At 38.0% G+C, this 69,301-nt stretch overlaps 2 protein-coding genes and 1 non-coding gene across 3 annotated transcripts; 2 read left to right on the top strand and 1 right to left on the bottom strand.

The window, feature by feature from the left end:
• Positions 1-9,418: 9,418 nt before the first annotated feature.
• Positions 9,419-18,022, top strand: LOC109167016. The gene is made up of 7 exons (XM_019315916.1): positions 9,419-9,773; positions 11,211-11,446; positions 13,739-14,348; positions 15,009-15,369; positions 15,598-15,692; positions 16,347-16,541; positions 17,040-18,022. Exons 1-7 carry the CDS (start codon positions 9,591-9,593, stop codon positions 17,751-17,753), a joined length of 2,394 nt encoding a protein of 797 aa, XP_019171461.1. The 5' UTR covers positions 9,419-9,590; the 3' UTR covers positions 17,754-18,022.
• Positions 18,023-22,171: 4,149 nt separating this feature from the next.
• Positions 22,172-26,222, top strand: LOC109166985 (zinc finger BED domain-containing protein RICESLEEPER 3-like). Its single transcript, XM_019315885.1, has 9 exons — positions 22,172-22,196; positions 22,621-22,769; positions 24,170-24,773; positions 24,874-25,038; positions 25,130-25,437; positions 25,553-25,580; positions 25,669-25,733; positions 25,836-25,850; positions 26,205-26,222. Exons 1-9 carry the CDS (start codon positions 22,172-22,174, stop codon positions 26,220-26,222), a joined length of 1,377 nt encoding a protein of 458 aa, XP_019171430.1.
• Positions 26,223-30,137: 3,915 nt separating this feature from the next.
• Positions 30,138-30,209, bottom strand: TRNAH-GUG. Its single transcript has one exon. It is a non-coding gene; the product is annotated as a tRNA-His (tRNA).
• Positions 30,210-69,301: the final 39,092 nt, after the last annotated feature.

The following is a 69,301-nucleotide window of genomic DNA, read 5'->3' as shown; positions in this document are numbered from 1 at the left end:
CCTCCCAAAAAAAAACACTATAATCACATGTTTCTACCATCCCAGCATGTAATCTTTTAAGATTAATTATAATTTTTATGTCTTTTAATATCTTAACTAGCTAAGTAAAAATTAAATATTGGGCCCTCTAAAATTTGGGGCCCTATGCAGTTGGGCTGCTTGCACAGCCCAAAATCCGGCCCTGTGTATGTATCGTTATGCTATGGACCCGTGTCCAGCATGCATGCTAGACACGGGTAACAGTGCCGTTAGGCACTGTTATTTTTTTATATTATATATATATATTTTTTAATTTCAGACCGCTTCGTTATAGGAGTATATGTTCATAATTTTATTACTATATGTTCATAATTGTAAGTTCATAATGTCAGAGCTCTATGTTCATAATTCAATAACTGTACATTCATACTTCCATAACTGTTCATTCATAATTCCGTAACTGTACATTCATAATTCAATAACTGTAACTTCATAATTTTTGAAGCTCTATGTTCACAATTTTAGAGCTCTATGTTCATATTGTAAGTTCATAATGTCAGAGCTCTGTGTTCATAATTCCATAACTGTATATTCATAATTGCATAACTGTACATTCATAATTGCATAACTGTACATTCATAATTCCGTAACTGTACAATCATAATTCAATAACTGTACAATCATAATTTTCGAAGCTCCATGTTCACAATTTTAGAGCTCTATGTTCATAATTTTATCACTATATGTTCATAATTGTAAGTTAATAATGTTAGAATTCTGTGTTTATAATTTTATAACTTACATTCATAATGTCATAACTGTACATTCATAATGCCATATGACAGGATAATAGTGCTGGTACCCGACCCGGATCATAAGCAGCACCTGACCCGACACCATATTTAACCCGACATCGTGTGGAATTCCAACAGGCAGAACTCCAACGGGCAGAACACCAACGGGTGGAAACATTATGGTCATTCATTGCATTGTAGGGAGAGAATTAAAGATGAGCGCCTCATTCATGATTCTTCATGCTATTGCCGTTAGCCTCAGCTCCCCAATTATGACTCTTCATGTTGTTACCGTTAGGACTTAGCATAAATAGAACTCCCCTCAGCTAGCAAAGGGGGAGGACACACTGTACTCTCTATACTGAGACAAAGCAATACAACTATTGTTACTTCCTTATTCGTTGCTTTTATATCATATTTCCGGTAACATATTTACCGTCATTGGTGCTTTCATTGAGAGCCTGAGTCCAATACTCAAGCAGGCTACGACACACACAACTCATTCCTCTTTCAACAGCAAGCTTGAAAGAATGGTGTCCCGCAGCTCCGATGGTTCCCGCAACGTGAACAATGGCAATGCCTCAGGTGACCTCCGGGACCAACTCACCAACAATCGCGGAGGGGACCTCCGAGAACAGCTCAACAATGGGAGGCCCGGGGACCTTCGAGACCAACTCAACAATGGAGGGGACCTTCGAGACCAACTCAACAATGGAGGGGTGAACCAAGCCGTGAACCTCCAGGCGACCGCCGATGTCATTCAGCAAGCAGTGACGGCGGCGCTAAATCAGGTGGCGGTGGGACTGCAAGGCCAAGTGCCCCCGCCGCGGCCCCAGGAAATAAGGGTGGAGACCCAAAGAAGTGGACCGGCCAGACGACAACCAGGCCCTTCCCAATCTGCACCAGAACGATTGGGACAAAGGGCGCCCGTGCGGCAAAGATTAGGATCACGGGCCAAGGGATCCTCTACCAGAGGTCCTCGCCAACACGAAAATAGAGAAGCCGAGAGATCACCCACAGAGGAGGTGGGCAAGTCTCGAGAGCCGACCCCACGCCAACATGTTGATGAGTCGGCCTTACGTCGACACTTGGAGGAGCGACGCGTCGAAGAGCCGGCTCCGCGACGACACTCGGCGGGGAAGCGACGCGTTGATGAGCGGGTTCCACACCGACACTTGGAGGAGCGGCAGCCGGTCCCGCGCCGGCACCCTGATGAGTCGGCCCTGGTCGAGAGGCTGCAGAAAAGAATCGAGGAGTTAGCAAGAAGGGTGGAGGCACGGGAGTAGTCGCCAGAACCCGAGGTACAGATGGTAGCACCATTCTCCCCAAGCATCATGGACGTACCTTTGCCGAGGGACTTTAGGTTGCCCGCCATCAAGGAGTACATGGGGGTCACTGACCCACGCATCCACATGACGAGGTATAAGGCTGCTATGGTAATGATCGGGGCAGGGGACGCCATCATGTGCCGAGCGTTCTTGTCCACCCTAGATGGAGCGGCCCAAGACTGGTTCAACACCATCCCTGATGGGTCGATCCAAAACTTTTGGGAGTTGTCCAAGAGCTTCCTGACATACTTCTCCGGTAGCATACATCGTAAGAAACCCTTCTCTCACCTCTATGTAGTGAAGCAAGATAGAGGCGAGAGCCTCAAAGACTTCCTGATAAAATGGAATAAGGAAGTCAATAATGTCTACGACTTCAACTCCAAGGCGGCGATCCCGATATTTATCCATGCCTTAAGATCAGGGTATTTCCACAAGCAGTTGAACGCCCACCACCCCCGCTCTTACGAAGATCTGATAAGGACGGCTAGCCGCTATGCCGAAGCAGAGGACGTCGACAGGAAGAAGAAGGACGAAGAGGATGGAAGGAAAGGTGGGAAGCCTGGGAAAGCGGGTCCCGCCAGCCAGGCACCACTCTCGAACCACCCTACCGCAGGGAAAGGCCGAGATCACGAATGACCTCGCCTGGTCCCCTTGCGTAATCTAACTCCTCTTACCCATCCCGTTAGTATCATTCTAAAGCAAGCTGAGGAGATGGGAATGGTAGAATTCCCCAAGGAGTGCATGAAGGTCTCCCCAAAGGCAGACCAAACAAAGTACTGCAGGTTTCATAGGCAAGCCGGCCACGATACGGATGAGTCACATTTTGAAGAGACAAATAGAAGAACTCATCCAACATGGCTACTTCCGACATTTCGTCAAGCGATCGAAGCAGCAGCAACAGCCGCAACACAATCCACCAAAAAATGTCTGGAGGAATGAGGATGGCACCGAGCCGTCCACCTCGAACGCCAAAAAAAGAGACCACGACCAAATATCTGAGCAGAATGATAGCGAGAAAGAAACCGAGGTGGCGCCCAGACGACAAAAGAAGCACACCATACACTTTATCTATGGTAGACCCGCAGGGGGCGACACGCCCGCGGAAAGAAAGAAGTGGAGTCGGCAGCTATACGTGGGAGAAGTGGTGAGTCTTCCTAGAGAAAAGAAACAGAGACAGGAGGCCATCACCTTCTCTGATGATGACCTCCCAGAAGGCCCGTTACCCCATCGTGACGCCCTGGTGATTAAGATGGACGTCAACGATGTCATGGTCCACCACATCTTAATCGACACAGGAAGCTCAGTCAATGTGATGTATTACGATGCCTTCACCAAGTTAGGGATACCTAGGAACCAGCTCAAAGAAGTACGTACCCCACTCTCTGGATTTATGGGTGATTCAGTGGAGACAGAGGGGTCAGTGGTCTTACCAGTGGAGATAGGCACGAGCCCTAACATTCGCAAACTTGACGTAGAATTCATCGTGGTAAGACTCACTTGTGCGCACAACATCATATTGGGGAGGCCGGCACTGGAGGACCTCAAGGCCATAGTGTCGGTGGAACACTTGTGTATGAAGTTCCATACTCTGAATGGGATAGGAGTCATCAGAGGAGACCAGCGAGCAGCCCGCAGATGTTACGTAAAAGCATGCAAAAAGATTGGCAGAAAGGATCTACAAGTCCACACCATCTGCAAGGATGATCGATCGGGTATGGAGCTCAGAACATTTAGTTAGATATTATTAGTAATACTTTGTAGTCGTGGTCTGCCCAGACCTATAAACAATATTTTGCAATCATGGTCTGCCCAGGTTACTTTGCTCAAATAAAAGGTTCTCAACACCACCTTCGATCAACCAAAAGTCGGCCGACGCCGCATTGTAAAAAAAATTAAAATAAAATAAAATAAAAATAGAGAACCGAGTCCTCGGCCACGGGTTGGCCGAGACATAACTCGGGTGGCCGAGGCATGCGCCTCGGCAACAGCTTCGGCCGAGGCGTGCCTCGGCCGAAGAGCCGAAGTCCGCCTCGGCCAAAAAAAAAAAGGGGTCGGGCAGCGCCTCAGCCACAGGTCGAGGTGCACGACTCGGGCTCCTGGTCGAGGCGACGCCTCGGCCAGATAGGCTGAGGCGACGCCTCGACCACAAGCCGAGGCGCGGCGCCTCGATCCAAAAAAAAAAAAGGGCCGGGCAACGCCTCAGCCACAGGCCGAGGCGCACGCCTCGGCCACAAGCCGAGGCGCGGCGCCTCGATCCAAAAAAAGGAAAAAACAAAAAAGCCGCCAGGCGCACGACTCGGCCAGGCCGAGGCCCCCGTCTCGGCCACGATCGGTCGAGGCGACGCTTCGACCACGATCGGTCAAGGCGCACGCCTCGGCCACGATCGCCTCGGCCACGATCGGTCGAGGCGACGCCTCAACCACGATCGGCCAAGGCGACGCCTCGAAGCCTCGGCCACGAACGATCGACCGGGGTGCCTCGGCCACGATCGGTCGAGGCGATGCCTCGGCCGTGATCGGCCGGAGGCACGCACCTCGGCCAGCCTAAGCCGCAGCCCGTCTCGGCCAGCATAAAAAAAAATTCATGTGTGATTTGGAAAATAAAATCACATACTCGGGATCAACCGGGATTCTGCACGATATCAAGCAAATTCAGCCTTACTCCCAAGTCAACTCAAACACATCCGTAGACTCAGGAGTAGGGGGACTGGTGACAGGATAATGGTGCTGGCACCCGACTCGGATCATAAGCAGCACCTGACCCGACACCATATTTAACCCGACATCGTGTGGAATTCCAACAGGCAGAACTCCAACGGGCAGAACACCAACGGGTGGAAACATTATGGCCATTCATTGCATTGTAGGGAGAGAATTAAAGCTGAGCGCCTCATTCATGATTCTTCATGCTATTGCCGTTAGCCTCAACTCCCCAATTATGACTCTTCATGTTGTTACCGTTAGGACTTAGTATAAATAGAACTCCCCCCAACTAGCAAAGGGGGAGGACACACTGTACTCTCTATACTGAGACAAAGCAATACAACTATTGTTACTTCCTTATTCGTTGCTTTTATATCATATTTCCGGTAACATATTTACCGTCACCATAACTGTACACTCATAATCTCATAACTGTACATTCATAATGGCACAAACGAATAACGCCGTTAACGGCGAGACAAAATCAATTTTTTTTTTAAAACTGGAATGACGCGTTTTTCTTAAAAACGACGTAATTGTGGACACGGGTCCACAATGCATAATTTGATTAGGCTATGGAAGACTTATGTGGAGAAGAAGATATGTTTTTCGTTGATAAGGAAACAAGCAATAATTATGGGCGAAGCTGTGTCCTTCGCCATTGCCGGTCTGTATGCCATTCACCATGGGTGAAACTTTCTTCCTATTTTACAAGAGAAAATCATTATATATATTTTTTAATAGACGAGTTTGGTTCGCGTCATGAAAAGGTTGATTGTCATAGAATATCTATGTAATTTTGCATTTCCTCATTTTACGAAAATTATCAGAAATAGTTTGCTGACTTAGAATACTGATAGATTCAGTTAAGCACCTACTTAGTAATGATAGATCATGGAGCGAATATCAGAGAAAAATAAACAAACACACAGAACGAACACTCACAATGTTTACCCAGTTCGATACAGTGTGTATCTACGTCTGGGGGACGATCACATATGCGTCCAATCCACTAAGTCATAATCCAATGTACAAAGGTAGATATATAATAATCTTACCCAAGTGCCCCACACAAGGTACATACCCAGTCTACACAGGTTTAGTGGATTGTTGAAGATGGAGAGCCATGCATATAGAAGTCCAATGAAATCCCTTCACTTGGAGAGCCAGCTCTGATGCAGTCCACTTCAGTGACGCTCTATAATGTTGTTCCCACAACAGTGTGATCTTAGTGTCCTTTCGTTTAAGCAGCAGTAACTCTTCTCAAGTTCATCATCTTAATCACCATGAACAAGTTGTATTGAGAAGGTGTATAACAATCAAAGATCTAGACTCATCAAGCTGATATGGAGTGTTTATTCTTCTTATTTGGCGTAACCCTAGTTCCCTTAAAGAACTGGTACTTATAGATCCTTCTATAAACACTCTCCATAAAAGATCTTTGATTGTAGAAGGTAAGACTATAAAAGTGGAATGTAATCTCAGCAGATTAGGTCCATTACCTTCTTTGAAGATACGCTGATCGTCTTTCCATACTGAGCTGATAATACCGCGTAAGACTCTTAAGGAAACAGCTCCACTAAATCAGATCTTCAGTGTCAGTTCTTCTGTCGTTGCTTCTGCTTGATCAGTAATGTAGACCCAACCGGATAGACTCTAAACCTATCTTAGTATGCCATAATAATATTGCCAATTATAATATGGGATTTTTGAACATAAAAACACTAACAATCTAATTTATATGGTAGAAATGTGATTATGATTATAAATTTATAATTATACACATTAATTGATACCATGACTAATTATTAAGAATATTTCATTTTTAAATTCGTCTAAACTCATACTCTTAATTAGAAAATTTATAAACATTTATAAATATGTCTAAATACGTACATATACTTAGTAACAACATTAATCCATAATAATAGATTTAAAAATTAAATTCTTTTAATTTCTAAATGCAATTTTTTAAGATAATACGAAATATAATTAAGTAAATTAAATAAAATTAAAAAATTAAATAAATGTGCATTTATAAATATTTAGAAATCTGCTTAAGTACATACATATACTTATGCACCATATTAATCATACAAAATTAAAGAGATCGCAGTCAGTCATCTTCAAGCAACTGATCATCTAGGAGGACAGGTGCCTACTCAGGCGGAGATCTGCCGGCTCAGGTAGAGCGACCATGCCCAGTAGTCGGTGTGTCCCCGACTGAGATCATATATGAGACGCGGCTAGGCGACCAGCTTCGGAAGTCGGTGTGTCCCCGTCTGAAGGCCCTATGGGATTCAGATGGGTGACCAGGCTCCGGGGGCGTTGTGTCCCCGATCGGGTACCACTCAGGAACTTAATCGGGCAACCAGGCTCCGCGCCCGGGGTGTCCTCGCTCGAGTGCTGTGGCCCCTCAGAACGTCTCCTTGACAACCAGGGCGTTCCCGGCTGGGTACGCGTCCAGAGGCGATTACAGGCAGATTTTGCGGAGACTTCCTTATTTATTTTAAGTAGCTTCCTTTATTAGCTTAGACAGTTATGGTATGAAATAGGTCGGATTCCATGTCCGAATTGGCTCTACGTCAGCCCTACTTCCCACATCGGAATCTTGTACTCTAGTATAAATATCTCCCCGGGATCACCGTGTAAATGGATGGCAATTTTGGCACTCTAGCGACCGAAACTCTAGAATAATAACACCACGTTATTCTCTCTATCACTCTAATCTTTTATTCATCTAAACCCTTGTTTAAGTATTTTACGGTAGTGTTGGCCCGCCGCGGCATCCAAAAGCCGTAAAACTAACAATCGTAACACACTTGATGCATTGAAAAGATGCCGAGACTACAACAATGCTGCAATCAATTATTCGGCAAACCAAGAAAATGAAGAAATTTTAAAATAGTCACCGTTGATTCATTCATTTATCCTGTATGTAAAATACTTATTGTGCATTCATTAAATATATTAGAACTTATATAAATTTACAATTTATTTCATCCTCTATACTCAACCTGCTAGATTACAGGCAAAATCAACATCAACCTTCACAACAAAAATATTTGATATATAGGATGTAGTTGATTATTATTTTTTTTAAAAATAAATTTATGCATAATGTGGAAAACAATTTAACTCGACGGTTAATATCAATTTTTTTTAAAAAAATTTGAAAAAAACACATACACACACAATCAAGTACTACACTCATTCGTACAAATTCTAAAAATATAAACTTGAAAATGAACATGTGCAAAATGAACGTGAAAATTATTAATGAAACTATCTAGACAGATTGCAATATCAATACTCGAACTACCTACAGAGTTATTATTGTTACTGTTAAGTAAACAAGTTATGAAAATAGAACATCAGATACTACTCATTCACAATAGTCACTTAGAACTCTCGTGCTCTAGGCTTGAAACTTGAAACCTCTATATTGAGGGTGGATAGCCACCACCTCGATATTGATAGTAATGCATGTCTCCCACATCCTCACTGTTAACCACATTCCAGATCCGGAGGATCGTCAAGCCTTTTAGTGCTTCTTTCCAAGGTGTCATTCACCTCCGGTGGTCGTTCCGAAGCTTTGCTCTTGTTTTCCGGTGGACTTATAGAGACACAATTTTTTCCTGGTGCGTACTCTAAACAAGTTTTACATACAAAGTATTATATAATGATCTAAATATATTCATATAAAATTTAAATTTTTTACATCTTTTAATTTATGAATATAATTCCCTTAATTTTTACTCATTTTATTGGAATTATAATTATAATTATATGAAATACAATTGGGAATAATCAATTTAGTTATGTAAATTTTGTTTTTATAAATCTATCTAAATATGTACATTATGAAATATTATATTAATTATACAAAATTTTAATTTTAATTTTGTATGTTATGAACATACATACCTTGCCAAATATATGAAAAATCAAACTATATTATTATTGCATATTTTTAAATTTTTTATTTAAATTTATATTAATATATTAGGGTCACACTTATGTGAGACTGGTCTCATGGATCTTTATTCGTGAAATGGGTTGAATTAACATACAAATGTCATATTTATGTGCTCAAATGTAATACTAATTAGGAATAATTTTTTTATTATTTATAAAGAAAAATGTAATACTTTTTGCATTTTGATGTAAAAGTATTATATTTTCCATAAGTATTACATTTTTCATAATAAGTAAAGTTAGCAAGTGACCCTTACATAATGAAAAATATAATATTTTTGAAGAAAAAAATAATATTTTTAAATTGAAATTTAAAGTATTACGGAGTACATTTTTCCTTAAAAGTATTACATTTATTGTTATAAATAAATTTTGTTTTTTTTGTTTTTTTAATTCTTGATTAGTATTAAGAAGTATAACAATTTTATCTCGACCTGATTAGGGTGAGACGATATCACACAAATTTTTGACTTAATTACATTTGTTTGGAGTGTTAAGTGGTCTAATTGTATTTTTTTTTTTTTTTCATTCAGTAGCCTAATTACATTTTTAGGTAGATAATTTGAACCCTATTTCTATTTTTTTTTTTTAAAGAGAGAAATCAGAGAATTGTCTATTTCAGTTAATTCCTCGGGGTTCATTGTTCACAGTACAAAATACAGTTACTGGTAGTTACTTTCATCAGCGTAATAAAAGCCGGCCTGAAATCTCATTTATCGATCAAATTCTTTTTCTGTATGGAAAATGGAAAATTTCGAAATGGTTTACCATAAATCCTGACGCTATCGAGGCGGGGAACGGCGTGGAGATGTGGGTTTTGGTGATAGTGTTTGTTCTTGGGGCGCTGACGGTCGTCGGAGCGGAAGCCCTCGGAGCCGTCATTTTGATACGATGGTTGAATCGGAAGTTAAGTCGTGAAGTAGCAAGATCCAAGATCGTCAGAGAGCTATCAACTCCGGGAAATGTTGATCCCTCTTCCCACAGAAAGCAGGTTGGTCACTTTCCTTGCTCTTTTCTCTTCGATTCTTTAAACTTTATGGGACGTTTTCTTTGTGGAGTTTAGTGCACTTTGAAATTATTCCGACGTAATTTCGGTTTGGTGTTCTTGTTTGTACTCAAAGAGTTGAAATTAGACGTGCCGAAACCCTAAAAAATTGTTAAGGAGTGGAATAGGCGTTTGTTTCCGAAATTTGGGATTCTGATGAAATTAATATTGGGAGTGCTCATTAACTACTTCTTGTATATCTTGTTTAGAGGCTAAATAATCTTTTTATGCACATTAAGACTGACTGCTTCCATTTTGTCTCTAAGGGGTATTCATTTGGTGGCAGCTTCATAGGAAAAGGAAAAATAAGTAGAGAATAGAGTCTTCCTTGCTTTATCTGGTCAGTCTGGAAAGAAAGGAACAAAAGATTTTTTGAAGGTTCCCAAAGGAACATTGAGATTTGAGAAACTTATTACTTTTGGATACAAGGGGTGTCTCCTAGTAGTGCCTTCTCCTTGTGAAATAAATGTAGAAGAAGAGTATGAAGGGGAGAAAATGAACTAATATTTCCTTTCCTGTATGGAGTAATTGGCATGAGAAATCTAATGTATCTTATACGTACATATCTACCCTGATTCCATGTTTTCTTTACTGCCTGATTGATTTCCTAGATAGGTTTATGTGCTGCTCTTTATAGTCATGGGTGTTACCCAACCCTGGGTACCTTTTTTATACAATCCCTTCACGTATACAAATATTATAAAAGTATGGGGTAGTGTTGAATAGTACGTCATAGACGTGGGCAGTGGTTCTTGATATAAACATTTTAATTTTTGTTAATTTCTTGACTTTCATGTATTTTTCCTGTACTTCTCATTTTGGTGGTATCCTGTTCTCCAATGTGTATGTGGTTTCAATTTCTAATCACTAAGCGCCTAAGCATTGTTGCAAACATTGATAACTTGTTGAGAGGTCCCATCGTCAGTTGGACTTGTTGGGCTGTCTTCAATTTACTATACTGGTAGTTACTTTCACCTCCGTACTAAGTTTGTACCAAAGATTAATTGTTCAATCTCGCCCCTTCCCCTCTCTGTTATAATACTACCACTGGGATTAGGTGTGTGGCCACACCTAATTCCAGGCTCTTTAAAAGAAACCAAACAAGAGATTGGGGGCATTGCCCTAATCGAAGGAACCAAACAATGACTCAGGGGATGGTGTACTCAAAACTATTTTTTCTTGATGTAGAATGAAATCTAGATGGAGAGATTGCTTGTTACTGCCATTGAATTTGCATAGGCATTTCATATAATTAATCCATGAGTACTTAGAGTGTATTATATGCAATCATTAGCAAAAATAATTTGATTTATAACATATTTTTATTCAATAGCGTTATTCTCATGTTGATGGTTGCCTACAGTTTCATCTACTGTCTTTTAGGGCTTTGTATGGGTTCTAGATGCAGAAAAAATCCCAAGAGCTTCTCCTATGGACAAAGCTTTGAGACAGCAAAAGGGAAAAAAAGAGATCTTGGAGGTTACACCTATAAAGAAATATGCAAAATTGAGGGATCACTTTCTCATTTTAACAGAATCAGATGCTTCTCACACAGAAATTGAACTTAAGGGTTGTACAATAGCAGCTGTATCCGCATCAGACTTGTCCTCGAGAAAATGGTAAATCAGAATTTACTATACAAAGCATCACAGGAAAATTCACTCTGCTAATATCTATAGTACTGTTAAGTAGGTCCTTTTTACTTAAATTGTATGTGAATTGCTTTATCTCTAAACTAGACATCTTAAATCTGGAAAATGATAAGGTTCTACTTCTTTTAAGCTTTTAGTTGTTTGGGTTCCTGGAAGGCAACTTGGAAAACCCCATTTACAAGAATTATACTAGAAGATGGAAACTTAAGGGGCTGTAAAATAGTTCTTTGCTTTCTATTTTCCATTTCTAGTTTTCCAAAATTTTCAATTTTCCATTTTCTATTGGTAGAAACAATTGCTGGCATTTGAATTACCAATGTTGTCATTGAGTAGTGCTAGAAAAGAAGACAAAACTGCTAGGCGGTTGGAATACTGGCCAGGATATATATATATATATATATATATAAAGGTCACTAGGACAGCAAAGGACAAAGGTGGAAATGAGTCAAGAGAAGAGAATAGGGAGATTGAATAAAGAAAAAAATAAAAAAAAAAACGTTTTCCCAGAAATGGAAATGAAAGATGGGTTGGAAGGAGGAATAACCAAAAGCGATAGAAGTTTTTTTTTAATTTTTTTTTTTTTAAATTCTGATTTTGAAGAACTAAAAATTAGTAAACAAACATTGGAATAGGAATCATTACAATTCTAGGGAATGAAAGGATTGAACCAAATGCCTCATTAGAACGTACATTTCACATCCAATTTGTGTCAGCAGAGCATAGCTTTGACACAACTATAGGATCACTCTTATACTAGGACATTATATTAAAGGATTGCCTGGTATAGCAGAATTGGTTAAACAGCCTTGAAAGAATTAAGGAATAGATATCTATTTGACAAAAATGTATATGAGCTAATATATCATGTGCTACCAAGTTTGTGAAACCAAAAACTAGGCTTCCTAATTGTTTCTTTTATAGATCACCTCACATAATTCCCAACTGATACAAGCACTTTTTATGCAAGGTTTCAACTTTCAAATCAAATGATCAACTTTGGTATGCCAATGTGGTTAGAGGTTCCCACAAAATGTTGTTGGAGGGGTTAACATATATTCAAACCTAAATCATACGAATTCATATTATTAAATGAAAAGAGGGGGAATTTTGTTTCAAATGTTATGGGGTCGTTTGCCAACTTGGAAAAATGGAGGATTTTCCAGAAAATGGAGAAATTGAGAAGTGGAAAAAATAAAAATTGGAGTTGTTTACTAAATTTCTTCTTCCAAATGCTTACTCCTTCTCCAATCTCCAAATTTCTTAAGGAATTTGGAGAATACCAAAACCAACTTCTCCAAATGGAGAAATGGAAAATACACGGATGAACAGTGCTTGCTGACCTAGGCGTCCCAGGTTCGAGTCTTGCTGGCTTCGTTTTGCTTCTTCTTCTTCGCCCCTTCTTCAGACTTTTACGCTACTAAGTCCACTACTTCAGATTATTATTATTATTATTATTATTATTATTATTATTATTATAGTACTATTATTATTGTTATTATTATTATTATTAAATTCTTATTATTATTACTATTATTATTGTTATTATTATTAAATTCCTATTATTATTACTATTATTATTATTGTTATTATTATTATTATTACTATTATTATTGTTGCAATTATTATTATTATTATTATTATTATTATTATTATTATTATTATTATTATTATTATTGTTGTTGTTGTTGTTGTTGTTATTATTATTATTATCTTTGTGGTAGAAATGTACAAATGCTATATAGGATGATTGTATTTAATAAAATTAGAAAATTAGAGAAATGAAAAACTGGAGGAATGGAGAAATGGAGAAGAAAAACTGGAGAAATGGAAAACTGGAAATGGAAAAACAGAGAAATGAAGTAAACGACCCCTATCATTCTTTCTACCTTTTCTTCTTCTTGACAAACTTGTGATGTGGGAAATCTAATAAAAAAGCATTGTGGTTCAAAATCAGTATAGATGGGGAATATTGGCAAATTTCCATTGTACCCTTGAGCAATGAGGCCACTTTGATATTTTATTTCAAAAGTTGAAGGTGCACAATATATTGAACACCAAACAAGTTAAATGGACTATGTTATCTCAGAAGTCTGATCATTATTATAACGGATGTCTTAAGGAAGCAAATAGTACAAAGGTGTTTGTTATTTATGTTTTTTTTACACTTATGCATTGCACTGATCACGCAATTTTCTGAATTTTGTACTTGAAGGTTTGCCAACTGTTTTGCTTCCATTTCTCTTATCTGTGATGATACAGGGCAAAAAGGTACCCAATAAAAGTAGAAAGAAAATCATCAATAGTATACAAAGGAAGTAAAACAATGTACATATATCTTGAGACATCTTGGGAGAAGGAATCTTGGTGTAAAGCTCTATATCTTGCTTCCCATGAGGATGAAGAGAAACTAAAGTGGGTCAAAAAATTGAACGCAGAGTTCCACAGTTACCTGATCTCACTAAATGCAGTGTATCCTTCATTTATGAAACCATGTTCACATATAAGTACTGAGCCTATAGATAAGTCAAGTAAGCTTGATGGCTCTTCATCAAAGGTTCGAAATTTTCTGCGGAAACTTTCCAAGAAATCTTCCAAGAGTGGCATTGAAAATAAGGCAAACTTGTCAAGTCGTGAAGCTCCAACAGAAAAATCTATTGATTGTTCCACTGAGGAAATTATTGTCCCTTCATCACTGGCAACGTTGAATGCGTCTGCAAGCAGAAATCATGTCCCTGTAATTTCTGATGTAGATTCAGATGATAGAGCTTCTGATGAAGGAACTCTATGTTGGAATCTGTTAATATCAAGGTTCTTCTTTGATGCTAAACAAAATGAGGAGATGAGAACTTCCTTGCAAGCTCGGATTCAGGTATGTTAGGTAATTGCTATTCTTTATATAACTTTGCTAGAGGCTTTCTTTGTTATACATCTGGCTGTTGCTTCTCAATCAATGAATATTCTTTCATGTTTGTAGTATTAGGAATGAATGCTTACTGCTTATCAAACTCAGAAAAGCAGACATGAATGTTTCGCTCTCTGTCTCTCTACATACATAAATAAATACATTCATACATACATACATTATATATATATATATATATATATATATATATATATATATATATATATATATATATATATATATATATATATATATATATAAAGCTTAAAATTTTTTTACCTCACTAAATAAAAGCAGAGGTAATGTTCTGTACATCCTTCAGTCTTTTCATGGACCTAGCATGTTGTGGGAGCTTTGCACTCTGGACTGAGTGTATGACCTTTTTACACAATTGCACATATGTTCCTCGTTCTGAATTGTTATTTGTTTGTCAAACTCTACAATTCTACATTGTGGTATGTTGCAATTGAACATAGTTTTGAAGCTCTTCTCTTGGAGTTCAAGAACATCCCTCTTTTTATTTATTTATTTATTTATTTTTATTAATTTTTTTTTTTTTTTTTTTTTTTTTTGGGTTGGATCAATTGAAACTACTACCATAACACCTTAATGTACTCTTTTCCATAGAGAACACTATCCAATATGCGAACCCCCACATACCTAGGTGAGGTGATATGCACCACTGTTGATCTTGGTAATCTCCCACCATATCTTCATGCAATGAAAGTTCTTCCTTCCGACATGACTGAGATTTGGATGATGGAAATTGAAATTGAGTATTCTGGTGCTGCAATCTTTGTAATCGAAACAAGGCTTGAAGTTCAGGATCTTGAGTTACAGGAAGGAGGCCCAGGCCTAGAATCAAGTTCTTTGGATGAGGTAAAAGCTGATATGTTAGCGGGCATTGAACAGTTCAGAGAAAACTTGGAATACTCTGAAGAGACCTCTGACTCCTGTGATCATAGAGATGAAGGAGATGTCAAAGGGGGTAGGTAACATGACATTTTCTCTTTCTCACACACTGAAACAGCCACTTTTAGAAAAAGGCATGACACTTTATTTTTCATTGCTGAAATACTAATTAATTTGGCAGTAGTCTTTTTGTTACTTATCTGATGCATTTTTCTTCTGTTTAGATATCATTTCTCACTTAGTCAGTTAGTTGTAGTTGAAACTTGAAAGTGAACTGAGATGTTTCAATCATGTAAATTTTCAGATGCAATAAAACACTCCAGAAATGTGACTGGTGCAGTACCTCAACAATCTAGATGGAAGTCTATCATACATTCAATTGCCAAACAGGTCTCACAGGTTAGCAGGAACGGTTTTTTATTCATTCTGATATATGATATTCTCTTGTACAATATCCGGATAGATTAAAAATGTTATGAACATCCCTATATTTTATTGTTATTTTGATGATTCATTATTAGGCACTTTAGATAAATCCGAAATATCATTTATACTTTCAAGAATGCATGAGACAGACTTCAAGATGGTTTTTATTATCAGGCTGAGTTATTGTGAATGGTCCATCTGTCACACAGTCGAGTATATCTTGCATGAGAAAGCAAACAAACTCCCTATTGACCAATTGTAGCATTCTGTAGAAATATACTAAAAGCTGTAATCATTCAGAGTTAATTGGTCAAAGTGGGGGTTTTTTTTTTCTTCCACATTTTTGGTTTTTAATTTTTATTGGGTGGGAGTTCAACCCATTGAATCACTATTTCTTGGATAATGGGAATCATCAGCTTCAATGACTCTGAATACAGATTTGTGTCTAACTGTGTGCTTTTTGGGTTTGCAAAAGCTTGAGTCTTAGTTTGTGTATGTGTATGTTCATGTAATGTTTATAATAATAATCTTTACCATTCCATTTGCACGGTTGCTTTATTTTTCAGTTTCTAAACATGGCTCCTGGTAGTTCTGGTACACTAACTGCTTAATCGTTTAACGTTGAAGGTTCCACTTACCTTGGGGATAAGAGTTGCATCTCTTCGAGGAATAATGCGTGTATTCATAAAGCCGCCACCTTCAGATCAAATATGGTTTGGCTTCACATCTATGCCAGACCTTGATTTTCAATTTGAACCTTTTGTTGGAGACCATAGGATTGCAAGTGGACATATAGCCTTATTCCTAATCAGTCGGCTTAAGGTATAAGACCTCATTTTATTTTTGTATATAAATTATAATCTGCAATTAAGAGATTGAGATCTTGTATGAAAATTTTAAAAGCTCTGAGATAACATTGAAATGATATATAATTGGAAATTCTGAAATGGTTATTAAACTCCATAGCACTGTGTCAAAATAATTTTAAAAGCTCTGAGATAACATTGAAATGATATATAATTGGAAACTCTGAAATGATTATTAAACTCCATAGTGCTGTGCCAAAATAATGATGATTATCTATAGGAGAGAGCGTCTCAACAAACTTTTAGGCAGTACAGTTTAGGAAGTTATTGACTAGTCAGATGGCTAAAATGGCTAATAAACCAAGTGGTTTCTCATCTCATCCTAGACGACCTTGCTGGTAAGAGTTGTATTATTTTTCTGTTGCTTAACGTTTAAAATAAGATTATACTGGATGGATTGTTCTCTTTGAAGTTTCACTTTTGGCGAAATAATATAATGTTATCACTGATGTAGGCAGCTCTTCGTGAAACTTTGGTTATTCCAAATTGTGAAAGTGTATGCCTATCATGGATGTTAGCTGAAAAGGAGGACTGGATCCCGCGTAAATTTGCACCTTTCTTATGGACTAATCAAGAAGCACCGAGCACTGAGAACTGGGAAGTGATACGCTCAGATGAAGCTAATAAGGAAATTGGCAGCAGTTATTCAGAGAGTTGCGAAGGGCCAAAAAAGGTGGAATTATCATCTTTGAAAAAACCAAATGATTCACCGAACACACGCTCATCCTCACCTGTTGTTGATAAGCAAACAGTGAAGCATAGTAGTTCTGTGAAAGAATCCTCACCTGTTGTTGATAAGCCAACAGTGAAGCATAGTAGTTCTGTGAAAGAATCCTCACCTGTTGTTGATAAGCCAACAGTGAAGTATAGTAGTTCTATGAAAGAATTGCAGGTCCCGTTGTTGTTTCATTCTGAAGAACAGGCGGCAGTAAATCAACGGAAAAGCACAGATTCTGCAGAATATTACACGTTGAAATCTAGACAAGCTGAAGTGGCAGAGGAACAGAGCCGTATTTCTGAGGAGGATGATGGAAAACCTAGAAGACAGGGTACTAGAGCAAAGATGATTTCTTTGAGCAAGAAAATGTCAGAGAAGTTTGAAGAGAAAAAGCGAAATATTGAAGAGAAGGGAAGAAACATTGTTGAAAGAATGAAAGGACAACAATGAGTAGCCAAACAAGCAAGAAGTTAACATAGAAGCTAAGCCAAATTTGTTTGTACCATTTGTTATTGTAAATGGAGCAACAATGCCTGCCTGCCTGCATATCTGATTAATTGAGTGATGTTCCTTGCTGTAGATCAGTAGATGCTTCAGATTTAGGTAGGAAACAAAAGAAAACTGTGTAGAAAGAAAAATGTATAGACAGTAGTGGCACAGTGCCATATTGCTAAAACAATGACTTTCATGGAATAAATTTTACTATCTGTTTGGTACTCTCTTATTGTGCGTCGATTGTTTGTGTATAATACTGATTAAAGGGTTAAGGATCAAACAAAATACTTGAAGGGTAGTGTGTGTTGGTCAAATAAAAAGATAAAGATAATGGTACTCTCTTGCAATCTTGCTATAGTGTCATCGCAATGACAAGGACCGCAGCCCAATGAAAGCAGAGTTAGCAACTTTAAATGTATACACCCCTTATTGAGATTCTAAGCTCAACGGGTTAGCTACAATCTCTGGCAACTGGAATGAGTTTCCCATGTTGCCCACAAGTCACAAGTAACCAAACGGCAATCCGGAACTTTAAACCCACTACCGGATGCAATCACACATAAGTCCCCACACTGTCCACTTTACCAGCTCAATCATCTCATCACATCAATCCATCATCTCAAAAAGAGTCAATACACACGGAATCTAGAGATACACCAACACATAGATTCCACACAAAGTGTGTACAACAAGGGATAAGCCCAACAATAACTTAATCAAGGAATAATCATACACACATGATCACATCAAGGGATCCAAGCAAGGGGTTTCAATGAAGGACATGAAGCAATACTCAACAACAATGGACTACAATCCAACACCAACATGATTGGCAACACGAGTTGCCAATCATCAACGATAAGGAACAAACCATACATACTAGCATAACAACATCAAACTAGCATGCTCATCAAAACGGGTAAACCAAAATGGTCCCAACGAACCTTCAAGACTCATATTAGTCCAACGAATCACAAGGTTGGACCCTTAGCAGGATCCAAGACATCAAATCCTAACATGTACACTTAAGACATCGCTCTAGACATAAGTAACATCAAGGAGACACACAAAAGCTCAACAATCCAATCAAATGGAGGCCAAAGAATCACACACAATTGGGCGAATCGGTGGGCGTACAACCACCCACCCTTTCTCAAATATGTACCCCGCGGGTGGGGCTCCCACCCGCGGTTCCTCCTGTGGGGAACAGCTGGGCACAAAAATCAGCATTCCGCGGTTTTTCTTCTTTAAGGTTAAGTTCAAGTCCAAATGACCCCAAATCTTCCATATAACAAAGATATGACTTGAACCCATGAATAGCTCATACAATAGCATACAAGAACCCTAATAGGCCTATTCCTTTGTTTGGTAACCATTTCTATTACCATGAATAATATTTCTGGTAATAGCCTATTACCTCAAATAAGGTAATAGCTATTACTAGGGCCCCCCCTGGTATTAGCCTATTACTGAACGCTCAGGAATAGATTTTAGAATCTATTTTCTTTTTTACCCCTTTCTTTAACCTAATTTTTTTTATCATATATATAAATTTATCCTATTTCACCACCGTCGTCACCACCACCACCATCACCGCCGCCGCCACCACCATCACCGCCGCCGCCACCACCACCACCACCATTGCCGCCGCCGCCACCACCACCACCACCGCCACCAGAACCACCACCATCGCCACAACTGTCGCCGCCGCTACCACTGCCACCAACACCACCACCACTACCACCCTAGCATCACCACCGCCACCACCACCATCGCCGCCGCCGCCACCACCACCACCACCACCGCCACAACCGTCGCCGCCCCCACCACTACTGCCACAATCGTCACCGTCACCACCACCACCGTCGCCCCCACCACTGCCACCGCCACCCCCACCACTACCACCCCAGCTCCACCACCACCATCACCACCATCACCACCATCACCACCACCACCACCGCCACCACCACCACCACCACCACCATCACCACCATCACATATTTTTATAAGGGTATTTATGTCTTTTAAAACATATTTCATTTCTATTCCTTAAATCAACAAAACACTGTAATATAGTTCCTAAAGTCTATTCCTTCTGCGAACCAAACAATAGAATACAATTCCTATTCTATTCCTTGCCTATTCCATTCCTTATGGAATATCATTCCTATTACCTCAAAATTCATTCCGTGAACCAAACGTGCTGTAAATACAAGCTCTAAACATGCATTATCACAAGATCATGCATCAATCAGTCAAACACATCAAGAATATCACATAGAAGCCAATAATCATTCTTATCAAGTGAAAATAGATTTTGTGTAGCATGGGTTACCTCTTGTAGACCAAGAACACATTTTTCAACATCAAAGCAAGACCAAAGCTCCTGTAGATCAACCTAGCACTTCACCCACCACTAGATCTTCTACAAACTCCCAAAACCCACAAGGTAGAAGAAAGATTTAGAGAAAAGATGGAGGAATCTTATAAGGAAAAGGTAGAGAAGGATAGATCTTACCATTGCTAGCCTTGTAGTGTTGGAAAGTTGGAATCTTGGCTTGTGATTTCTTGAAGAACTTGTGAAGATCAACTCTAGGATTTCCTAGAGAGAAGGAGGAGTATGGGGCAAGAAAGAGATGTAGAGAGAAGGGAAAGCCTGAAAAATGATTTGGATTCCTTGGTTATGGTAGGGTTTTAATGTTAGCATTGTGTGAAATGACCAAAATGGCCCTTCCCCCCAAAACTAGTTAGGAGAAAGACAAAGTCTAGGGTACAAGGGCTAAAGCTCAAGGTACAATTCATTGACCAAATTAAAAGGATAAGGAATTTGGTCAACTAGGTCCTTCAACTAATTTCAAAGGGAAATTAGGATAAGAATTGTAAAGCCAGAATGAATTAATTAAGAAATTAATTCGGGTTTTAGGGAATGAATTTCCGCGGTGTTACAAACGGAGCGTGCGCTTTTTTGAATGTTAATTACCAACTGACATTACAGTGTATCTAAACCGACATTGCCTCATGTATTATTTTTATATTATCTAATGAAACTGCAATTATATCAAAATAATACTGTAGTTGTGGTGAAATGAAACTGCAGTGTATATAAAATGAAACTGAACAACATTTCACATATTTGAGTGTATATTGTACAATGAAGTTGTAATTATATCAAAATGATCATGTAGTTGTGTTTTAATAAAACTATAGTGTATATAAAATAAAATTAAATAACATTTTCACATATTTGAGTCTATAAATATCGAATTAAACTGTAGTTATATCGAAATGAAACTGTGTTGTGTTGAACTGAAACTGCAGTGTATACAAAATGAAACTGAATAACAGAGTTACATTTTGCGCAAGGGTGCGGAACGGCGCGAAACGGATGCCGTTTCTTTTCATTAAACAAAACGGCGTCGTTTTGATATGCGGTGCATAATCGATTATGCACCGTGGTGCACGATATAATTTGCCGTAGATTGATACATATTTAATAGTTGAGTCACACCATAGAGTGTCTCACAATATTAAAATCCGTGAGACGAGTCGAATCTAGAATAATTGCTTGTTACTTATGATAGAAATCATAATACTTATTACAGAAAATGTAATATCAATTTAAAATAAATAAACTATTATTTATAATAGATATTGTAATATTTATATATTTATATGTGATATTGTAATATTATTTAGAGTAAAAAATTGTTATTAAAGATAAATATGTAATATTTATAATTGAAATTGTGATACTTACAAAGTGTAATTATAATGTAAATATTAAGGGTGAGCAAAAACCGTCCAACCCGACAAATTTGACCGAACCGACGTCCGAAATAGTGCAACCCGCTCCGCTCCAAACCGACAAGCGAGAAAACCGGCCGATGGAACCTTCTATGCCGGTTTGTGAAATTCGGGTAGGGTATTGGATATTTGGACCCGATCGTCCGAATATTCGATAAAACGTAGGTTAGGTTATATGCATATGTAAACGACGTCGCACATGCTTAGTATATATTATTGCTTCTAGGGTTTCTGCACTCATTTGTTGAGCAATGCAGTCACAACTCCTTCTTAGTTCTCTCTAGACTTCTGTAGTTTTGTTCTAGTTCTCCACTTCTCTGACTTAGGGTTTGAGGGTTTCTCCATTCTCAAACCCTTTGTGGTGAATCTAGTCTTCTACTCTTTTCCTATGGTTTTTTGAGACAGTGAGAGCAAAGTTCTCTCGACTCTCGACTCTTGACAAACCGACCGATCTGTTGGTCCCGAAAAAGGTTAGGGTAAGATTCTAGAGTGGGGGGGGGGGGGGGGTGAATAGATTCTTATAGATTTTTGAAATACACTCGTGTACGATTCAAGGAATCGTTAGAGAGATGTACAACGGAAATAAGGATTCAGGTTTCTTTGCACGATTTTGTTTAGAAAAGCGATTGTCATAGGCAGTGAGATAAGATAATATGAATGCAATGCAGAGATAAAAAGTAAAATGAGAGAGAGAGAGATTTTTATAGTGGTTCGGCTATTAACTAAGCCTACTCCACTATACTTCACAACTCGTGAAGGTTTGCACTATCTCCTTAGTACAAAGTCACTCCAAGATTATTCCTTGACACTAAGCTGGACACAATCTTGAGCAAGGTTTTTCAACTACACTCAGTCTACTCCGCCTCTATATACTCTTCACGTAGAGAAAAAAAGTGTTGATGTATCTTTTCTTCCAACTGAAAACTTGACTGAAAGCTAGATGATGAATTTGGAGTTGCTCAAGTTTTCTTCAAATCTGGATATGAAATGTGAAGCCTTTTTCTCTTTCTCTCAATAGATCTTGATAATATCTTTTCAAGCAGATATGATATTGTGCCGTGCTTTCCTAGGCCGATGAGAGATGCCTTTTATAGAGGAAAATTTGTTCCATTGGAAGAGAGAACAAATTTTGGAACACTCTATGATCCAGTGGGTAAAGTCCTTGAGGTAACGAAGACATGTGAAATGTCAGTAATATAGCTGTTGGTTTGAGAGGTGTGAGGACAGGTGTTTTGTCTCACGTCTCTTCATAAGGCTTTTCACCACTTAGGAATTTGTTCCTCGGACTCCTTTTTCATTTGAGAGTGGGGATCTGTGCAAATAGTGTTAGACTGTTCAAAAGATGAGAGCATGAGCAGTCTACACGAATCCTTATGGAGGATTCGGGTGAGCATGTGACTAGTTGTCATTACTTAGTCACTTCTGATGCTAAATGATATCTCTTTAATCATTTAGCTCTTGATATCATCAAAAGGTGGATCCTTCCACTATTCAATCACTTGCAACCTTTTGGTATTTGCTTGATCTTCTTGCATGTCTTCAAAAGTCTTCATTTGTCATATTATTGTCTCCAAAAGAGAGCTAGTTTCTATTGATTAAAGCATTCTGCTACTTTCTAGACTTTGAGTTCACAGCATAAGTGACTCGGGTCATAGACAAATAAACTTTGAATCTATGGAGGGCTTAATTTGGTATCATCAAAATCTTATTACAAAATGTTCCTAACACGATCCGTTGTCATGTTCTCTGTTCTCTCCGGTTGGAATTTGTGGCCTGTGCCTCTGTGGAGTGGTGGAAGCCATAGCCAGCGACTCAGTGAGTGTTCCGTGTTCGACTGTGGTAGAAGACCCTAGTTCATTGGGTAATACTTTGAGAAACCAAGTAAAACACAAACTCTAACTGTTTTGATTTTTAATTTGTGAAGCCGTGAATGTGCGATAATTTGTGATTTTGTGAAGGTGTGATTTACAATGTGCAAATATGCAATATTATTGTATGTGTTATTTCACTTATTTGTGTATTTCACTATATGTTGCAATTGTTGGTGAAAAATGAAATATTATTGATGTTTGTATACTGTTTTTGTGAAAGCCCTAAGCACCTAATTTATGAAATAGTATTGATGTTTCTTATACTGTTTTTGTGGAAGCCCTCAAGCCCCAATTTATGAAATATGTCATATTGAAATATTTCTGTTCCTTGTTGGTGAAATTGTGAAAATGTGAAAATGGTGGAAGCATGAAATTTGTAAGTCCCAATGTCCCATTGGTTAATGGGTCAAATCTAGTAAAATGATGAACTGTACAGGTTGACAGTTTCCTGATTCTGCATTTCTATGAGTTATTATTGTCTGTGATACTGTGATTGTATCACTGTATGTTTATTTGTATAAGTTTATGGATGTATGACCCTAAATCCTCAATTTTGAAATTTAGAAAAATGATGAATTTTGAAGTGCCTGTCTTCTTGATTTTGAAGTTCTGTATGAATGTGTGATGTGTGACTATATGATATTCTGCATTATGTTTCCCACTTAACACTTTACTGCTAGTATTCCATTTATTTAGTTGAAAACTATCAGAGAGTTTGGTAGTCAACCTTCCAACTCTTCAATATATGGACCTTCGGTGGTGGAAGCCCAAACTATTGACACAAATAATCAACAGAATGTGCAACCTACTGCTACAGTTCCTCCTGAGAAGAAAATGAAGATAGTTGATTCCATATCAAAAGTGGGGGATCATTATGAAAGAATTTCTGATAGTAATGGTATTACTGTCAAAGCCAAGTGTATGTATTGTGCCAAAATTTATCAATGTGAATCCAAAAGACATGGTACTTCATCCATGAGAAACCACATGATTAGTTTTCTGAAAATCCCTCACTCTAAAGACACTAGGCAGTCATTGCTAACCTTTCAAGCTGTTACAAATTCTGATGCATCTCCTACTACTGTTGGTGAGTTAGGAACTTGGGTCTTTACCCAAGAAGCTATTAGGAAGGCCTTGGTTGAAATGATTATAATAGATGAACTACCTTTTAGATTTGTGGAGGGTCTAGGGTTTAGGAAGTTCATTCTGGTGGCTTGTCCTAGGTTTAAGATTCCATCTAGATGGACAATTAGTAGAGACATCAATCTGATTTATGAAGAGGAAATGATGAAGTTGAAATGTTTTTTTTAGGCGAAACACTCAAGGAGTCAGTATTACAACTGACTCTTGGACTTTTATTCAGAGAATTAACAACATGGTAGTGACTTCCCATTTCATAGATGAAGAGGGGAAGCTTCATAAGAAGAGTATCTCATTTGTCCCTGTTACATCACATAAGGGTGAGTCTGTTGCAAAAGTCCTAGAAACCTGTTTGCTTGATTGGGGGATTAGGAATGTGTACACTATAACAGTAGACAACGCTTCATCAAATGACACTGCCATAGGTTTTTTTAAAAAGAAATTGATGTTGGGGAACATCTACTGAGAAGGGCATGTATATTCACATGAGATTTATTGCCCATATTCTAAACTTAGTTGTGCAAGATGGGCTGAAACAATGTGATGCTTCTGTGAAAAAGGTTAGGGAGGCTATAATTTATGGTAGGAGTTCACCTGCTAGACTTAAGAAATTTAGGGACTTGGCTGAGTGGAATGGGATTGAACAGAAATCTTCTTTGTGTCTAGATGTTCTAACCAGATGGAACTCTACATATCTTATGTTACAATCTGCAATTACATATGAGAAAGTGTTTGAGTCACTTGAAGAAAGTGATAGTTCCTTCAAAGCAGATTTGGGTGATTCTGTTCCTGATTTTCTTGATTGGGAGTTTGTGAAGAGTTTGGTGGAGCTCTTGAAATGTTTTTATGATATGACATAAGAATTTCAAGTTCTTTATATGTCACATTTAACATTTTCTTTTATGAAATTTCTGATTTATATTGCATCTTGAATGGCAGGGTGGAAGCTGGTGGGTCTGTAAACAAGGTAACACTGCCTAACATTCTTGCATGTTCTATTTACTTAGCTTAATTCCATATAATGTTTACATTCTACTCTATTGTTTTTGTTGCAGAAATTGGTGCTGATGGTGGCAGTGGAACTGAAAGGAGTGCTGGTTCTACACTTCATACGATTCCTGTAATGCTATGCTTTATACTTTATACTCTTGTTTGAATGTATTATGTATAATCTATTATACATTTATACTGTATTACTGTTATTCATGAGGCTTGCTGGCAGCTGGCATCTGGCTTTGTAACTAATTTAATTAGTTGTTGCCTAGTTGTCATATTCTCCTATTGAGGCTTGGTAACTTGTTACTTGTTAGTTGTTGCCATTGTTGGTAAGTTGGCACATTTTAATGTATTATTATTATGGCGATGATGAAAGCTTCCACCAATGATCTGAAAAATAAGGGATTAAGATGGTATGTTGCTTAATCCACATGGGGATGTTGTAGCAATTTGCCCTTAATCCTAACTTTGATATGGACAAAAAGCTTATTAAGCCAAGTTTATAATTGTCTAATCATACAATATATAATTATTTTCTATTGCTCAAGAATCAAGTTGTTATTGTTAATTTTGCTTAAGTTTTGAGTGTTGACAGGAAGAAGAAGAACAGTAGGAACTAGTCATCTAGGAACTGAACTAGGAAATTAGTTGAATACTTGGATGATGATCATTGGATGACTTATCACTTTTTGAAGATGTGGTTTGTGAATGACACTCTTATGACACAAGGAGTTTAATTTGTTCCTCTTGTTGGGAGGTTGAAACAACAACTTTCTTTCCAAATATAATACTTTTTAGGGAAAATGTAATACTTTTTTTTTTGAAAGTAGGGAAAATGTAATACAATTGTTAAAAAATATAATACTTTTACATCAAAATGAAAAAGTATTACATTTTTTCTCAAAAATATTATATTTTCTCCTATAAGTAACAAATATTTTATTCCTGATTAGTATTACATTTGAACACATAAGTATGACCCAACCCGATCCGACCAGTCTCAAGAATAAGGATCCGTGAGACAATCTCACACAAGTGTGACCCTTTATAATATAATTTTTGGTGGTATTTTTTAGTGTTAGTATATGACTAAAATACTTAGAAATTATGTCAAAAGTAATGTTGAAGACAAACTGTTAAATATGAAAACTATTAGATAATGTTTACTAATTATGTAAAGAAAAATGAGTTGATTTAATCAATGGTATAATGGATTAATTATTTTAGCTTATAATATTCATATAATCATTCTAATAAAAATAGCTTAATTATATTTTGAGTTCAATGGTTAGCATTTGTCAAGACAAAATTATGAACAACCACGGTCCCTGGAAGTCAGATTTAGCATCGAATCTTTGGCCTGCGAGACAGCTAACGTCATCGACGAGTGGACTGCCCATTAGTTGAATGGCGGGCAACTTGGCCTAGCCCGATAACCGACTACTGACTTAAACACTCAAGTCGAGTAGCGACGACTATGGACCAAATAGCAGCACTTTGGTGGGCTTGCAAGAAGCCTGGGGAGGTAAGAATATTTCTAAATTGGAAAAATAGTAATGTATATTTTTGGTTGGGCTTTCAGACAAATCATGTTATAAAAAAAATAATGGATGCAGTAGTGGACCTGCATACAATATAAGTGGTCCCGATGTTAGTTGGAAGATCCGCAGTCTATACAAGAGATGCGACAGTAAACAATACATCCAAATGGGCTCGCAAGCTGGGTAGGTAGACTGTGGTAGTAATAAAACAATTTTCAGCTTCATTTTGTACCAATACCTCTGTGCTCGGAAAGCACGACAAGCAGCCTAGGGAAAATTTTGACTAGATTCGCAAGTAACCCGAGAAGGTAATAAAAAAACACTTTTTTTTAAAAAAAAATTATTTTCTTACTACTCTTCACCCCCTTTCATTTTTTGTGTTGGGCTTGCAACGCTGGGTAGGCGAACCAATAGAAAAAAAAAAAAAGAAGGGAGAAAAAAAAAGTGGGCTCACTCCCACATCTCGTACGGGGATCGCAAGGTAGGCAGACCGTATACAGCTTCACCCTAGGCAATTGGACGCAATCCACAACCCGGTATGCAGATTTTCACCGAGGCTTGCAGGGCAAGGAATGCAGCCTAGCTTGCAAAAAAAAAAAAAAAAAAAAAAAAACAAAGTGGGTTTGCTCCCACATCTTATACGGGATCGCAAGGTAGGCGGACCGTACGGATCTTCACCCGGGCCAGTATGACATGACCTTCTACCGGCCTGCAGATTTTCACCTGGCCTTTGTATGCAGCCCATCGTGTAATAAAAAAAATTTCACTCCCGTTTCTCCTCTTCTTAGTGGTATTATCTCGATTCTCAACGGTCGACATATTCTTGTCCAGCTTCTTGGTCAACGGTATCCTTATCCGGCTTCTTAGCTATCCTACTTCTTAGTGGTCGAAATTTTATTATCTCGATTCCCAACGACTTATTCTTGTCCAGCTTCTTGGTCAACGGTATCCTTATCCGGCTTCTTAGCTATCCTACTTCTTAGTGGTCTAAATTTTATTATCCCGATTCTCAACGGTCGACTTATTCTTGTCCAGCTTCTTAAAAGTCAAAACATTATTATACTTATTCTTATCCCGCTTCTCAGTTTGCTTTATATAGCCAACAAGATGCAAACCTATGACTTATAGGTAAACAACACAAGCACTAACCATCCAAGCCACTCAAGATCTTGTATATTAAAGGATAGGAAGCCACACTTATGCATTAGAAGTTCCACTCAAGATCTTGTGTATTTTTGTCCACTTTGGGTTACATGTAAATGTAATAAATATGTTTGGATACCATATCAACATACATATGGCTATTGCATCTTGATAGTTTTGAATCATATACCTTGCACCGCTAGTAAAACTTGATGGTAGGATTATCCTTTTTCCTTGCGTGCTCGATTCAACTTCTTCTCGCGACAACGGATCTGACAAGCCTTTGTATACTTTACATCTCAACGCTTTTTGATTGTTGCATATATAAACCAGTCTACCAAACTCAACCATTGTATACACATCAACTAAGAACTGATGGAATAACCTCTTTGCATACACCAAAGTCGAAGTATCACTTAGCCTCTCATGAATACAGATTTCAAAAAACTCTCTTTGAGAAATATGATGCATTGCACAATTCTGAAAGTTAACACTACTTGCAAATTGGGTATCTTCCCTATATCCATCTTCACCATGGAAAGAACAGCGGGTACTACATTGGTAAATATGACGGGTTCAACTCACTTATCCTCTACAGCTTACCAGTCTTGGACTCCACCAGAATGTCACGTTGACCCATTGTGGGTTCTAAGTCATTAACTATAAGAGTTGCAACTTCTGATGTTGTTGGTAAGCTATAAGTTCTTGCATCGTTAGTCGTTTTACCAATTAACCTCATTTTAATCTCAACTCATGGATTATTCTTGATTTGTGCCTTAGCCATACTAAATGATTTAACGAGAACATTGTTCACATCTAACACTTTATTAATGTCCTCAACAACCTCGACATGTAACTTCATTCGATCACCATCTTTTCTACAACTGGTTATTAGAGTAAAAATTAGGAGAAATGAAAGTTAAATAAAAAAACAATTTATTTTATGATATACAATTTTTTTATAAGGTATATATATACCTGACAGAACTAATCTGATTATGAGTTTCATGTTCGGTGTCGCGAATGTATAGTTGTGCAAATTTTGAAAGGTTTACCACCATGAGGTTGTCCTATGGAGAGTATATTTCCACAATCATACCCCTAACCTTTAATTATAAAACAATAATTGTATGTATACAATTCCAATATAAGTTAGTTCGAATTTATTATATAATTATTGCTCTCTATATATAATTAAGCTATTTTATTATAATAATAATAATTATATTAATATTATTATCAGCTAAAATAATTAATACACCATTAATTAAATCAACTCATTTTTCTTTACTTAATTTGTAAACATGCTCTTATTTTTTTTCATATTTGACATTTTGTCTTCAATAATATTACTTTGATATAATTTAAAATTATTTTAAGTCATATACTAACACTAAAAAATACGACAAAAAATATATTATAAATAAATTCAATTAAATATTGTTAATTAAATTAGGCAAACAAAATGATACAAAAAATTAGATAGATAGAGATATTTATTTACAGAAATATATCGCTAGCTAAATTAATTTAGTAGTTGTAAAGCATTATAAATATTTGAGCTAAACCATCATGTCGTTGTAGTATAGTGGTGAGTATTCTTGCCTGTCACGCAAGTGACTTAGGTTTAATCCCCGATAACGGCAGTTTTGCTTCTGAGGACCCGGGTTCGATCCCCGGTAACGGCAGTTTTACTTCTGAGGAGAGGAGCACGTATTATGAAGACCCGGGTTCGATCCCTGGTAACGGCGGTTTTACTTCTCAGGAGAGGAGCACGTAGCCTTTTTGTTTTTCGAGAAACTGTCATTAATTCCATTTCGAGCTATAATTCATTCTAAAACACTTATGGCTGCTGGGATTCGAACCCAGGTCTCCATGGCCACAATGTGGAATTCTTACCACTAAACTACAGCCACTTTATCATTTACTTTTCTTGCATAATTTATATATTTTCTATAAAAAGGAATAAAAATTTGCTCCTAGGTCAAGCTCTCCTCCGATCCTTTTTCTTGGTGACAAGTCTTTATTTGTTCTAGCAAGCTCAATATTCCTGTTGCAAGCTATTATATTTTTGCTTTGATCTTATTATGATGGTGCTGAGCTCTGTTTTCATAAAAAGTGCATTTACTTCTCTAATCCTATATGAAGAGAAAATAGCAAGTTCAAAACTCAGAAGTATGAGGGGGTGAGAAAAAGTAGACTTTGGAAGACTATTGGTACACGTTAGTGATAAAAAAAATTGATCAATTTCATAGGTCTAAGCCTCTGATTTTAACACTAAATGTAGACACTTTCACTAATGATTCAAACAAAAAGATGGGTTTTGGTTGTCAATTGAAATTCTAATAGGTATTTAGGACTTTTATCCATAAAGAAGCAGAAGCTACTTGTGTTTGTCAAGCTTTAAGTTGGATCAAAAAATTCCGTAAAGCTTTAAGTTTGATAGAAAAATTCTATTATGAATTCATCCAAGTTTAAATGGGTACGTGATTTCCAAGTCTATCAAGGAATTCAAGTTGCATCTTTTGGTTATGTTTTTGGTTTAATTGTTGATGACATTAAAAATTTTTCTAGCGACTTTTTTGATTTATGTTTCAAAATTTTTAAATGATTTGTGAATTGTGTCACCCAATTACTATCTAAGAAGTTCGATCGTTTTCATGTTAGATTTTTTGAAATACTTTTTCACCCTCCTTTTGTTGATGATATTTTGCTTTTGGATTTTATGAATTAATGTTAAATGGTTTTGTCAACCAAACAAAAAAAGGTAATTATCTAATTATCTATCGGCTAGACATTCGAAAATATAAGGGGGTGTATTCAATCATGACTTTTGTAGAGTTTTAAAGTCTTTTAAAATGATAGATTTTAATAAACTTTGATTGACTTTCATAGAGTCGTTCAAAACTTTAAAAATTTTATAAGACTCCATAAAAGTCTATATAAAAAACATTCATACACTTTTATCAACTTTTTATTCTAAAAAGTCTACAAAAGTCATTGGTAATTAATTTAATTAGTTGTTGCCTAGTTGTCATATTCTCCTATTGAGGCTTGGTAACTTGTTACTTGTTAGTTGCTGCCATTGTTGGTAAGTTGGCACATTTTAATGTATTATTATTATGGCGATGATGAAAGCTTCCACCAATGATCTGAAAAAATAAGGGATTAAGATGGTATGTTGCTTAATCCTCATGGGGATGTTGTAGGAATTTGCCCTTAATCCTAACTTTGATATGGACAAAAAGCTTATTAAGCCAAGTTTATAATTGTCTAATCATACAATATATAATTATTTTCTATTGCTCAAGAATCAAGTTGTTATTGTTAATTTTGCTTAAGTTTTGAGTGTTGACAGGAAGAAGAAGAACAGTAGGAACTAGTCATCTAGGAGCTGAACTGGGAAATTAGTTGAATACTTGGATGATGATCATTGGATGACTTATCACTTTTTGAAGATGTGGTTTGTGAATGACACTCTTATGACACAAGGAGTTTAATTTGTTCCTCTTGTTGGGAGGTTGAAACAACAACTTTCTTTCCAAATATAATACTTTTTTAGGGAAAATGTAATACTTTTTTTTTTTTTTTGGAAAAAGGGAAAATGTAATACAATTGTTGAAAAATATAATACTTTTACATCAAAATGAAAAAGTATTACATTTTTTCTCAAAAGTATTATATTTTCTCCTATAAGTAACAAATATTTTATTCCTGATTAGTATTACATTTGAACACATAAGTATGACCCAACCCGATCCGACCGGTCTCAAGAATAAGGATCCGTGAGACAATCTCACACAAGTGTGACCCTTTATAATATAATTTTTGGTGGTATTTTTTAGTGTTAGTATATGACTAAAATACTTAGAAATTATGTCAAAAGTAATGTTGAAGACAAACTGTTAAATATGAAAACTATTAGATAATGTTTACTAATTATGTAAAGAAAAATGAGTTGATTTAATCAATGGTACAATGGATTAATTATTTTAGCTTATAATATTCATATAATCATTCTAATAAAAATAGCTTAATTATATTTTGAGTTCAATGGTTAGCATTTGTCAAGACAAAATTATGAACAACCACGGTCCTTGGAAGTCAGATTTAGCGTCGAATCTTTGGCCCGCGAGACAGCTAACGTCATCGACGAGTGGACTGCCCATTAGTTGAATGGCGGGCAACTTGGCCTAGCCCGATAACCGACTACTGACTTAAACACTCAAGTCGAGTAGCGACGACTATGGACCAAATAGCAGCACTTTGGTGGGCTTGCAAGAAGCCTGGGGAGGTAAGAATATTTCTAAATTGGAAAAATAGTAATGTATATTTTTGGTTGGGCTTTCAGACAAATCATGTTATAAAAAAAATAATGGATGCAGTAGTGGACCTGCATACAATATAAGTGGTCCCGATGTTAGTTGGAAGATCCGCAGTCTATACAAGAGATGCGACAGTAAACAATACATCCAAATGGGCTCGCAAGCTGGGTAGGTAGACTGTGGTAGTAATAAAACAATTTTCAGCTTCATTTTGTACCAATACCTCTGTGCTCGGAAAGCACGACAAGCAGCCTAGGGAAAATTTTGACTAGATTCGCAAGTAACCCGAGAAGGTAATAAAAAAACACTTTTTAAAAAAAAAAATTATTTTCTTACTACTCTTCACCCCCTTTCATTTTTTGTGTTGGGCTTGCAACGCTGGGTAGGCGAACCAATAGAAAAAAAAAAAAAAAGAAGGGAGAAAAAAAAAGTGGGCTCACTCCCACATCTCGTACGGGGATCGCAAGGTAGGCAGACCGTATACAGCTTCACCCTAGGCAATTGGACGCAATCCACAACCCGGTATGCAGATTTTCACCGAGGCTTGCAGGGCAAGGAATGCAGCCTAGCTTGCAAAAAAAAAAAAAAAAAAAAAAAAACAAAGTGGGTTTGCTCCCACATCTTTGAATTGTGTCACCCAATTACTATCTGAGAAGTTCGATCGTTTTCATGTTAGATTTTTTGAAATACTTTTCACCCTCCTTTTGTTGATGATATTTTGCTTTTGGATTTTATGAATTAATGTTAAATGGTTTTGTCTCTTCAAAAAAGTAATTAATATTATATAAGAAATGAATTTGTAATAGATTTTTGTTCCATTTTTTCCCCTGAAAAAGAACCAAATCAAAGAAATGTTAACTGTCGAATTTTCAACCAAACAAAAAAAGGTAATTATCTAATTATCTATCGGCTAAACATTCGAAAATATAAGGGGGTGTATTCAATTATGACTTTTGTAGAGTTTTAAAAACTTTTAAAATGATAGATTTTAATAAACTTTGATTGACTTTCATAGAGTCGTTCAAAACTTTAAAAACTTTATAAGACTCTATAAAAGTCTATATAAAAAATATTCATACACTTTTATCAACTTTTTATTCTAAAAAGTCTACAAAAGTCATTGGTAACTAATTTAATTAGTTGTTGCCTAGTTGTCATATTCTTCTATTGAGGCTTGGTAACTTGTTAGTTGTTAGTTGCTGCCATTGTTGGTAAGTTGGCACATTTTAATGTATTATTATTATGCCGATGATGAAAGCTTCCACCAATGATCTGAAAAATAAGGGATTAAGATGGTATGTTGCTTAATCCTCATGGGGATGTTGTAGCAATTTGCCTTTAATCCTAACTTTGATATGGAGAAAAAGCTTATTGAGCCAAGTTTATAATTGTCTAATCATACAATATATAATTATTTTCTATTGCTCAAGAATCAAGTTGTTATTTTTAATTTTGCTTAAGTTTTGAGTGTTGACAGGAAGAAGAAGAACAGTAGGAACTAGTCATCTAGGAACTGAACTAGGAAATTAGTTGAATACTTGGATGATGATCATTGGATGACTTATCACTTTTTGAAGATGTGGTTTGTGAATGACACTCTTATGACACAAGGAGTTTAATTTGTTCCTCTTGTTGGTAGGTTGAAACAACAACTTTCTTTCCAAATATAATACTTTTTAGGGAAAATGTAATACAATTGTTGAAAAATATAATACTTTTACATCAAAATGAAAAAGTATTACATTTTTTCTCAAAAGTATTATATTTTCTCCTATAAGTAACAAATATTTTATTCCTGATTAGTATTACATTTGAACACATAAGTATGACCCAACCCGTTCAGACCGGTCTCAAGAATAAGGATCCGTGAGACAATCTCACACAAGTGTGACCCTTTATAATATAATTTTTGGTGGTATTTTTTAGTGTTAGTATATGACTAAAATACTTAGAAATTATATCAAAAGTAATGTTGAAGACAAACTGTTAAATATGAAAACTATTAGATAATGTTTACTAATTATGTAAAGAAAAATGAGTTGATTTAATCAATGGTACAATGTATTAATTATTTTAGCTTATAATATTCTATAATCACTCTAATAAAAATAGCTTAATTATATTTTGAGTTCAATGGTTAGCATTTGTCAAGACAAAATTATGAACAACCAAGGTCTCTGGAAGTCAGATTTAGCGTCGAATCTTTGGCCCGCGAGACAGCTAACGTCATCGAAGAGTGGACTGCCCATTAGTTGAATGGAGGGCAACCTGGCCTAGCCCGATAACCGACTACTGACTTAAACACTCAAGCCGAGTAGCGACGACTATGGACCAAATAACAGCACTTTGGTGGGCTTGCAAGAAGCCTGGGGAGGTAAGAATATTTCTTAATTGGAAAAATAGTAATGTATATTTTTGGTTGGGCTTGCAGGCAAATCATGTTATCAAAAAAATAATGGATGCAGTACAATATATGTGGTCCCGATGCGAGTTGCGAGATCCGCAGTCTATACAAGAGATGCGACAGTAAACAATACATCCAAATGGACTCGCAAGCTGGGTAGGTAGGCCATGGTAGTAATAAAACAATTTTCAGCTTCATTTTGTACCAATACCTCTGTGCTCGGAAAGCACGACAAGCGGCCTAGGGAAAATTTTGACTAGATTCGCAAGTAACCCGAGAAGGTAATAAAAAACTTTTTTTTTTTTAAATTATTTTCTTACTACTCTTCACCCCCTTTCATTTTTAGTGTTGGGCTTGCAACGCTGGGTAGGCGAACCAATAGAAAAAAAAAAAGAAAATAAGGGAGAAAAATAAAAGTGGGCTCGCTCCCACATTTCGTACGGGGATTGCAAGGTAGGCAGACTGTATACAGCTTCACCCTAGGTAATTGGACGCAATCCACAACCCGGTATGCAGGTTTTCACCCAGGCTTGCAGGGCAAGGAATGCAGCCTAGCTTGCAAAAAAAAAAAAAAAAAACAAAACAAAACGAAGTCGGTTTGCTCCCACATCTTATACGGGATCGCAAGGTAGGCGGACCGTACGGATCTTCACCCGGGCCAGTATGACATGATCCTCAACCGGCCTACAGATTTTCACCTGGGCTTGGTATGCAGCCCAGCGTGCAATAAAAAAAATTTCAATGCACTATCCCGCTATCCTACTTCATGATTCTCAACGGTCGACTTATTCTTGTCCAACTTCTTAAAAGTTGAAACATTATTATAACTTTTCTTATCCCGCTACTTAGCAGTAGAAATATAACTAATTTAGTTCTTATCCCGCTTCTCAATTTGCTTTATATAGTCAACAAGATTCGAACCTATGACTTATAGGTAAACAACACAAGCACTAACCATCCAAGCCATTCAAGATCTTGTACATTAAATGACAGGAAGCCCCACTTATGCATTTGAAGCTCCACTCAAGATCTTGTGTATTTTTGTCCACTTTGGGTTACATGTAAATGTAATAAATATGTTTGGATACCATATCAACCGACATATGGTTATTGCATCTTGATAGTTTTGAATCATATACCTTGCACCGCTAGTAAAACTTGATGGTAGGATTATCCTTTTTCCTTGCGTGCTCGGTTCAACTTCTCCTCGCGTCAACGGATCTGACAAGCCTTTGTATACTTTACATCTCAACGCTTTTTGATTGTTGCATATATATACTAGTCTACCAAACTCAACCATTGTAATAACCTCTTTGCATACACCAAAGTCGAAGTATCACTTAGCCTCTCATGAATACAGATTTCAAAAAACTCTCTTTCAGAAATGTGATGTTTTGCACAATTCTGGAAGTTAACACTACTTGCAAATTGGGTATCTTCCCTATATCCATCTTCACCATATGGAAAGAACAGCGTGTACTACATTGGTAAATATGACGGGTTCAACTCACTTATCCTCTACAGTTTACCAGTCTTGGACTCCACCAGAATGTCACGTTGACCCATTGTGGGTTCTAAGTCATTAACTATAAGAGTTGCAACTTCTGATGTTGTTGGTAAGCTATAAGTTCTTGCATCGTTAGTCGTTTTACCAATTAACCTCATTTTCATCTCAACTCATGGATTATTCTTGATTTGTGCCTTAGCCATACTAAATGATTTAACGAGAACATTGTTCACATCTAACACTTTCTTAATGTCCTCAACAACCTTGACATGTAACTTCATTCGATCACCATATTTTCTACAACTGTTTATTAGAGTAAAAATTAGGAGAAATGAAAGTTAAATAAAAAACCAATTTATTTTATGATATACAATTTTTTTATAAGGTATATATATACCTGACAGAACTAATCTGATTATGAGTTTCATGTTCGGTGTCATGAATGTATAGTTGTGCAAATTTTGAAAGGTTTACCACCATGAGTTTGTCCTATGGAGAGTATATTTCCACAATCATACCCATAACCTTTAATTATAAAACAATAATTGTATGTATACAATTCCTATATAAGTTAGTTCGAATTTATTATATAATTATTGCTCTCTTAATATAATTAAGCTATTTTATTAGAATAATTATATTAATATTATTATCTGCTAAAATAATTAATACACAATTAATTAAATCAACTCATTTTTCTTTACTTAATTTGTAAACATTCTCTTTTTTTTTTCTTCGTATTTGACATTTTGTCTTCAATAATATTACTTTGACTTAATTTCAAATTATTTTAAGTCATATACTAACACTAAAAAATAAGACAAAAAATATATTATAAATAAATTCAATTAAATATTTTTAATTAAATTAGGCAAACAAAATGATACAAAAAATTAGATAGATAGAGATATTTATTTACAGAAATATATCGCTAGCTAAATTAATTTAGTAGTTGTAAAGCATTATAAATATTTGAGCTAAACCATCATGTCGTTGTAGTATAGTGGTGAGTATTCTCGCCTGTCACGTTGGTGACTTAGGTTTGATCCCCGGTAATGGCGGTTTTGCTTTTGAGGACCTGGGTTCGATCCCCGGTAACGGCGGTTTTACTTCTGAGGAGAGGAGCACGTATCTGAGGACCCGGGTTCGATCCCCGATAACTGCGGTTAGCCTTTTTGTTTTTTGAGAAACTGTCATTAATTCCATTTCGAGCTATAATTCATTCTAAATTTAAACTTGTGGCTGCTGGGATTCGAGCCCAGGTTTCCATGGCCATAACGTGGAATTCTTACCACTAAACTACAGCCACTTAGTCATTTACTTTTCTTGCATAGTTTATATATTTTCTATAAAAAGGAATACAAAGTTGCTCCTTGTTCTTAGTGTCAAGCTCTCCTCCGATCCTTTTTCTTGGTGACAAGTCTTTGTTTGTTCTAGGGCTCAATATTCCTGTTACAAGCTATTATATTTTTGCTTTGATCTTATTATGATGGTGTTGAGCTCTGTTTTCATAAAAAGTGCATTTACTTCTCTAATCCTATATGAAGTGAAAATAGCAAGTTCAAAACTCAGAAGTATGAGGGGGTGAGATAAAGTAGACTCTGGAAGACTATTGGTACACGTTAGTGATAAAAATAATTGATCAATTTCATAGGTTTAAGCCTCTGATTTTAACACTTAACGTACACACTTTCATTAATGATTCAAACAAAAAGATGGGTTTTGGTTGTCACTTGAAATTCTAATAGCTATTTAGGACTTTTATCCATAAAGAAGCAGAAGCTACTGGTGTTTGTCAAGCTTTAAGTTGGATCAAAAAATTCCGTAAAGCTTTAAGTTTGATAAAAAAATTCTATTATGAATTCATCCAAGTTGAAATGGGTACGTGATTTCCAAGTCTATCAAGGAATTCAAGTTGCATCTTTTGGTTATGTTTTTGGTTTAATTGTTGATGACATTAAAAATTTTGCTAGCGACTTTTTCGATTTATGTTTCAAAATTTTTAAATGATTTCTGAATTGTGTCACCCAATTACTATCTAAGAAGTTCGATCGTTTTCATGTTAGATTTTTTGAAATACTTTTTCACCCTCCTTTTGTTGATGATATTTTGCTTTTGGATTTTATGAATTAATCTTAAATGGTTTTGTCTCTTCAAAAAAGTAATTAATATTATATAAGAAATGAATTTGTAATAGATTTTTGTCCATTTTTTCCCCTGAAAAAGAACCAAATCAAAGAAATGTTAATTGTCGAATTTTCAACCAAACAAAAAAAGGTAATTATCTAATTATCTATTGGCTAAACATTCGAAAATATAAGGGGGGTGTATTCAATCATGACTTTTGTAGAGTTTTAAAAACTTTTAAAATGATAGATTTTAATAAACTTTGATTGACTTTCATAGAGTCGTTAAAAACTTTTAAAAAACTTTATAAGACTCTATAAAAGTCTATATAAAAAATATTCATACATTTTTATCAACTTTTTATTTTAAAAAGTCTACAAGAGTCATTGAAATTCTAAATTGAATACATCCTTACAAACTTTCAATGATTTTGATTCTTACCATTTATAATTTTGTTCCAAAACATTTATAATATATCATAAAATTTTCTTATTACGTAGTTCTTCACCCACATCAACATTCTCAACATTATTATTTTTATCCATAGTATGTTGAGACTTATATGCTAATTACATATATATATTATTGATAAACATAAAAAAAATTATTTCATTAGAAATTCATAACAATATTGAATAATAAAATTTATAAAAAAAATAATTGATCAAACAAACTATTTAAAAATATAATTACAAGTTGCATAAAATAAAAAAAAATAAAAATCTAATATTTATAATATATATAAAAAAAGATTATACTTGATATATTGCTAGGCATCACGCAAAGAACTATTATTTGCAATAGCAATTTGAGATTGCGAACAACAACAAGGTGTTACTGTTTGCAACCCCAAATTGTTGTTGCGAACAGTAGTTCGGTATTCGTAGTAACTTGTTGTTAATATATATATATATATATATATATATATATATATATATATATATATATATATACACGAATATAAACATAAAAAGAATAAAAATAAAAATATATAAGTATTTATATGAATATTATGAAACATATACTAAAATTTGATGATGAAAAATTTGCTTTGTTCATGTATTTAGGGAGAATTAGAGAAAGTTAGGGATAAAAAATTCATAGAAAAAATAAAAATCAATATCAACAAGCAATAATGAAGTAAAAATAATATTATTTTGAATTTTTGGAGGAAGATTGTAAAGTTTAGGAGAGAGAGAACAATTAGTAGAGTTTAGGTATGAGGAAAATATAGGATAATGAAAAAAAAATTATTAAATTTAGATAGGTTTATAAAGTTTAAATTGGGAGAAAAAATAGAGTTTAAATAGAGAGAGAAAACATTCAAAGTTGTTAGAAAGAAAATTCTGAAATCTGGGGGTTGATGGTTGAATTTCAACTATTTATATTTGAGAAGTAAAAGTCTATAAAAGTTTTAAAATTAAAAAATCTACAAAAGTTCATAACTTTTTGAATACCACGTGACTTTTAAAGACTCTCTAAAAGCATTAATCGAATACCACACGACTATTAAAGACTCTTTAAAAATCTTGATTGAATACCGCCTGACTTTTAAAGACTTTCTAAAAGTTTGAATTGAATACCCCCAAACTTTTAAAGTTCATAAAAGTCTTTAAAACTCTATGAAAGTCATGATTAAATACACCCCCTAAATATTTTGTAAAAAATGTGTTTTGCCTCTTGATTTGAAGAATTAAAGTTCATCGGTTTTCTTGCTTCAAAAAATAATTAAGTTTTTAAAAGAAATAATGATTTTATAATATTTTTTCCCTTCTGAAAATGAACCAAATAGGATTAAAGATAATTGTTTAACTTTCAACCATACAAAAAAAAATACATTTTTTAAAACTTTAGCTAAACATTTAAAAATAAAAATATTTTCTAAAAATTGGATCATTTTTCGAATTCATTTTCCATTAGACATTTTCTTGGTTTCAAAATCAACCTTTTGTTAAACAGAAAAAGACAAAGAGTGTAGAGGGAAAGGTCAGGATCTTTTTCATTCATCATATCATACATAATCCAAGGGTACACAATATAAATGAATGATAAATGGTCTACATAATGATCATTAAATGTGTCTGTTACAAATATTATCCATCATCAATATTATTTATAACACTCCCCCTTGGACATTATTTGACCACGATCTTGCCTCGTTAAAAACTTGCTAGGAAATCCCTGTGGGAAAAACCTAGACAAGGAAAGAGTACAATAGAAAATATATCATTAAAAACTTCACTAGGAAAACCACGTGGGAAAAACCTAGTTAAAGAAAAGAGTACATGATATATGTAAAAACATATATTGTATTGGTCGCCTCATTAAAAACCTTAACTTAAGAAAACCCTGTGGGAAAAACTTAGTTAAGGGAAAAAGAGTATAACCATAAGCCTTCAGGGCGTAAACTACATAATCTTCAGGATTTTGGGGTTTGTCCATTTAAGCAATTATTTTGAAACTTTTTCTCATTGTCATTACTATATCATACTCATGCCTCGTTAAAAACCATACTAGAAAACCCAATAGGAGAAAACTAGTGAGGAAAATAGTACATGATATTTATGTATTTATGTGTTGCAAATAGTGCGCAACTGTTAGTCTTTTATGACTTAATCTTTAGGATTTTACGTTCAATCTTTCGGATTGATTCAAGTAAATGTACTTCCCGTTGTGTTGCAAATAGTGCGCAACTGTTAGTCTTTTATGGCTTAATCTTAAGAATTTTACGTCCAATTTTCCGGATTGACTCGAGTAAATGTACTTCTCGTCCCCCCCCTGAAGATAACAATCTTCAAGTTCTACATATATTTCAAAATTTGAAGAGATTGGATTGGACAAATCTTCTGAATTGTCACTAGAGTAAATATCTTGTACAATAATCTTATGGCTCTTCTAGAGCTCATATAACATTTGTGCAATACAAGTGTTATTGTCATCATTTTGAACATTTAGGAAAATTCATTGTATAACCAGTTTGGACTTGACATTGCGGGGATAAAACAAAAATAGCCAGTACCCAATTAGCCTATTAAAACCGTATCACAGTTTCTTACATAAATGTCATGTCTTTGTATCTCGAAGATACCGGAGGATATGTTAATCATTATTCAAGTACTTCATTTGTAGGAGGAGCACTAGATTTTTCTAGCAATTTCATCACAAATATCATTCCTGTTGCGATTATGGAACTTCTGGTTCTAAAATGGTGCTCCAACGATAATGAAGTAAGGGACTTCGAGTCCAAACGGTTCCTTATTTGCTTCAAGAGATTATTAGGCAACCTTTAGTTTGATAAAAACATGACACTTATGCATATAGACATGTGAAAAAGCATTTTTAGATGTAGGCTGACTAGTGTATAAAAAAAAAAAAATTCCTTCAAGGAAAAACTCGATCTTCAAGTCGAGATAATACTTATAGCTTTCATAAGCTTTTTGTTTCAAAAATCTCAGGCTTTAAACATGAACTGACATCATCAAGCTCTTTATATATTTCATTGATGTTTACACCATCAATATTGACTGAGATAATAAATAAGTCCATTATCAACTCTTTTATTGAGCACATAATGGTACATATTATTCCTTCTACATGAGGATAATAACCCCATTCGCAACTCTTTAAAGAGTAAATAATGGCACATACTAATACTAAATAAATCCTCATTTCAAGAATTATAAATCCATCCGGGATTTCTCAAAATAAATTTAACTGCATATCTAACTGCCAATTGTATTACGTAGCGGAACTTAACGCCATTTACCGTGGGAGAGTATATTTGATTAAAATCAATTAAGGGTCTCTGCGTGAACCCATAAGCTAGAAACTCGCTTCATATTTTATCACCTCGTTATTCTTATTTCTCTTTCATGCATACACCCATTTGTAACCTTCAGGGTTAACGCTCAACGGTGTAATGTTATAAAGAGAATTTATTCATTTTAGCGAGTCGAGCTATGCCTTAATTGCTCCTTTATATGTTAAATAGTCATGACACTTCCGGTGCCTAACTCTGGATCCAGATTATCATATAATGAGCAATTTGTAATGACAATTGTGTTGTCGACAACTATAACCTTTTTATAAATGTCTCCCATATTTATAAAAGTTAATGGCAATTTTCAAAAATAACCAGATTCTAGACATTTCCCAAAGATATTTTGATCTTGTCGTTCCGCATCCCTAGTATTACATTTGTTTGGTGCACCAATAAATTTTGCTAGGGTTTTTCGTCATCTGGACGAATGTCTGCAGGACATAATTGTTCAAATTATTTCAAGAGTGACAATGTTTCTTTACCAGATCTAGTATTAAGGTTCATATCTTTTTTCACCGATAGATCTCCTACACTTCCAGTGTCAAAGAGTATCGATAGACATGTTTGGTCCAAGTTTAGGGAAGGTACATGGGACCTAGTCAATCTTTTATGATCGGTATGATCTATAGATGTATTTGGCAGATGATTTGCTAATATCACAAATAGATTATCTTTGAACTTCTAGTTCAGATTAACTAGTACGTGAATTTAAATAATGAAGATCTTTTCATTTTATGAAATTTCTTGGCATTCCATTAAAAACTAGTATATTATCTCCCCCTAATGCCGAGAAACAATCTTCATTAGGAATGCAGTCAACGTACCCAATTATATGTATTGATCCCCTATCATGTGCTTTCGGTATTTAATCAATAGACGAAGGTTTCTTTGATAGCCCTTTTTAGAGGTACGTTGTGGTGGTGATATAAAAAAAGACTGCGCAAAAAAAAAAAAAATATAACGCAGATAGGGAAATGTTACTTTTGAAACCACGTACGTACTAGGTGAAAAGGGGGTATAGCAATCCTTGAGGGATTGATTTGTGATATGCAATGAGTTAGACTTGGGTAAAAAAAACTTGACTCATAGTAATGTCATAGCAATCCTTCGGGGATTGATGGGATAATAGGTGGACCATTTTTGGTGAAGAATTCATTGTCAAGGTTCATCCTAAAGGGTGATTTAGAGAATTAAAGTCCTTAGTCTACCTTCTGGGCACATATATATACAAAAGTGAGGGCTATAAATTTAAATCTTGTATGCCCAAAACTGATATAGCATACACTAGCACTATAAACATGTCATAGCATTTAGTCACATGCAAGCTAAGGTTTAGCAACGACAAGTGCACCTTAACAGAACTATGTCACTGTTTCGTGGTTTAAAGCTCAATAATACTATGCATTTAACAATATTTGTCCTAAAAGTTTGCTTCACGTTGTAGCATTCATGGCCTATAACGAATAATTGTTACCAACAAGAGAAAAACAACAAATTCTCTTCGTTGTATGGTTCACATAGCTACAAAGCAAATTTGAACAAATAGAAGTTCTCAAACTTTGAGCATAATGCAATATACCAATTATTTTGCTTACGGTTAATAATTAACTGACATAATTATAGACATGGCCATGAAACATATCTTAATCAGCTAGGCATAGATACCACATGTTAAATATAAATATTCCAAAAATATTTAAAACTAACCTTTGCAGAATACAATCCAATATCGAGCAGATACTATGTGTACACTTCATTTCTGTCCAAACCATGTCCCTTGTTTGTAGGGAGTAGCACATTCGGCTCCAGGTAGGCCACATGATGTATCTACTAATGCTATCATCATGCAAATATATGTGTGTATTCTCAAATAATCAACTTTTCAAGTTGCTCAAATGATTCAAGATACTGAAATTGACAAAAAATTTCAGGAAACTTCGACCCATATTGCAGAATTTTCTGAGAAAAAACGGTAACACCTTTTGGCACAAAATTTTGCAGATACGAAGTTCAGCAAGTTTAGAATGTACATAAAAATTTTCATGCCAATCAAACATCTGGAAGTATTTTTCCAAAATTTTTCCCAACATTGCTCCAGGTAGAAAAATAACTGGCAGCACACTGCCAAAACTTTACAAAATTTTTCTGGAACAACCAAAGCATTTTTTTAACAAAATCTTTTCACAGAAATCAATTACCACAAGTCTAGGTCCTCCAGACAAAAATTTCAGGCCAAAAGGAGTTCAAGAAGTATTTTTCACGAATTTAATTTTCAAACTGCGCCGGTCAGAATTTTCAGGCAGTGATTACTATGTGTAAAAAAAATCACAATTTGTTTGCTTTAGGCAAACCAGCATGATGTGAGTCAATTTTGACTTTTGGAGAGCATTATAGCATTAGAAATAGAAGCTGCAAACTTCATTCATAAGTCATTAGTCACCTTAAAGATCAATTCCATTTGAGGTCTTCTAGACCTTATTAGAAAGTAGCCCAATAATGGCCAAATACATTGCCAAGTAAGGAAGATTAAACTCAAAGAGTATATTCTCACAAAAAAAACTAAGCTTTGGTTTTTTTTTTTTTTTTTTTTTTTTCAAAAAAATAAAAAACCACTCAAAACACTAAGTATATTTTTCATGCACTATTACTAGAGTACAATACGACCATTGACAATGAAACCCGCATACACCAAATATCCTTTAGGGATTGACTTAGGGTCTATAGATCCTTTTAGATCAAATATCTATAATTGAGGGCTTGGGGCAAGATAACGGGTGACTTGATAAAATTAGTGCTTTTGATTTACCTTCTGGGCAAAACTATATTTAGAATTCAGACTATGACCACTTGTTGATCAAAACAATCCTTCAGGGATTGTCCCATAATAAACAGTGACTTTGATGTACCTTCCAGGCTATCTCCCATTAAGATTTAAACAAAAAATGTTAATAAATCTTAATCTTTATGACCTATAACAAATAATCCATTGACATTTTAAAAACCCCATAGAAAATAATTCATAACCACTCTTAATAGCAAATTCATATTTTCATTGAGTTCTGGCATGAGCCTGGCCGACCAGCTTACAGGCATGCAATTAACAGAACGCTATAAACCCTTTGTTAACCCAAATTAAATAGTATATTAATAAGGCCATACATTATGGTCAAATAGAATATTCTCAAAACTCATATAAAACCTTCTCATGAGGTTAAAACATGGTGACTATTATCATTGAAATAGCAGAGAGCATATCTTGCATAACGTGTTGCAGATTGAAATATATATATATATCGCAACCACAAAGCAATTATCTATCTCACCAAATTCAATGTCATCGGTGCACAACAAATATTGTGATGCTTCGTAAAAGTTGTATCAGGCAATTATCATTGCAAGAATAAAACAAAACCACATATATATCATATATCATATGCATACAGCCAACTAGTTCAATTAGAGCAGAGCGTTTTTCCCTTTTCTTTTAATCAATTTCATGATTTTCAATAAAGATTGCAGCAGCATCAATATCATCACAGGCACCTTTATCAAGCAGGTCAAAACCAACAACAAAAGGAAAGGAATTATCATCACCAGATGGATGCCGACACCTTTGAACTGCGAAGGCCGACCGCCTGCTGCGATGATCAAGCGCTGGCTGCGAAAACCCACTTGGTCTCGCCGCAAAGGGAGATCCACGAACGGAGAGAAGCCGTAATACATCCTTGGGCGAGACCGGACTACCGCAATGGACACACCGATCGCCTTCGATCTCCATCCTTTACTGCTATTGTTCGTCAGGTCCATGAACAGGTAGCGGATGACAGCAGATCGGCCCATGAAAGCTCTAATTTGATGATGGCCTTCTACGAGTTGATGTCATCTCCTCTACTCTAGGAAAAACCGCAGCCTTCCTCGTCGTTGGAGAATCTGCATCATCCCTGGGGCGGAAGCCGTCGAAGTCTGAGGTAATCCAGATCGGGAAGTTCCGAGTGTCCCTCGATTTCTCCGCGGTGATCCAGATTGGCCTCCTCAACCGACTATCGGAGTATCTACAGCGGCGTCGCTCCAGAACTCAACCCACCTCGGCGTCTCGCGTTTCGACCCCGTCTTCGTCGTTGGAGGTTTTGGCTGGCGATCGAGCCATTGCATGGACGATCGCAGGGCGTAGATGGTGTCGGGAATGTGTCGAGAACATCCCCGCTAGTCAGCTTGTCGATCGGAGGTCTGATTTTGGCGATGATGCGGGTGGCGATGATCCAATGATTTTAACGATGAACCAATAATGGCGACGAGTCTGGGGCGGTATAGGGTTTGGATTTGAAACCAAAAACATTATCGTAGTTCCCCGAGAATTGATGTAGAGCAAAAGTGCTGATAACGACAGGAAAGGTCGGGATCTTTTTCATTCATTATATCATACATAACTAAGGGTACACAATATAAAGGAATGATAAATAGTCTACATAATGATCATTAAATGTGTCCCTTACAAATATTATCCACCATCAATATTATTTATAACATAAGTTAAATTGAATCTATTCAGATTAAGTTAAATAATTACAAATATTTATCAATAGTTGAATATTTGGCATTAAATTATTGTATTTAAAATGCTTAGTCATTGTCATTACACCCCATCAAATCTGATTATATTCACCAATGAACCTATATAAGCTAATATAATGAATATATTTTTATTTTAACTTATTTTAAAGGTTCGATTTAGTCATTTGAATTTAAAAGGTTCGATTTAGTCATTTGAATTTAAAGGACATTGGGTACCTATCTCTAATTACAAGTACAATTACCCATTTCACCCTTCAGTTTACTAGACTTGTTAATTCATCGTCTCTTCTTGACTAAGGAATGGAAAAGTCGAGAGTTTAGATCCCCTCCCTCGAGCTAGAATTCCTTTGCTCTTTGTTGTACCTTCAATTCCCTACCTTACCATTACCCCTACCAAAGAAACACCCCACCACCACCCCAACCATATGCCTATTCCTACAATCCCCACCCCCAAAATCATTATTACACTCCATCACCACAAGAACCGTACTCTCAAAATGCCTACTCCTACAATTCTCAATCATATCCTTCAAACTATTTTGAGAGAAATGATGACTACTTTCTACCAAGAGGCCAAAATAATTCACAATCCTTTACCTCTTACCCGAACCGAACCTACTTCCCACAATCTTAGACTCAATACCCACCTACACCTACTCTCAAGAGCCCAATGAAAGAAAAAATAGAGGAAGAGTTCATCCAATCATCGAAAAGGGTGGAGGAAACTCTTAGCTTCATGATGAAAGAGCTCATCAAGAGCATGGAGATGGAAGCCCAAGCTAATAATTTGAAGAGCGTTCATACACGCCCAGAACCAAAGAGGGCCGAGGATAATCCCATGCTGGATGAAGCCCCTGTGCTTGAAGAAGTCCCAATTCACGAATTGGAAAATCAAAGAGGGATAGAAAATGAATAAGAGAGTGATGAAGACATCGAGGTGGTGTGGAGGATGAAAGGCCTAACGATGACACTATTTGTATTAACCTTTCTAAACCTATTTGTGTCATGATGTTTGCAAATCCTTGTGCTAAATTGTGTTATGAAAATATTTCCTTGTGTCATGAGGATTTGCATGGTGATTGTGGAGGCATTGATGATTCTTGTTCTAATTGTGTTGAATCATTTGATAAGTGGGATGTTGAGAAAATTATGAGTTGTGGTGATGAGGGGGGGGGGGGGGGTGTGAATGAAGTTTATGAGGGGGAAATAAGGAAGGAAATATATGCGAAAGAGAGTGGAAAAGATGAGAGAAAAGAAGAGAATGAAGAGAATCTTAATGCTATACTTGTGTTTCACCTTGGTAAAACGTTTGAAGGAGCTTTGCTTTTCATTTGCTTGCTTGTGTTTGAGAATGCCCGACACTTAGGGGCATTTCTCATTTCTAAGGTGAACGGGACACATGGTTCGGTTCCCCTTCGTGTGTGTTTCGACGTGTAACCCACATTTTCGTCTAGCCTAAGACGTTAAACGTGGCACTTCTTGAGAGGTAACCCAAGTAATAGGCGTTTTTTCTTTTAGTTTGCACTTTACTTTACCTTTGTTTGTTTTTTTTGATTGATTGATTAAATAAATTGCATTGTTATTTGTGTTCTATTGCTTTTGTCTTTGTTTGGTACCATGGGAACTAACTTTGCAGGGGATCTTGATTGGAAACGACATGAAAGATTGACCAAAAGTGGCCAAAATTGAAAAGAAGAGTGTACACCAAAAAAACCAAAAGAGGAGGCCACAACGCATGCTACAACGCACGTAGTGGTGAATGTTGTGAAATTCCAGAGAGTTCAACGAGAAACATAGCCATTCACAATGCACGTTGTCAAAGTAGTTGTGAAATTCCAGAAAGTTTAACGCCATCCACAATGCACGTTGTCAAAATCGTTGCAAAATTTCAGTGAGTTCAGCGCACCCAACAACGAGTGTTGTTGAGTCCGTTGTGGAGGCGAAGAAAAGCTCAACGATGGTTACAACGCACGTTGACAAAAGGAGAAAATGAGCTCGAGGGATCAATTACTCTTCCAAGAATCATCATCCAAGAGGAAGCATGGTAAGACGCAATGAGTTGACTAAGGAGGCTAGACATGGCATTGTCGGTTCAACCCCCGCAAATAGAAAGAAAAGAGGAACACTTGGGTTACCAAGCAATTTTGACAATTTGGGCATGGTCACATTTAACTTTTCTTGCATTTTATTTAGTACTTTTACTTTCTTGCAATTTACTTTTCTTGCATTTTAATTCTTGCATTTTTAATTCCCTAATCTTCATGAGAGAATGGCTAGTTAGAGAAGCCTTGTTTCTTCGATTGTCTTTTGTTTTAGGTAGTTTCATTTCAATGTGTTTTTCTTTTCATTCCCATATGAGTAGTCTCGTTACTCCCTTTGCACTTCTATTATTTTCAAGTTGCACATATGCCACTAACAATGTTTTGTAGCTTGAAACAAATTTGATGGGGCAAAGGGAATTTGAGGTTACATTGCAAAAGGTATGCTCTACGCATTGGTTTAATTTCTATATCCCTTACTCTTTAATTTTGCCCTGATTTTTATTCCTAAAGTGTGGAAAAGGGGTTTGCATTTGCTTCCACATATCTTATTCACATTGTCTTTTCTAGCACCCGAAGTCTCGGAAACACTTCTTGTAACAACCCAAAATTTCATTTTATAAATCCAGTATTAAGAAATCCCAAAGTAGCTTTTTCACTCCATTAAAAATTTTTGCGAGCAATCGGTGTTTGAACAAAATAATTTTTGTCCCATTTTAAAGTTAATTTGACACCGAAGAAATGAATTTCATTCAAAAATTCCAAAGTTTTCGGATACTTTGCGTACCAAGATTTAAATCGAGAATTTTATCCGAGTGAGACCGGGAGAATTCAAAAGGGAATTTTGAACAAGTGTTCATCCATATAACTTTTGGGAAAATTCACTTTCCACCCCAAAGTAACAAAGAAATATCATTTCTAGCCTATGGTTCATGGTACATGGTGGACCACAAGACATCCAAAAATCCCATATAAAGTCATCTTTTAGCTTGGAGAAATTACCCATTTGCCCTCAACCAATCATTGTGTATCATCCTAGGGTTTTGAACCCTATATAAACCCTTCATTCCATTACAATTTCCTGATCTCATTTCTTTGCATCTTCCTCACACTTTGTCTGGCAACATCAAAGGAGAGAAACATCAACCTAGTAAGCTTGTTCATCCTTCATCCTAGCATCTTTTCTCTTATAGTTTTCTTTGGTCTTTAAGGTTATAGGCTAAGGATAGAAGGTGTGTTGGGAAGTGTAGGTGGTGAAGGAGGCTCAAGCTAGGCCAAGAGAAAGAAGAAATCCAAGCAAGAAGACTAGACTACAAGAGGTATAACCCCATGGATTCCTCTTTAGATTTGGCTCTGTGAAGCCTAGTTTTGAGTAGAAATGAATATAAACTATGAGCTTTTGATGTGTTTATGCTTAGAAATGCTTTGGTATGTGTTTATGAGTTGTTGAGATTGTTTTGGACATGTTTGGATAAGTTTTTGCAGGATAAATGATATCTGGTGCACAACACAGTGTGCACCAGACCAGAGTGGCGGCCCCTAGCCACGGCCCATCAGAAGGGTCGTTGGCTAGAGCCGTGCCACCACGGGACTAGGGCACGACCCTAGAAGAGGGCTGTCGCCTAGTCCCGGCTTCTTAACGGGACTCCAGGGGTGGACCATGAAGAGTCCCGCCCCAGGTCCCTGAGTATTGTTCTGATGAGATTTTTGTACAGTGGCCGGGCCCTTGTGGCTTAGCTACGTGTCGTTTTCGGACCGAGTGTTACGGGCGCTTATGGCTCGGCTCTCCGGGCTCGTCTCGACGCACGTTTTGGTTTTGATTTCATGGAATTTGGATTAAAAACAAGTATGTTAAGAAGGATTTTGTGATGAAATGTTACACAGTGCATATTTTGCTAAATTCTATGTGTTTGAGAAATTGTTGATTATGTGATCAAATAAGGTTTTTATTGAGTAAAGAAGCATGATCCTTTGAGAATATGATCTATTTTGAAAGCATGATTAAACTGTATTATTTGATCAATGAGAATAGAAGCATACTTGTTGAGTGAAATGTATAGAAATTGCTATTTTGCAAACCGAGCATGTTGATACATTTTGGATACCTCATGTTAGTGTATACATGATTTAGAAGCATATTATAGAGCATTTGACATTTCACATGAGTCATATTTCAAAGATGCATAAAGGGCCAACGTGAGTCCAAGAATACTTTCAAAAACCATAAGCATGTGGTATATCATTCTTTGATGCATTGAGAAGTAATATAATTGTTGCATGCATGAGATTGATGCATGGGAGATATAATTATGTATTATCTATATCGGTGAGGTTTTGGAGGATACCGTTTGGACTATGTTCCTCTCGGGAGATATTTATGGACATTGCGGTCCCAGGATATGTAACGCGGCGTATTCCCACGTTACGAGGTTGGAAACTTCCCGTCGGGCTTGGAATCCTGGTTAGGGGGTGTGCACACTAATAGCTCGATACCTGATTCCACAAAGTTTGAACCACGAGATTGGTTCCGTAAACGGTAGGAGATATTGGGTCGGAATTATGCCGTTCTCGATGGGGTAATTCACACATTTGTGAAACCCTAAACCATCTACGAGTATAAGAGAAAGAAAGAGAGTCAACTGAGACTCAAGAAAGAGAGTCAACAGAGACTCAAGTATGAGAGTCAATTTAGACTCGATAGAAAGAAAGAGAGTCAAGAGAGAATCGAGAAAGTAATAAAGAAACCTCCACAGAAAGTACACTATTTTATATATGAGTGTATGATTATATTATTGCACTAGATTGCATAAGAGTATGATTATATTGTTGCACGAGATTGCATAAGAATATGAGTATATTGTTGCACTAGATTGCATAAGAGTATGATTATATTGTTGCACGAGATTGCATAAGAATATGAGTATATTGTTGCACTAGACTGCATAAGAATATGAGTATATTGTTGCACTAGATTGCATATGAGTATGAATATATTGTTGCACGAGATTGCATAAGAGTATGATTATGTTGTTGCACTAGATTGCATAAGAGTATGATTATATTGTTGCACGAGATTGCATAAGAATATGAGTATATTGTTGCACTAGACTGCATAAGAATATGAGTATATTGTTGCACTAGATTGCATATGAGTCTGAATATATTGTCGCACTAGATTGCATAAGAGTATGATTATATTGTTGCACGAGATTGCCTAGGAGTATGATTATATGGTTGCACTAGACTGCATGAGAAGCATGATCATAATGTTATACATGATTTGTATGCGAATAGAGTATTGTAAAAGATTGTTTAATGAGAAGTCTAACTGGAGATAATCCTTTGAGCATGATTATTGTGATATAGTAGAAGTTATACTTAATAAGTTATGTGATAAGAGTGTGATCATATGTGAACACCTGTTATGATCTTTAAACATGATCCTATCTGTAAGCATGAATTGCTTGATAAGCTATTTGAGGAGTCTACATGTTGATGAATATACGTGACGGTAAATATGTTACCGGTAATAATAATATTAGAATAACGTTTATGTGAAAGAGTGATAATAGTTGTATTGCCTGAGTATCTTAGTCTAGAAAATACAGTGTCTTTGTACAGAGTATTCAACGTCCCCCTCCAAGCTGAGGGGAGCCCCTACTTATACAAAAGCTGCTAACGGTAACAACATGAAGCATAAATGGGGAGCTAAGCCTTTAATTCTCTCTCATCAATGGTGACATCAATGGCGGCTTCAATAGCAGTAAAGGTGACAGCCGTTGGAATTCTGCCCGTTGGAGTTTTGCCCGTTGGATTTCCATGTGGTGTCGGGTCAGATGCTGCTTATGATCCGGGTCGGGTGCCAGCACCATTCCATGTGGTGTCGGGTCAGATGCTGCTTATGATCCGGGTCGGGTGCCAGCACCATTATCCTATCACCAGTCCCCTCTACTCCTGAGTCTACGGATGTGTTTGAGTTGACTAGGGAGTAAGACTGAATTTGCTTGATATCGTGCAGAATCCCGGTTGATCCCGAGTATGTGATTTTATTTTCCAATCCACACATGAATTTTTTTTTTATGCTGGCCGAGATGGGCTGCGGCTTAGGCTGGCTGAGGTACGTGCCTCTGACCGATCGTGGCCGAGGCGTGCACACCGGCCGATCGTTCGTGGCCGAGGCGTGCGCCTCGGTCGATTGTGGCCGAGGCGTGCGCCTCGGTCGATTGTGGCCGAGGCGTCGCCTTGGCCGATCGTGGTTGAGGCGTCGCCTCGACCAACCGTGGCCACGATCGGGGCGTGCGCCTTGGCCGAGGAGTCGCCTCGACCGATCGTGGCAGAGGCGAGCTCCGGCCCTTTTTCTCGGGTAGTGGCTGAGACGCGAGCCTCGGCCTAGCCGAGGCGTTGCCTTAGTCGGTGGCCGTGGCGTGCGCCTCAGGCCCTAGGCCGAGGTGCTGCGCCTCGGCCTGGCCGAGGTGTGCAGGCCCCCGACCGAGGCGTGCGCCTCAGGCCCTAGGCCGAGGTGCTGCGCCTCGGCCAATGGCCGAGACGCGTGCCTTGGCCTGGCCGAGGCGTGCGCTTGGCGGCCTTTTTTTTTTTTTTTTTTTTTTTCTGTTGAGGCGTCGCCTTAACCGGGTATGACCGAGGCGTCGCCTCAGCCGTGGGCGCTGGCCGAGACGCGTGCCTCGGCCAGTGACCGAGGCGCGCGCCTCAGGCCTTTTTGCGGCTCGGCTTGAGGCGCCGCCTCAGTCGTGCCTTTGGCCGAGGCGTCGCCTCAGCCCGCGCTGGGCCGAGGCATGCGCCTCGGCCTTGGTTGTTTTTTTTTTTTTTTTTTTTTTTTTTTTTTCACAATGCGGCGTCGGCCGGCTTTTTGTTGATCGAAGGTGGTGCTGAGAACCTTTTATTTGAGCAAAGTAACCTGGGCAGACCATGATTACAAAATATTGTTTACAGGTCTGGGCGGACCACGACTACAAAATATTACTTATAATATCTAATTAAATGTTCTGAGTTCCATACCCGATCGATCATCCTTGCAGATGGTGTGGACTTGTAGGTCCTTTCCGCCAATCTTTTTGCATGCTTTTACGTAATAACTACGTGCTGCTCACTGGTCTCCTCTGACGACTCCTATCCCACTCGGAGTAGGGAACTTCATACACAAGTTTTCCACCGACACTATGGCCTTGAGGTCCTCCAGTGCCGGTCTCCCCAAAATGATGTTGTGCACACAAGTGAGTCTTACCACGATGAATTCCACGTCAAGTTTGCGAATGTTAGGGCTCGTGCCTATCTCCACTGGTAAGACCACTAACCCCTCCGTCTCCACTGAATCACCCGTAAATCCAGAGAGTGGGGTACGTACTTCTTTGAGCTGGTTCCTAGGTATCCCTAACTTGGTGAAGGCATCGTAATACATCACATTGACTGAGCTTCCCGTGTCGACTAAGATGCGGCGGACAATGACATTGTTGACGTCCATCTCAATCACCAGGGCGTCATGATGGGGTAACGGGCCCTCTGGGACGTCATCGTTAGAGAAGGTGATGGCCTCCTGTCTCTGTTTCTCTTCTCTAGGAAGACTCACCACTTCTCCCACGTATAGCTGCCGGCTCCACTTCTTTCTTTCCGCAGGCGTGTCACCCCCTGCGGGTCCACCATAGATAAAGTGTATGGTGTGCTTCTTTTGTCGTCTGGGTGCCACCTCGATTTCTTTCTCGCTATCATTCTGCTCAGATATTTGGTCGTGTTCTCTTTTTTTGGCGTTTGAGGTGGACGGCTCTGTGCCATCCTCATTCCTCCAGACATTTTTTGGTGGGTTGTGTTGCGGCTGTTGCTGCTGCTTGGATCGCTTGACGAAATGTCGGAAGTAGCCCTGCTGGATGAGTTCTTCTATTTGTCTCTTCAAAACGTGACACTCATCCGTATCGTGGCCAGTTTGCCTATGAAACCTGCCGTACTTTGTTTGGTCCGCCTTCGGGGAGACCTTCATGCACTCCTCGGGGAATTCTACCATTCCCATCTCCTCAGCTTGCTTTAGAATGACACTGACGGGATGGGTAAGAGGAGTTAAATTATGCAAGGGGACCAGGCGAGGTCGTTCGTGGTCTCGGCCTTTCCCTGCGGTCGGGTGGTTCGAGAGTGGTGCCTGGCTGGGCGGACCCGCTTTCCCAAGCTTCTCACCTTTCCTACCATCCTCTTCGTCCTTCTTCTTCCTATCGACGTCCTCTGCTTCGGCATAGCGGCTAGCCGTCCTTATCAGATCTTCGTAAGAGCGGGGGTGGTGGGCGTTCAGCTGCTTGTGGAAATACCCCGATCTTAAGGCATGGATAAATATCGGGATCGCCGCCTTGGAGTCGAAGTCGTAGACATTATTAACTTCCTTTTTCCATTTTATCAGGAAGTCTTTGAGGCTCTCGCCTCTATCTTGCTTCACTACACAGAGGTGAGAGAAGGGTTTCTTATGATGTATGCTACCGGAGAAGTATGTCAGGAAGCTCTTGGACAACTCCCAAAAGTTTTGGATCGACCCATCCAGGATGGTGTTGAACCAGTCTTGGGCTGCTCCATCCAGGGTGGACAAGAACGCTCGGCACATGATGGCGTCCCCTGCCCCGATCATTACCATAGCAGCCTTGTACCTCGTCATGTGGACACGTGGGTCAGTGACCCCCGTGTACTCCTTGATGGCGGGTAACCTAAAGTCCCTCGGCAAAGGTACGTCCATGATGCTTGGGGAGAATGGTGCTTCCATCCGTACCTCGGGTTCCGGCGACTGCTCCCGTGCCTCCACCCTTCTTGCTAACTCCTCGATTCTTCTCTGCAGCCTCTCGACCAGGGCCGACTCGTCAGGGTGCCGGCGCGGGGCCGGCTGCCGTTCCTCCAAGTGTCGGTGTGGAACCCGGGCATCAACACGTCGCTTCCACGCCGAGTGCCGACGCGGAGCCGGCTCTTCGACGCGTCGCTCCTCCAAGTGTCGACGTAAGGCCGACTCATCAACGTGTTGGCGTGGGGTCGGCAACCGAGACTCGCCCACCTCCTCTGTGGGTGATCTCTCGGCTTCTCTGTTTTCGTGTTGGCGAGGGCCTCTGGTTGAGGACCCCTCGGCCCGTGATCCTAATCTTTGCCGCACGGGCGCCCTCTGTCCCAATCATTCTGGTGCAGATTGGGAAGGGCCTGGTTTTCGTCTGGCCGGTCCACTTCTTTGGGTCTCCGCCCCTATTTCCTAGGGCCGCGGGGGCACTTGGCCTTGCGGTCCCACCGCCACCTGATTTAGCGCCGTCGTCACTGCTTGTTGAATGACATCGGCGGTTCACGGCTTGGTTCACCCCTCCTTGTTGAGTTGGTCTCGAAGGTCCCCGGGCCTCCGTTGTTGAGCTGTTCTCGGAGGTCCCCTCCGCGATTGTTGGTGAGTTGGTCCCGAAGGTCACCTGAGGCATTGCCATTGTTCACGTTGCGGGAACCGTGGGAGCTGCGGGACACCATTCTTTCAAGCTTGCTGTTGAAAGAGGAAAGGAGTTGTGTGTGTCGTCGCCTACTTGAGTGTTGGACTCAGGCTCTCAATGAAAGCACCAATGACGGTAATAATGTTACCGGTAGTAATAATATTAGAATAACGTTTATGTGAAAGAGTGATAATAGTTGTATTGCCTGAGTATCTTAGTCTAGAAAAAATAGTGTCTTTGTCCAGAGTATTCAACGTCCCCCTCCAAGCTGAGGGGAGCCCCTACTTATACAAAAGCTGCTAACGGTAACAACATGAAGCATAAATGGGGAGCTAAGCCTTTAATTCTCTCTCATCAATGGTGACATCAATGGTGGCTTCAATGGCAGTAAAGGTGACAGCCGTTGGAATTCTGCCCGTTGGAGTTTTGCCCATTGGGTTTCCATGTGGTGTTGGGTCAGATGCTGCTTATGATCCGGGTCGGGTGCCAGCACCATTATCCTGTCAATACGTTATCAGTCTTATACATATATAAGCATGCCAGCTGTTAATATAGGATGCGAGCATTTAGAAAGAATACAATAATCTAAATATAAATTGAGATTAGTTTATTGATACAATGATATCAAATGTTTTCCAAGTACATGCTAGAATGCTTTAGAGGGTTGAGTGTGGTTATACTTAGCTTCGTGCTAACGGGTATTTTTTCTGTTTGTCTATGTGTTTCTCGCAAAACCCCTTTCAGGTGGGCCCAGCAGTGAGAAGAGATCGAGTTAGATTAGTCTCTTAGTTTGAGCTGTTTAAACTCTAGTTTTTATTGATGATGATGTTATGGATTTAGAATTTATGACTTCATGATGATGGATTGTTGTAGACTGTTTTGGGGTGACGTATTCCCCCCTTACTTTTACAGTTATTACTTTTAGTTCCCAGACTTAATGGTATTTTTAGTTTTACCCCTTTTGCATGTGCGATCACCTAAGAGTGGTGGTTGTGGCGGTGACACTCCCACTACTTATCATCCAGATTTCCGCTGCTTAGTTTATGTTAATGACTGTTTAGAGATGTAATTAAGAGTTAGAAAAGTGGGGTGTTACACTTCTAAAGTGTGGAAAATTTTCTAAAGACTGGAAAGGGCCTTTTAGGACGTTTTGAACCGTGTTCCTTTTTCCACCTAGTGCTCAAAGTAACATCGAGGATGATGATTATTTTAAAGTGTGGAAAGGATGCACTTTGTGCTCAAATGTCTTTATGTTACTTAGTTAATTGATCTAGTGGTGTTTGATTGACCATTGTGTTTGATTTTGGAGAGTATGTCATTGTTTATATCATTCTAGAAGTGTGTTAGCCATGTGTTTTAAAAGTTTTTATTCTTGGAATATCCTTAGGGAGTTACCTCTTTACACCAAGTGACATTGCATAGAAACCATTAGGTTTATATCTTGTGTATGTTTGCATGATATTCACCTCTTATTTTGCTTGGACCTTAGTAAACGATCTCTTGAAGTGGGAGTGTGTACTCTCCAACCTTGGAAAGACAAAAAAGAATGCAAGGTCGGAAATGAACAAAATCTTATTAAGGTCTGGGGCAAAAGGTGAGGCTTATAGTGAGAATTGAGAGAAAATTTCTCTAATCCCAAAGAAAAAGGCATGAGAGAAAGAAGTAGGGGAATTGACGATGAGAAAAAGGCAAGACCAAAAACAAATGGCAATCCCTTGAGAGAAAAAAAATGAGGTGAGCCGTCTTGCTAGGATTTGGGGCAATTCCATTGCACTGTCTTCAAAAAAATGTAGAGATCTACCTGAAGTCGGATGTCCCAGTGGCGATGTTCTAGGAGACGATGAAGAGAGAGCGGAGGAAATCCATCTCGCCGGAAACCGGGCACCCATTGCACTGTGTTCAAAAAAGCATGGAGCTCCATGTGAAGTCGGGAGGCTCGGTAACGATTTCGGGAGTATGAGAAAAAAGAGTGCCCGTCTATGCCAATTGACAGGGAGCGGTCCATACCAAACCACTCACTTACTTTAATGTAAAGGACCTTGGCGTTATAAGGGTAGATATCTGAAAAAACACGTGAGTCTTGAATGCAAGATTTAGCTTAAAAATTTAATTTTATTTCAATTATAAAGCTGGACTAGATGCAATCATATTCCAGATATAATAAAGAACATAAAACAGATAGTAGTAAAAGAAAGCATGCACCAAGAAATGTTCACGCAGTTCGGAGCCTCACTCCTACGTCTGCGGGGCCACTCACATCAACCCAAATCCACTATGATAAAAAGGAGTACAAGAGGAGAGTTAATTACACACTAAAGTATAACCTATAACTACTCCAGAGCCTACTCCAGTGGATCCGATGTGCAGGCAATCTTCATTGCTTCATGAACTGGTTAAGGACCTTTCTTCACACTCAGCAATACAGAATATATTTGGAATAAATAGCCAAGGAATTTCATAGTAAAATCATGTGAAAGAGTGTGTGAAAAATGCTAACCAAAGTAGCATTTTATATAGGTAGAAAGGGATCCTTTGATCCACGAATCAAGCACTCTTTCCATCCTTGATTTCGGCTGCTCCAATAGATTTAGATCTCCTCCTTGATAGGGTCTTGACTGGAATAAAAGATTTGAAGAAGCTTCATACCTCCTGGATTACTTTCTTGCGCTGATCCAGTCAACTACTCCAGACGTTATGACTAATCCTACAACTAATCCAGAATTACTTTGAAAACTAATCTAAGCCAATATTAAGAGGTTCAAACGTGCAACATTTTTACACTTACAATCTCCCCCTTTGGCTATTAGTTGACAAAACTACCAAAAGGATCTCACCGGCTTTAAAAAACAAAACAATTGCCAGATGAGTAAAAAGGTTACAATTTGACAAGCGGATTAGTCACTAGTCAGGAGTAGCTAGACACACACACTTCTTAGACTTAACCAATGATGTGCCAGAGAATTCAAACACATTTAAAGCATACAAGCACATAGAGAATTAAAACACAGAGGAAACACAAAGCACATATAATTCACTAACCGCATAACATTTACAACAGAGACAAAGCAAAACACGCAAAAACTTATCACATAACTACACATAGTTTAGAAGCAGATAGTAGATAGCACACCACATTTATTCACTGGTACTTATGGTAAGTCCTAAACAAAAACGCTCCCCCTTACTACGTGCACTCCCTCTTTTTGTCAAGCTAATGGACAAAGAGCATCATCAGGACTGGGTGGAGGAGGAGGAGGTCTCCAAGGCTTCATTATCACCAGCAGGAGCAGCAAAAGAGACATTCTCAAGAGAGGCAATGTGACGATTGGCACGGAGCAGCTGAGCCTCGGCAGTAGAGATGGAGGATTGAAGGGCAAGAGAGGCATCCTTCATGGTAGCAATGTGCGAAGTGAGAAAGGTGACTTGTTGTCTAAGTATAGCCAGTATCGAAGCAGATTTAGCAGCAGAAGCAGTCGGTGTAGAGTCTATGCCTGTTGTTGGTGGATCAGCTGGAGCAGCAGCAGGTGGAATTGATGAGAGAGTGGCCCGATCATCATAGTGCGACCTTTTGAAGATGCGAGAGTCCATAGATGTCTTGTGAGCGATATGGCAGAGCTCTTCGTTACAATAGAGTTGTAGATCTTGTTGTTGTAGAATCTCGGTGATCAGACATGGAAACGGGAGATGAATCTTGGTTTCCTTCTTTTTAGCAAAGCTCATAATGTGATGATAAATAAGATGACCAAGATCAATGGGCAGTTGATGCCTGACTTTGTATAATAGAGAAGCCATTTTCTTGGTGACGGTATGCACAGAAACATTCGGAATCCAGTTGCTTGATGCTAAACGGAACAGAACAGAGTAAACAGCCGTAAGAACTTCCGAAGGGAGACCATCTTTCGGCCAGACAGTAACCTCATTCTGAGTAAGATGCGATGCGAGAAAATCCCCAGCAGGCTCAAATAGATCATCATAAGCATCACGCTGAAAATAAGCATTTATAATAGAGGGACTGAAATCATACCAAACATCCCTCAAGAAAACCTGATGATAGTGTGGAGAAGCCGGTAGGAGAGAATCGGATTGGAGATTTGCATAGAATTCCGGGATTAGCCAAGCAGAGTAAGCTCCCACATTCTGAATAGTCTAAAGTAGATTTTGAGCACGAAGAAGAGGAATGATGTTGCACGTGCAGATGAGATACTCAATACTAAAAATCTTTTCAACAAGGATGTCACGATTCGAATGTTGTTGCCATAGTGATTCCAAAGCAGGAGAGAGCAGAATTGGTTTGAACATTGTCTCCTTGGATACCTCAGAGGTCTTGGACTTAGATGATGCGGCTGGTTTTGGAGCAGGAGCAGAGGCTGGAGGAGAAGCTGGAGTAGACATGCCAGTCCTCGATCTAGTACGCAGAGCAAGGCCAGTCAGATGATGTTCTGACGTTTACTTGGGCGAGTTTTAGATACAAATTCAATATCTCCGGACAGATTCAATTTTCTCTTAGCCGCTGGAGCTGGGACAGGCGCAACTGGAGTTTCATCTGGATCAGTGACTTTTGCCTTCCCTTTGGCCTTAGATGTTGCAAACGGCACAGTGATCACTGGAACAGCCCTTTGAGCACGGGCAGTGTTGGGCATATTGGCAATAATATCAGACATAATGGCTGCTTGAACGGATGAGTTCTCAGGCTCAGAGACTATGTCATGAATCGAAACCCCAACATCCTCTGGAACAGAGCCTAGAGCAGCGGCAGGATCAGCAGCTGGAGCAGTGACTAGAGCAGCGGCTGGAGTAGAAGCTGTAGCAACGGCTAGATCTTGCGAGTGCTCAGCCATTGTGGGAATGGCCTCGTCTGAGCGTTGTGGTAGGGAACCTGTGAAAACAATTGTAGACAGAGGCACAAGAGACTGACTGGCAGAGGGATCCTAATACAAAAACCATAGTAACACCACAGAACAAACCAAACACAACTAAGGCGATAAAAGCGAATTAGAACACAAGGATGTGATGCATGCCTAGGAAAAAAACAACAAGTTATTGCTTCCTAAGAGGATAAAGAGATCAAACCGTAGATTGAGCCCGTAGCTGTCCAGCCCGAAGCTCTGCCTGAAGATCCTCTTTGTTGAATACCTCATCAAGAGGCCAGGGATCATCTGTGATGCCCGAAGCTCTAGCAGAGATCTCTTTTGAGTCTCTCATGGACAATTCTTCCATTAGAGATGGGCGTCGAAGCAACGTCGCAAGCACACGGCGGGAGGAGAGATCCGAAATCGGAGCTGTGCCCCGAAGGATTTGGCGATAAAGATCCAATCGCTCATCTTCAGTAAGGTAAAATAGGAAAGGATTGAGATCAGAATGGCCAGCCATGTGAGAGAGAGGAGATTTGACGGAAAATTTTGTCTAGGATTCGAATATGAGAAGGGAAATTTGATAAGGATTTAAGGGAAGAAGGAGAGATTTTAGGGATTTAATTCTAAAAAATGGGGAAGGAGACGGTAGTGTATAACAGCCAGGAGAGAGAAAAAATAATAAAAAATTGAGATATTTAGTGCGGTCTAATGACAGATTATACGGTCTGGAGAACTGACTGGAGCAGAGAGCGGATCTGGAGGACTTTCTAGATTAAATCTGAAAAGAAAAAAAAAACAAACACAAAACAAAGAAACACAAAAACCTTTATTATTTCAAAGAAAAAAAAACAAACTTAGATGGAAAACCTGCACACTCCAAGAGCAGCCCGGAGTAACTCAAATCTTGAGTTATCAAAACGTTTTGTAAATAGGTCAGATAGATTTTTCTCCATTGAAATATACTCCAGATTGATCTCCTTGTCTTCTACAAATTCTCTTATGAAGTGATGCCGTATTTCAATATGTTTAGTACGGGAATGTTGAACTGGGTTCTTGGAGATGTTCATAGCACTGGTATTGTCGCAATAGAGTGTCATGCACTCTTGATGTAAACCATAGTCTAGAAGCATATGTCTCATCCATAGGAGCTGCGTACAGCAGCTACCAGCTGCTATATATTCAGCTTCAGCTGTGCTGAGAGATATTGAATTTTGTTTCTTACTTAGCCAGGCAACTAAGTTTTTTCCAAAGAAGAAACCACCACCAGAGGTGCTTTTGCAATCATCTGCATTTCCAGCCCAGTCGGCATCACTGTATCCTACAAGATTCAAGTTAGTATCATTTGAAAACCAAATGCCATAATTGAGAGTACCTTTGACGTATTTAATTATTCTTTTCACGACTTTGAGATGTGATTCTTTAGGGGCAGCTTGAAATCTGGCACATATTCCAACACTGAGCATAATTTCTGGACGACTTGCTGTTAGGTACAGTAGACTTCCGATCATGCTCCTATATAGAGTAGGATCAATTGGCTTCCATGATTCATCTTTGCTTAATTTTGTAGTTGTAGATATTGGCGTTCGTGCTTCTTTAGCTGACTCAAGTCCAAACTTCGTTAGAAGGCCTTTTGCATATTTTTCTTGAGATATAAAAATACCTTCATTGGTTTGTTAAACCTGTAGTCCTAGAAAATAGGTTAGTTCACCGATCATACTCATTTCAAATTCCTGTTGCATGACTTGAACCAGTTGATCTGTAGCACCTGTTCGAGTGGAACCAAAGATAATATCGTCAACATAAACCTGAGCAATTGTAATATGTTTACCTGACCTTTTGATAAATAAGGTTTTATCGACTCCCCCTTGGTTGTAGCCGTGCTGGAGAAGATACTAGGATAGTCTTTCATACAAGGCCCTTGGAGCTTGTTTTAGACCATATAGAGCCTTGTCCAGTTTGTAAACATGGTCAAGATAATGAGGGTCTTCGAAGCCTTTAGGTTGAGCAACATATATATCTTCGGATAGATATCCATTTAGAAAAGCCGTTTTGACATCCATCTGAAATAGCTTTATTCCTAAAGCACACGCTATACATAGTAGAAGGCGAATAGATTCTAGGCGTGCTACAGGTGCAAACGTCTCTTCATAGTCGATACCTTCAATTTGAGAGTAGCCTTGTGCAACCAGTCTTGCTTTGTTGCGAGTAATATTTCCAGCTGAATCAGTCTTGTTGCGAAAGATCCACTTTGTTCCTAAAACATTTACACCGTCAGGTTTAGGGACTAGATTCCATACCTTGTTACGTTCAAATTTCCCGAGTTCTTCCTGCATAGCTTTAATCCAGTGTTCATCAGATAGGGCTTCTTTTACCGTTTTGGGTTCGATCTTTCACGTGTAACATGTATACCCTGCAAGCTCGAGGTAATTTCGCTTAATCCCTCTAGTTCGTACTCCAGAGGATGGATCTCCTATGATGTTTTGAGTAGGATGATCTTTGTGAGTTCGGATAGCCACTTCAAGTGCTCCAGCATCTGGTTCAGGACCAGGTTCTGGACTAGTAGATGATGGAGTCGGAGTAGGATCTGATAACGCAGTTTCAGGAGGTTCTGGATTATTTGTGTCAGATTCTGGAGTAACTTCGGGGTTAGTGACTCTTATAACCTCAGTGATTTCATCAGGTTGATCATCAACCACCACATTTGCCGATTCCATGATGGATTTGGTAACTTTGTTCTAGACACGGTAGACACGACTATTCGTTGAGTAACCCAGAAAGTACCCTTCATCACTTTTAGGCTCAAATTTTCCAGTTGGGTTTCTGTCCTTCAGGATAAAACACCGTGAGCCAAAAATATGAAAGTAGTTAATATTAGGCTTCTTACCTTTCCATATTTCGTACGGAGTGTGATGCGTTCCGGGTCGTAGATATACTCGGTTTATTGTGTGACAGGCAGTACTTACTGCTTCAGCCCAAAATCTCTGAGGCAAGTCTTTGGCATTGAGTAGTACCTGAACCATCTCTTGAATCATCCGATTCTTTCTTTCAACAACACCATTTTGTTGTGGCGTTTAGGTTCTGAATATTCATGAGAGATACCAACCGATGCACACCAATCATCAAACACTTGATTGTTGAATTCACGTCCGTGATCACTTCTAATGCGTATTATTGGCTCATCTTTCTCTTTTTGGAGCTTTAGAGCTAGGGCTTTGAAGGCTTCAAAAGTTTCCGACTTTTCCCTGAGAAAACTGACCCACGAAAATCGAGAAAAATCGTCAACACAAACTAAAATGTACCTTTTACCTCCAATGCTTTCTGTTCTGGTAGGTCCGATAAGGTCCATGTGAATGAGTTCCAAGAAGTGTGTGGTATTGATCATATTTTGAGGGGTATGAGCTGCTCTAGTTTGTTTTCCAGCTTGACATGCACTGCATACTCCGCCTGTTTCTACCTTGATGTTAGGTAGACCTCTTACACCCTCAATCTTGATTAGCTTTTCCAGTGAGCGATAATTTAAGTGACCCATTTTTTGAGGCCATAATTTTGATTCTTTTATGCTGGACCTATAACAAAAGGAATCGTTAGTAAGTATATATAGCAATTATCAGAAGAGCGTTTACCTTCCATGACGCAGTTCTTTTGATAGCTTGTAACATTGCAACTGTCCTTGGTGAAGCAGACTTTCCATTCCTGATCACATAATTGGCTTATGCTTATAAGATTTGCATGAAGGCCTTCCACCAGAAGAACTTGTTTTAGTTTGGGTAGCCCTGTGACATTTAGAGTACCAATTCCAGTGATCTTTCCCTTAACTCCATCGCCGAAAGTCACTTCTCCTATACTTCCTTTTATATTGTTTAGGAACTTAGCATCTCCCGGCATATGACGTGAACACCCACTGTCAAAGTACCATCTTTCTTTTCTGTTAGTACTTGTAGAGTGGAAGGAGACATGGCAGACGAAATCACTTTTCTTCACCCAAATTTTCTTAACAAACGGGGTGATAGACTTTTTGGTGTATTTCTCAACACGTTGGTCTTTGTAGAAGTATAAGCACTCCGGTTTCGTATGTCCACGTACCCTGCAATAATGACATATAGGATTATAAAATCTAATCTTAGTTGTCTTTTTACTTGGAGCAAATTTGACTTGACGTTGAGCTGTACTAGTTTCTGGACTATCTCGATCTGCTCCAGTGCCTGAGTCCGGACCTGAGGCTTTGACAAAACTGTAACAGCTTTGTCCTTTTCTCCAGAATATCCTAACCCATACTTCGTGGGTGTCTTTCGACTAGAATCCAAGATTTGGTCTAAGGTGGATGTGTTGTCCATCATTTTGATCTTGCGTTTGAGTTGCTCCAGTTCTGGAGAGTTTCTTCTTTCTTGTGACTGTCTTCAATGATGCTGTCCCTGTCAGATATTTTAGAAAGATACACCTTTTTGGCATTTTTTAGAATGCTAACCTGACTAGATAGAGATCTGCTCACTTTTACAAGTATTTCCCATTTTGCATACAATTTTCTATATTCTACTTCAAAAGAAGGCGCAGGTAAATCTTGATCTTCTGATGACACATACTCTTCAATTTCAGATTCTTCACCAGTTATTGAGTCAGGTACAGTAGCTGTGAGGGCCGTGAAGGCAACAAAGTTCCCGGAGATCTCATCTGGATCAGATCCTGGATCATTTTCTGGTTCATCATCATCACTCCAGGTAAGGGCGACTTTCATCGACTTCTTCCGTCTTAGGTAGGTTGGACATTCAGCTTGCACATGACCATATCCTTCACATTCATAACATTTGATCCCTTTGCCTCTGGTTTTTTCTTTGGATTGAGAGTTTCTTGATGTGCCTGATCGTTGGTTGGACGAGTTTGGTTTTTGATTGTTTCGACTAGCACTCGACCCCGATCCTTTTTTACTTTGAAACTTGCCAAATTTTCCAGTTTGTCGTTGTTTTACCTGTTGCAACAATTTAGAAAAACCTTTAGGTAAGAAAACTACTGGATCGTCACTTACCTCATCTGGATCAGAAACAGCTCCAGCGTCTTCGACAGAGAAAGCTACTGTTTTTCCTTTTGTTTCAGGGCCGCCTAAAATTTCCATCTCATAGGATTGTAGGCTTCCCATAAATTGATGTACTGTTTTCTTTTCCCATCCATCGTGCTCCTGAATAGTTGTAACTTTCATGCGAAACCTTGGAGGGAGTGAGCGAAGAATCTTTTTTGACAAGTCTTTCTTGAGTGATTGGCTCGCCTAAGATGCTTGCCCTATTGGCTAGTTCTTGCACCCGAGCATGAAAATCCACTATAGTTTCATCATCTTTCATCTTTAGATCTTCAAAGTCTGTTTGAACCATTTGTAGTTTGGATTGTTTAATAGATGCGGTTCTTTCATAGGTAGTTTCTAAGGCATCCCAAGCTTCTTTAGCCGAATCACACCCTGCAACAATGGTAAACTGACTCTCATGCATTAAAGAAAAGATAGTATCTAACGCTTTATGATTGTAGCTTGCGGTGGTCATCTCAGTCTCTGTCCATTCTGCTTCTGGTTTGAGGACTGGAGGATCTCCTGTATTGTCTCCATCGTTGGTAGGATGAGACCAACCAGTAAGAACAGCCCTCCAGACCCTCTCTCCTTGAGCTCGTAGATGCATTTTGGTGCGGGCCTTCCAGTACGCATAGTTGTCACCTGTTAATTCAAGAGGTGCTCTATGTCGTTCCATGCTGTAAGACTCAATGCACAGTGAGCAACAAATAAACGTGATAAACAGAAAAACAGACAGATGTTGAGATCTTGAGTTCAAAAAACACGTGATCGTCTTGAATGCAAGATTTAGCTTAAAATTTAATTTTATTTCAATTATAAAGCTGGACTAGATGCAATCCTATTCCAGATATAATAAAGAACATAAAACATATAGCAGTAAAAGAAAGCATGCACCATGAAATGTTCACGCAGTTCGGAGCCTCACTCCTACGTCTGCGGGGCCACTCACATCAACCCAAATCCACTATGATAAAAAAGGAGTACAAGAGGAGAGTTAATTACACACTAAAGTATAACCTGTAACTACTCCAGAGCCTACTCCAGTGGATCCGATGTGCAGGCGATCTTCATTGCTTCATGAACTGGTTAAGGACCTTTCTTCACACTCAGCAATACAGAATATATTTGGAATAAATAGCCAAGGAATTTCAGAGTAAAATCATGTGAAAGAGTGTGTGAAAAATTCTAACCAAAGTAGCATTTTATATAGGTAGAAAGGGATCTTTTGATCCACGAATCAAGCACTCTTTCCATCCTTGATTTCGGCTGCTCCAATAGAATTAGATCTCCTCCTTGATAGGGTCTTGACTGGAATAAAAGATTTGAAGAAGCTTCATACCTCCTGGATTACTTTCTTGCGCTGATCCAGTCAACTACTCCAGACGTTATGACTAATCCAGCAACTAATCCAGAACTACTTTGACAACTAATCTAATCCAATATTAAGAGGTTTAAATGTGCAACATTTTTACACTTACAATATCGGTTGGGATGTACACATCGTTCCCACTAGTGTGGCTCGGCTTGAAGGCCCTTTGCAAAATGAGAGGTGAATCCAAATTTGGCTTGCATGCTTGAAAATCTGTAGAGAGTGTGTTCCCTTTGTTATTCATTTTATCCTTCTAGGGTTTTTTTGTTTCTTTTGGATATTCCTTGAGTTGTATTGGTAAAACACATTCCTACCACACTTCTTTTATGATATTTAGGATTTCCCCCTCTCCGATTTCTAAACACACTCATCTTGATGGACCACTAGGAGAACTAAGTTAACATTGAGCTATCTTGAAAAGTATCTTTGGCACTTAAATGATTTTGATTTGATTGCGAGCTTGCTCAAGGACGAGCAAGAATAAAGTGTGGAAACTTTGATAAGTGCCAAAGATGCTACATTTTGTGTGTCATTTAGGAGTCATATTTTTCTATAAGTGGAGTCCTTTGAGCCTATTACATGCTTATAATTGCTTATTTTGATAAAAGATAGGAGTTAGGACTAATTGTGGTTGCCTTTGTAGAAAATAGCAAAACATTGTCAATTGTAGCGCATTCCGGCAATAGTTCGGTAGATTGATCATATCTTGAGCCAGGAGTGTACAAATGAGGTGATTCAAGTGACGGATGGTTCGGCATTTTCAAGGTCTACAACTCTCAAGAAGGGAAAAATTTCCAGAAACATCAACAAACTCGACAACGAGCATTGTGAAGTTCGTTGTGCGATCACTTAAAGGAAATTTCAGGATATAAACAAGAGTTTGTAGGGGGATTCTCCATCTAACTCATAATCCAACATTTCCCTCTTTTAGAAATCAGAATGGAGAGCTCTTAGCTAGGGTTCATAGGGTAGATTTACATTCTCTTCATCATCTATCATTTGAATTTGTATTTTCAACCAATTAGATAGATTAAATTTCACTTTCTAGAATCTAGATCATCTCTAGCCTATTCCATTGTTGAAGAACTCTTGGAGAGGAAGATTGACAACCTTCAATTCAAGAGACAATTGTAGAAGAGATCAACTATTGCAATGTAATTTGGTATTCTCTTATAGCTTTCCTTCTTTAATTGTTGATTGATTTCATATTGCAATGTTGATTTACTTATCTATGCTTGGCTAGCACCCTTTGTGAATTGGATCTTATTTTCTTGTGTTGAATGTGATTGATATATGGATTTGTGATGATGTGTTGTTGCCTTGTTGTAAGAGGACCTTGTATGGACTCATTGGATGTGAGTGCACAACATTCATGTAGGTTTGAGAAGGATTAAGCTAACAAGAGATTGTAACTTGATCCTAAGCTCCTCCTTCTTGCAATTCCCCTCCTGATCTCTAAAATCCGAGAGGCCAGAGTTGGAAATGTGATGTAAATAAGGT

Source organism: Ipomoea nil, unplaced genomic scaffold, assembly GCF_001879475.1.
Source record: "Ipomoea nil cultivar Tokyo-kokei standard unplaced genomic scaffold, Asagao_1.1 scaffold3142, whole genome shotgun sequence".
NCBI lineage: Eukaryota > Viridiplantae > Streptophyta > Magnoliopsida > Solanales > Convolvulaceae > Ipomoea > Ipomoea nil.
This window is presented reverse-complemented; position numbering and strand designations above follow the sequence as displayed.

What these genes read in the sequence shown, in the direction of transcription:
- LOC109167016 (XM_019315916.1), top strand. Translation starts at nt 9,591, where the DNA reads ATGTGGGTTTTGGTGATAGTGTTTGTTCTTGGGGCGCTGACGGTCGTC. An exon ending in CCTCTTCCCACAGAAAGCAG is followed by an intron (nt 9,774 to 11,210) that starts GTTGGTCACTTT and finishes ACTGTCTTTTAG; the next exon opens with GGCTTTGTATGGGTTCTAGA. An exon ending in CCTTGCAAGCTCGGATTCAG is followed by an intron (nt 14,349 to 15,008) that starts GTATGTTAGGTA and finishes TCTTTTCCATAG; the next exon opens with AGAACACTATCCAATATGCG.
- LOC109166985 (XM_019315885.1), top strand. Translation starts at nt 22,172, where the DNA reads ATGTACAACGGAAATAAGGATTCAG. An exon ending in CAGTGGGTAAAGTCCTTGAG is followed by an intron (nt 22,770 to 24,169) that starts GTAACGAAGACA and finishes CCATTTATTTAG; the next exon opens with TTGAAAACTATCAGAGAGTT. An exon ending in CTGGTGGGTCTGTAAACAAG is followed by an intron (nt 25,581 to 25,668) that starts GTAACACTGCCT and finishes TTTTTGTTGCAG; the next exon opens with AAATTGGTGCTGATGGTGGC.